At 40.4% G+C, this 72,089-nt stretch overlaps 2 protein-coding genes across 5 annotated transcripts in view; one reads left to right on the top strand and one right to left on the bottom strand.

The window, feature by feature from the left end:
* Positions 1-26,893, bottom strand: part of LOC145408450 (UBA-like domain-containing protein 2-B) — a 78,358-nt gene extending 51,465 nt beyond the window's left edge. For 2 of the 4 annotated variants that reach the window (XM_080279193.1, XM_080279182.1), the window contains exons 1-3: positions 26,829-26,893; positions 21,167-21,253; positions 18,882-18,950 (exon numbers count right to left, since the gene is read on the bottom strand). In XM_080279193.1, the coding sequence (XP_080135319.1) occupies positions 18,882-18,950; positions 21,167-21,253; positions 26,829-26,852 (180 nt within the window). In that variant the 5' untranslated portion in view covers positions 26,853-26,893. Of the gene's footprint in view, positions 1-18,881; positions 18,951-21,166; positions 21,254-26,761 lie in introns of all 4 variants that reach the window. The other 2 variants (XM_080279188.1, XM_080279201.1) reach the window with 2 other exon arrangements.
* Positions 26,894-32,217: 5,324 nt separating this feature from the next.
* On the top strand, positions 32,218-67,352 carry LOC145407867 (uncharacterized). The gene is given in 31 exon segments (XM_080278725.1): positions 32,218-32,301; positions 32,879-32,962; positions 33,536-33,704; positions 36,205-36,321; positions 36,533-36,709; positions 37,335-37,478; positions 39,333-39,511; positions 40,292-40,454; positions 40,709-40,812; positions 41,996-42,142; positions 43,095-43,229; positions 44,277-44,424; positions 46,320-46,450; positions 47,468-47,527; positions 48,639-48,770; positions 50,003-50,191; positions 50,488-52,385; positions 53,536-53,650; positions 54,313-54,549; positions 54,943-55,074; positions 55,222-55,761; positions 56,025-56,126; positions 56,999-57,127; positions 58,706-58,839; positions 59,168-61,322; positions 62,697-62,801; positions 63,239-63,406; positions 63,776-63,910; positions 64,529-65,192; positions 65,611-65,702; positions 67,203-67,352. Coding segments are annotated over 31 exon segments (8,919 nt in total).
* The last annotated feature ends 4,737 nt before the right edge of the window (positions 67,353-72,089 follow it).

Raw genomic sequence — 72,089 nt, 5'->3', positions numbered from 1 at the left:
CTAGTTATTATCACTACACTGGTCCTAGTTTATCGTGGATGAAATCATCATTATCATCATTATTATTATTATTATTGTTATTATTATTATTATTATCACAGTGAAATGAGATAGTAATTGAACTTGTAAGAATTCCATTAAAACTCTTCTACTTCTACGGCTGCTGTTGCTGCTGCTACTGCTACTACGGTACTACTACTACGGTACTACTACTACTACTACTACTAATAATAATAATAATAATAGTAATAACATGTGCTCGTGGGACCTTCGGGCCCCTCGCACTTGCTCCTGCGGGGGGCTCGCGTTTATATGCTGTTCTAGTCTAACGTCACTATCGGCCGTCAAGGCGACATCGAAGGGCCCATGATGGTCCGTTTATGTGCTGTTCTAGTCTAACGTTGTCACATGGATTTTTTGCAGGTAACAATTGATCGTGTTACTTACAGCTTCGGGATTGGAACCCAAGTTGTCCGAACACAAGTCTGAAATACTTTAGTTGTACCTGTGGGTAAAAAATTCTACGGAGATCCTATGCCGGGCGCCGGGAGTGGCTTTTTTGGTCAAAATGTGATCACTCATTAAACATAGTAAAAGTTTTTCAATCGTGATGGGACCAAGTTTTTTCACATCAACGAATTTTTTGCGATTTTTGTGCCAATTTTGGTGCGATTTGAATGTGTAGTTTCGGCTGCCCAAAACACACACACACACACACACACGGCTACTGCTATAGTATATTAGATACGGTACTACTACTACAATTACCACCACCACCACCACTACTACTACTACTATTACTGGCATCATTACTACTTTTTACTACTAGTACGGTACAGTGTGGGTTCTCACTCAAATCACTGTCCAACACTCACAGTCACCACCAAGGTCCCCTCTCCCAGTGTGAGTCACTGCCACATAATCTGCCGGACTGATAACGTATCTATGCCCCCTCCCCTCACCCAAGTCTGTCTCTCCACCACCACTGCCTCCCTCACCAACCCAACATCCCTCTCATCTTCTCAACATTCGGTGTTATATTCACAAATAGACGATTTCATATTTGCCTATCTGTCCTCCCTCATCTAAGCCTGTCTCTCCACCTCTACCTTCCTCACCAACCCATAACATCTTCACGCCTGGTATTATATTCACAAAATGAGATACACTACATGATCTTATATTTACGTATCCTCCTCCCCCCTCACCTAAACCTGTCTTATCCCCACTACCTCCCTCACCTCTTTTCACCAACTCACCATCACTCTCACCTTCTCGACGCATGGTATTATATTCACTAACTGAGGTACACTTGATTTTGTATTTAACTCCCCTCCACTTCCCAAGCCTAACCACCACTACCTCCTTCACTTTGCGTCACCAACCCGTCATCACCTTCATCTTCACAGCATTCGGTATTATATTCACACACTGAGATAGAGATTTTATATTTACCTACCTGTCCCACTCTCCACCCAAACCTCTCTCACCTCCACTAGCTCCCACACCTCGCTTCACCAGTCCATTACCACTCACATCTTCTTAACGTTTGGTATTATATTCACAAAATGAGATACACAACTTCATTAATACTTACTTTAACTAACATGGATTCTCAAAGCTCACTCCTGCTTATTTACATATCAGTGTCCCTCCCTTCCCCAGCTTCCCTATCACTGGATCCCTCATCTCGCCTCCCCAACACACAATTACTCTCGCTTCACAACGCTTACTACCATGGAAGAATCTCGCCAATATACTGTACGTGGAAAAGTTTAATTACAAAATGCATCAGTTCTAGTCCAAGTCGGGTCGAAGCTGTTGTGTGTTCTGGTTAAACAACTTTTCCGTACGTGGGTAGCTACAACTCTGCCACTTGCACAATTCACGGCACTATGAATTCACGAAGGCTACATGTATCCGTTCTCTAAATGCGTTCTGTAATGTGGCATACAATCTAACCATATCTACTAACTTGTTTGTATTTTTTCTCGGAGGGAACAATCTGCCGGCTGCTGGCCTTTGGTTCCTTCTTCCTTACATTAAAAATAAACATATAGGCGTGTATATATATATATATATATATATATATATATATATATATATATATATATATATATATATATATATATATATATAAAACTACAAAATAGCCTACAAAATACAACTGTATTCTATAACTATTTCCTCTTTCACCTGCTTTACCGAAAGACCAAACCTCTTCTATTCCCACCAACCACCTCATTAATAATAACAATAATAATGATAATAATAATAATAATAATAATTGATAATAATAATAATAATAATAATAATTAATAATAATAATAATAATAATAATAATAATAATAATGTGAATAAAAATAAAACAATAAATTCGCTGTCACAACTAGGGGTTTGCATACAACTTCGCCCTCTCTTCTAACCCATTCACGACGACTACGTCCTTTTTTTTTTCTATGCTTGCTACCAGCAGACGATTTCATGAACTTACGATGGAACTGAAAAATAAAGTGGTAACATTCTCCAGCAGTGCCCTAAATACGACGGCATCTTCATTACATTCCAATTACCACCAAATTATTTTATTCGAGTCACAGGAAGACTCTGGTGTTGCAGGCGATAACCTCTTGAATCCGGTGACGTCTTTTGTATAATGCTGTTGCTGTTACCACATTTTTTAATATTCTGCTTAAGGGAAGCTTTATGTAATGGTGGGATTAGATAAAATCCCTCACAAATCCTCTAAGTACCCAACAGCCTGCCAAAGTTGAATAAAACTCGTCTACAGGAAACGAGGTATAAGAAAATGAGGGGAAGACACCATGAAACGCTAAACTGGGGTGCTCAGTCTCGTAACTTAGGCCTTTGAGTCTGTGGCAGGCCATTCGCTCAGTTCCTGAGAATCCGAAATAAAAAGTCACATCATGATTATCACGTGAACACAGTTACTTCCTCTATGGGTTATACTGTACTTATTTTACCTACCAATTCACACTCACAGACGATGGCTGGATACCTACGTTGAGTGACGCCAGCTGCCCACACCAGAATATAAACCCAGACGTTAACGGGACGGTAGGCAACGAATAGGCAGCAGAATTCAATGCGTTAAGAATACATCCTGTCCGGTAACTGCAGGTCTATAATAATATGGTACTTGGCTGAAATAGTTAATAAATACTTCCAGTGGGACAGCTCCTCTACACGTGGCCACAGAGGCAGAGTAATGGGGGTCATCGAGCTATTTGCTGTGATTACACTACCTTCCTCTGATAAAACATTCAGTTATATCGATAAGTAGCTGCTAACGTAGGGCGGTTTTATTCAGCGTGTGTGTGTGTGTGTGTGTGTGTGTGTGTGTGTGTGTGTGTGTGTGTGTGTGTGTGTGTGATAATAGGAGGGGTGATGACTTCTGCTTAGTAAGGAAGTCAGTGTTTTGCTGCGAAAGGCGGACACACAACCTGAGAACACCAACGCATTCAACTCCACCCCCCCCCCTGCTCTCTCTCTCTCTCTCTCTCCTCTTCAGACACACCCTTTCTCATCCGCCCCCCCTCTCTCTCCAACAACCTCTTCTCCTGGTACTAAAACCCTGACGTAATTCCACTCAGTTATACCATCCGGGAATCGATCTCAGGCCTCTCAGATGACAGACATACCAGTTGCCAGTGTCGGGAGCCGTGCTGGTTCAGGATATGCAACACAACCCTTTCCGGAAGACGATTTTTTTTTTTACCCTTTCCACCCGATGACGTTCATCTGCATTTTATTCCTGCTACCTTCAGACGATTTTCTTCGGCTTGACAGAAAGAGAGAGAGAGAGAGAGAGAGAGAGAGCGCAAAAAAGAAAATACTTTATCGATGTGAAGGGTTTAAGCTTTTTTTTTTAATGGGGGGCCCTGAAAAAATGATGTCGCCTGGTTGTGCAAAAATGAAATACATAATTACGTCATCGCAAAGAAGTGGTTTACCCTGTCAGTGTTCCGGCCTTCCCCCCAAAATATAAATAACATAAAATAAAGAGTAAGAGCTTGGAAAAGTGTCCGTTGCAAAGAAAGCTGAATAAAAGAACGCCAAAATCGAGATCCTTTAATTTATAGATGCTTGAACAGACTGGGACTAAAAGACTAGAGGTCATATGAAGTCGAGGCAGCAGATATATCCAGAAAATAAATAAAGAAATAAATATTCATCGTAGTAATGGAGTTGTTGTTCTTGTGGTTGTTGATGATGATGATGATGATGATGATTCAGAGGTTGGCTGTTATATGGTAAAGGAATTTTACTCGTCCATGGCGTCAGTCAAGTAGCGTGTGGTTGCCTACTTGTCTGAACGTGTTATTTCTTAGGTCTTTGGTATTTCCCGTCTCTCTCTCTCTCTCTCTCTCTCTCACACACACACACACACACACACACACACACACATTTCGCTTTTACGACCTTGTTCTGACTTAGAGTAACGTCACGCATGAAACTATGACTGAAACTACATTTCTGTCCGAGGTTTATTAAACAATGGCGAAACAATGGGGAACTCATAACCTATCTCGATTAATGCATGTCTGTGTCTCGACGGCTCACTGAACCTTGAGGAATTTAGTTTGCTTAAATTTACATATTTTACAAAAGACTGGGACCTCCCCTCCTCTTTTTACTTAATACATTCTTGCCCTCTCACGATTTTATTATGCTTAGGAGTGATTTTTCGAAGTGAAGGGACTGGATGTTGCATGCACAGACCCCTTTAATACGAGGCTTTTCCTGGGTTGAATAAAATGGTCTGCTAGTAGTAGTAGTAGTGGTAGTAGTAGTAGAGTAGTAGTAGTAGTAGTAATAGTAGTAGTAGTAGTAGTAGTAGTAATAACAATGAAACTACTACTACAAGTAAAATAATAATAATAAAATAAATAATAATAATAATAATAACAATAATAATAATAATATGTCGCCCGCATTCAACGAGTTAATGATTATACCGCTTAAACCCCCTTCCTCTCCCCTTTGACGCACACTAGCATTTACTCTTGCAGATGTTTTCCTGGAAGCTTTGCATGAGCACATACACGCACACGTACATAAATATATTACACATGCATCTCTCTCTCTTTCTCTCTCCCTCTCTCTGTATACACCGCACTTACTTCGTTAAAAATTACCGTATATAAACTACATTCACTTCCTTAATTATTTTTCCTTTACCCACTGTCTTTTCCCACCATGACACAAGCGCTTATTCTAACATGTTTTCCAGGAAGCTTTGCATAAACACACACACACACACACACACACACACACACACACACACACACACACACACACACACACACACACACACACACACACACACACACAAGAATATACCTCCTCCACCTCCACACGCACCTTCCCTAGCTTTTTTTTCTTTTCTTACTCTTACCATTTTTCTTTCCCTTCCTACACTTCCATATATTTCACATTTTCTCCTTCACTCACTCCTTTATCCTCTCCTCTTTTCCTCCTCCCATACCTCTCCATAATTTTTCCTTCCCTCTCTCTCCTCCTCCCGCACTCACTCCTATATCCTGTCTTCTTTTCCTCCTCTCACATCTTTACATATTTTTTCTTCTTCTTCGCTCTCCCCCTCTCACCCTATTTTTTTCCTCCTCCACATCTCTGCATATTTAATTTTTCGTCCTCGCTTTCCTCCTCTCACTGTATCCTCTTTTCTTTTCCTCCTCCCACGGCTCTACGTATTTAATTTTTCCTCTTCATTTCTCCTCCTACCAGCCTCGTTCCTCCTTTCTCTATTCCCTTTCCTCTTCCAGCAACTCAACACAATATTCGCTTCTCGCTCTCCTCCCACCGTCATTCCTCCATTCTTCGTTCTTTTTCTTCCGCCATCTCTACATTCTCCCTCCTCTTTGCTTTCCTCCTCCAGCCTCATTCCTCCCTTTCTTTTCCTCTTCCAGCACCGCAACACACTTAATCTTCCCTTCTCGCTCTCCTTCTCCCAGCCTCATTCCTTCTTCCTTTCTTATTTTCCTCCTCCACTTCAACGTAATTTTCCCTCCTCGCTTTCCTCCCTGTCTCAATCCATCCCCCACCGCTACACATTTTTTCCTCCTCGCTTTCTTCCTAGTCTCATTCCCTCCACGGCATCATTACCACCTCCATTTTCCGGACAAACCATCTTAACTCGTCTCACCACTTTCTCACTCTCATCTCCACACTTCGCAACTCGATAGCGGCGGGTCGTATTTACAAAGAATCCAAACCAATCCACACGATAAACAAATCTCCCAACACAGGCAATTATTGTAGTTTTATTTATTTATTTTATTTTGCCAGTTTCACAGTCACTATTATTTATACAGTGACGTGTCTGGCCTCTGTATGAGTGAGGACAAAGGTACCGCATATCAAAACATTCTTACATCCAATTTAATCCTTTCAACCCGCGGACGCATTTTATTTACTTATTTATCTACTTAATTACTGCTCTTTCCAGACGATTTTTAGTACAGTAAGGGCTTTTTAAACAGGAGGGGTTAGATAGAGCCTTCCTTTCCCCGTCCATCACGAGATTTTTCCTCCTACGCTGAGTAAAATCGTCAAGAGATAGGCAAGAACAGTAAATATATCACCTGATTGAAGGGGTTGATTCTCTCTCTCTCTCTCTCTCTCTCTCTCTCTCTCTCTCTCTCTCTCTCTCTCGCCAAAACAAGCTTACTCTGCCACTGATGGGATCAATTTCGTTCCCGATTCGATCTCCCTTCATCGTATGTGTTCAATCAAGTCACTAATTATCCAAGCTTCCCCTTAAAGCACACACACACACACACACACACACACACACACACACACACACACAGCTTTAAAGTTATCGTACATACACGCTAATAATCATAAACACAACTTTCACATCCACCCACTTCCCCACTCCAACACCCACACCCAACAACACATCCATCCATCCACCCACCCACCCAAACACACACACACACACACACACACACACACACACACACACACACACACTAGGCTATAAAGTAACCATAGATACACATTAACAATCACACCCAATTTTCACACCCAACCCCGCACACACACACACACACACACACACACACACACACACACACACACACACACACACACAAGACCGTACCGGTATTACGTAACACACGATATTACACCCGAAAATAGAACCGCGATTACCGTGTCCACATTCACATTGGGAGATTTCGCCACGGCCACCCCAGATTCGGCGCATCTCCAATCGAGCCGAAAGAGTAGCAGATTTGGCGCCTCGACAGACACTACTTAGGGTAATTTTCTCCCGTGACTGTTTGCATTGTTTTATTTTCGTTTGCTTTTCTTTATTCATTTTATTCATTATTTATTTACTATAGGGAGGGAAGAAAAAGATATGGGAAGATTATGTAGTCTTTTTCATGCCGAGAGTGACATTACAGCTATGACTCTCTCTCTCTCTCCAGAAAGGCAAGATAAATGAGAATATTCTATACACATCATACGACCGACAATTGATTACATAACTGCGATAATTTACCTCTAAACTGAGATCAAGTCTACAGGAAAGAAAAAAGGTTACGGTCCGTTTTGGCACGTTTTTTTTTTAATTTTTACTCAGTGCTCCGACTTTGGGGATATATTTCAGTTTGAGTAATTATCCCCTGAAGCGGCGAAAGAGCGGCTGCGGATGGGGGGGGGGGGTGCTGAACGGAATGACAGGCTCGTAACTCTCAACAGGGATCTTCTTGCGCCACGTATTTTAAGTAGGCGGCACAGAGAGCAGTGATGTAGACCCCAACCACCCAGCCAGCCCCCCAGACCCCAGCCAGCCAGACACCCAGCCAGCCCCCCAGACCCCAGCCAGCCAGCCACCCAGACCCATAACCCAGCAGCCAGACGGGTCGCCGCGCCGGAAGGGAATTCATACTCAACACGGAAGCAATTATTTCACTTACTTTTTTTTTCTAACCAATAATGACAGGGAACTTACATTATAGGTATACGCAGGATCTACCCTTCTACAATATACACATAAACTAGAAACTTTATACACTGTATATCTTAATCAACATCCAGATCTTCTGAGAGAGAGAGAGAGAGAGAGAGAGAGAGAGAGACAGACAGACAGACAGACAGAATGATACTGACCAAAGGCTGCCCAACTGAATGAGACCTAATCCCACTCACTCCCCACAGCAATCCCCGGAAACTGCTTACCAACCAATGAAGTACTAATGGTGTACACGTGAAGGCGCCACTGTAACCTGTAGTGGCACTTGATGGCGCCCTCTTAAGTGGAACCAGGGGCGGAGCAAACACACCTGGCCCAGCACTCATAAACACACTCGTTACCAATCCCTTTTCGAAACTCAATTATCGGAAGTTTTTACAATCTCCTTTTCTTGTCCTTTCTGCACACAAATTGCTAATAATAATCCTCTCTCTCTCTCTCTCTGAAAGGCACGAAACACGAAAAGATTTTACACTTCCCTTGCTCCTCCTACAAAAAGATATAGTTAAGAAATGGAAACGATTGTTAAGGTGTTTGTGAATACCCTCCCTGGGGCCACGATTCACAAAACAGACCTACGATCACGCCCTTGTTTTAATACATATCTGTTCTGTAAGATGGACAAACAATGGGGGCTACAGAACCTTCTCATGCGTAACGCCCGTAATGCCAATACAAAATACGATCAATTCCCCGCTGCAACCTAAAATATATATGTTTACGCAGAGTAAGTCGTCTCTATCCTATTACTGACACTGTTATTTTCCAGTTGACATCGTGTGCACAGGTGATAAAAAAAAAAAAAAAATACGGTGTAACAACGGAGAAAATCGTCGAAGCTGAGGGCGTACGAAACTATACAAAATAATAATAATAATAATAATAATAATAATTTTACGCCCTGTTATAATTGACAGAATATTGAGAAGCTGATTAAAAATTCCAGCTGTTATGACATCAACTTTACGCCAAGTGAAAATGGACAAAGTATAGTGAAACAGCCGAAAAACACCAGCTTTTATACCGTTAATTTCACGCCCAGTTAAACATAGTATAGTGAAGCTGAAAAAACAAAACAAAACAAAACAAAAACATATATTTTACACCCAATTAAAAGCTGATGAAAACCCCAGCTCTTATGACGTCACTTTTACGCCAAGTCAAAAAGGACGGAGTATAGGAAGCTGATGAAAACCCCAGCTGTTATGACGTCACCTGATCAGCTGGTCTGGCCGGGCACCAAGAGGCCAGGGGGATCTTACTTACGAAGGATCTTAACACTTTCAACCCAGCGACTTAATTTTTCGTATTTTCTTCCTCCAATCTGACGACTCTGTTCACCTTAAGGAAGAAGTCTAGCACAGAACGGGTTAATGAAGGCTATAACTAACACCTGCAACACCTCAAAACGGAATTACAATGTTATTTATAGCGTTTTAATGTCGAGATAATTTTCACCAATAACATACAACATGCTTCTGGGTCGTAATCTGCAGAATAAATCGCTGAGGGAGATGTGTAATGAAATCTTACGAAGCTACTTGGAATAAAATCGTGGAGAACAAAAAACTAAAATCAAATGGCGTAAGAGAAAACGGGATCCTGGGAACGAAGGGGTTAACGCATTCACTCCGATGACCTTATCTTTATAGTATTCTTCCCAGCTACTTCCAGACGATTTTATTCAGCATACGAGATACTTTACGAACTGGAGGGTTAATTACAGCTTTTAAGTACCCTTTTATTCCCTAAAGCTCCATCAAATCGTCTGGTAGTGGCTTCAACATGGCAAATGAAAGCTCATCGGATTTAAGGGGTTAGCCTTTTCAATCCGATTACTTGTTAATTTATTCCTGATCTATCCATAACCGAAACATACGGGATACCGATTGCTTCTATTACATCTTTACACACACACACACACACACACACACACACACACACACACACACACACACACAGTATCCAGGATGTAAAATCGTCTGAAGGTAACAATAAATATTAAAACATGTCACCTAGTTGAATGGGGTTAACTAAGTCTACCGGGCAATTATTATCAGAAAAACTTGTTCGGTATGGTTGTAAAATCTTTGGCTGCTCTGAGAGTGAAGATAACGAATTGGCAATCTTATCTGCAGCTTAAAATCACGGAAGTTTATGGCTTGTATTCTCGTAAGTTATGGAATATCCCTAACACCTTTTCCTAAGCGATTTATTTTATTATACCGTACCTAACTGTCCTGTTCTGCGCTACATATGAATAAATCCTTCTAATATCGTCATACTCCGCATAAATAGCGTACAAAAGGATATTCACCAGCCATATCCAAAAATAAATCGCCAAGGAAGAAGTGCTAGGGAAACTCCTTACACGACAAGAAGACAAACTCTCGACTAAGACACCATACAACTTAATTTTTAATCTAGTATGAGTGTGAAGCGTCTGGTAGGTCAAGGAGTAGAGACAACAGCATACGAATACGCAATCTTTTGTACTCAGCTTAACCCCTAGAAAGTTTGTGAATAGGAAGCCAGGTGACACTGTTTTTACTAGAGGCAAAGAATAAAAATACACACGTCGCATCATCCCCCTCAACTCCCTTCTTCCTCCATTTTTCCCAACCAACGTGGAGTTCGGCGTTATCTTTTCCACGGAGGATCTAGCTTAGGTTATATTGTGTGTTACGTTTGAAAAGGCTGTCTGGGTCGGTGTTAGAATGATGTGCTAGGAGGAAATAAAGCACTGTGAACACTATAAATAATTCCTGGAGTTCCAATACTCTTCCCAGATTTAATCCTCGAATTGAAGGGGTTAAGTTCAAGAGTGTATGTGAACTGCCCCAGTTGATACTTTCTTCTTCTTACTTGTGGGAAGAACAAAAATATTCATGTCGCATCATCCTCCCCAACCGCCTTTTTCCGACTCTCTCTCTCTCTCTCTCTCTCTCTCTCTCTCTCTCACACACACACACACACTGACGAGGTTCCTTCGATGACAGACTCTCGTTCACAAACACAGCCACTTCAACACCAAATTTCCATAAGCACTTTTCACCCTGCACTCCAAACGCTAATCACACACCGACACCTTTACGTGAAACACTGGGGAAGGATCGTTTCTCCAGTGACAGAGTTTGTACCTTGACCCTGCGATTCAGCTGCTCTTCATGGTTGTCCGATAATGTTAGGGATGTGCAACCTACAAGACATAGTTGGTATATACACGTCCATATAAGCTGCATACAGTTAATAACACGTAAAAGAATATCAATGCGCCAAATGAAAAATACTACAAATACTATTAATAAATCTTGTAAGGACCCTGCCAAGTCCATGAAATTTATTGATAGCTAATGCGAGGTGAAACTTGCTGAGTCAATTATTGCATAAACGCTTACAGCCGTATTCATTGAAACTGCTCGCATACATGGCTTACCAGGAAATTCATATCCCTCCCCCCTCTCTCTCTCTCTCTCTCTCTCACACACACACTCTGTCATTACTATCAGATACACATTCACCCACTTGGATCTCTCATTACTAATCTGAGTCAAACAGGGATGTCTCGTAAGATGAATCATACAGTATAGGGAGCTCTTGTAACTTTCACCTATGTCGCAAGACGTCAAAGGAGAGCAACTCTAGTTTACCATATATCTCGTTCTGTTTGTTGGAAACTCATTACAATAAACCTTCACTGCATTCAAAGTCGTTTTAATTCTCTTTGGGCATAGTACTCTCATGGCTCTTCCCCACCTCCAACCACAATTTCAGCTGCTCTCACCCATTCCCTTACTAACCACGTCCATTTCTTTGCCCCTTCGTGTAACGGTTTCATGACGCGAGAGGTCTTGTGGCTGACGAACGCGCTTGTTTTCTTCAACAGCGGTAGGGTCAATAACCGCGTGAAGCCAGGTGAGTGTGCCCTCCAGAAGCCCATCAACTGGGAAATATGTATGACTCACTTATTGCTTTGTTGCCCTTATTTGTGGTACAACGCCTACGTGCTGCTGTGGCAGGGTAGGGGATTCGCATGGGGAGGGGGGGGGGACAAGACTGGACAGGGCTGGGAGTGGCATAAACAGGGAATGGCCAAAGCGCGGTGGGGTATAAGCAGGGCATGAGCAGAGCACTGTGTGGCAGGACAGGTAAAGAAAGGGTAGGGCAGAGCAAGGACTGGAAGAGCAGAGCAAGGTGTGGCACAGGCAGGGCAGGGGAAGGTGTGGCAAACAGGTCATAACACTCTAGCGGTGTTATGCTAGCCCGGGGTGCTTATTACTGTACTGTCTGCCATTTCACTACTGCGTATCAAGTTTTCTTTAACCTGATGTAACCGAACCATAACAGACTAACCTAACCTTTCTCCAACAGAGTCACTTAATCTAGTCGTCAGGCCAAGTTAACCTAAAATATCAATACCCTAAAACTCTAACCTAATCTAACCATAACAAACGAAGCTCACCGAACCTGATCTAACCTAAAACAAACCTAACCTAAACAGACTAAACTAACCTTAACAGATCAAACCACATTAACTTATGGTAACTGTAACTCTAAACCTACCCTAATCTACCCAACAAGAACCCTATCATCTAACCTAACCTAACCTACCCAAAATACTCTACGACTAAACTAACCTAACTTAACCTAACCTGGGTAGTGTTCGAGCAAGGGTAGGGTATTTGCAGCTCCACCTTTGCAACGCTGACTCATATCGCCCGCCACCTGGGCCTTCACTCCTCCACTCCCATCACCTCTTTTACCACTGCTATCGTACCGTCCATACTGAATACATGCTAAAATTGTCTCCATCGAATGATCTATAAGTAAGCCATATAAACCCAAATATGAACACATGACCAGCTTAGAAAAAGGAAATCATGTAACTTTTCCTGTGGCTACCGTGTCTGTCTGAAATGAAAACTATCCATGACATCTTTAACCACTCTCACCGTCCGCCAATAATTCCAACCACGTTATACTTGCTTCATTTGTTTGTGGGCAAAAAAGTGTAGCTACCTCACAAACATTATCAACACACTTTCACTGATGTATTCAATCAACGTTTCGTGTGTCTTGTCTGCGAGGAAACATATACCTCAACTCCCACTCACTGATAGTCTCTCTCTCTCTCTGAACTGCTCTGCTTGTTTGTGAAAAAGATCTCACAAACATTATCAACTCACTCTCTCTGATAACCACCATGGTCTATGAAAAAACGTACTTTTTATCTATACACGATAAATTCATGCAACGTTTCCTGTTAACTGTCACGCTTGTCAGAGAGAAAACGTTTACTTCACAATGAGCACCATTCATCTTCAATGATAATTTTAACCAGTGTTTCTTGCAACTAACTACGGTACACTCAAGGTTCACGTGAAAACGCTTAGCTCATTAACATTATCATTCACTTCAAATTAATCTGGAAAAAGTTTGTTGTAACTGTTCTGCCTATTAGTGAAAAAACGTAGCACTAATTCATCCACACAGGTTCTATTTGTGAGAAAACGTACCTGGTACACATCATCATGATATAAATTCAAGCAACGTTTCCTCTAACTGCTGGGAAGAAAATGTGAACTTCACCTTCATCACCTAATCAATCGAACACAAGTTATTCAATCAACGTTTCTTGTATTAGATGTGCTTGTATGAACACCTTAACCTTACCAACACCATCACTCACTCTCTCCGTTAAATTCAAGCAACGTTTCCTGTAATAGATGAGAGAAAAACGTATAGGCCTATAAATTCAAGCAACGTTTCCTGTAATAGATGAGAGAAAAACGTATTGGCCTATAAATTCAAGCAACGTTTCCGGTAACAGCTGAGGGAAAAACGTACAGTATACTTCCCCAGCATGAGATAAATCCATGCGATGTTTCCATTAACACCTGAGAGAAAAACATGTACCGGTACTTCCCCAGCATGCGATAAATTCATGCAACGTTTCTAGTAACTCCTGAGAGCAAAACATACACATCATCACCAACCCATAAATTCAAGCAACGTTTCCTGCGGCAGCTGAAAGAGAGAAAACGTATCCTTCACCAATATCACCAGTCACTCCCACCACCCGTTCTCCCCCTCCTTCCCCCCCTAGCCCTGGCTCTCAACAAAGGAAATACCCTCGAGGCTGAGACAGGCTATTAGACTGGAATATCACTGCTGCCAAAGAGACAGCATCCACGTTAACCATTTTGAAAGCACTGAGGGTTTGTAAGCTTAATAAAATCGTCTGTCGTATGCTGGATTAAAATGGTTTGAATAATGATGATGATGATGATGATGACGACGATGACGACGATGATGACGATGCTGATGATGGAACCCTTTCACTGCTACTTCTCTCTACCGAACAGTATATTCTGGTGTTAATCTAAAAACTTCTTGGATGTATCGGACTCTGGAATAATGTTGCTGCGAGAGAGAGAGAGAGAGAGAAAGAGAGAGAATATCCACGTTATCCCTTTCACTGCATCGACGTCTACCAGATGAATACAATCGTCCGTCCTACGCTGGAATAAAACACAAAAAATCAGAGGAAATACCACGGGACAAGACAGCCAACTAACTCTGAAATATCACAGACTGGAGAGAGAGAGAGAGAGAGAGAGAGAGAGAGAGATAACACTCGAAGCTAACCATCTGGCTCCGTTGATTTTCTGTAAGTTGAATGATACGGCCCGTGGCAAACTTAAATATATTATAGTTCTTTTTTATTTATGCTCATGCCAAAACGTTAAGATAGTTTTTTTTCACTAATTTTCTTGATTCATGTTAACGATTTTCTTGTCCAAAGTTTAATGTTAATTGTATCAATCTTTCTTTTCTTCTTCTTCTTCCTCCTCCTCCCTCTTCTTCTTCTTCTTCTTCTTCTCCTTCTTCTTCTTCTCCCTCCTCCTCCTCCTCCATCTCCCCTCTTCTTTTTCTTCACAATTTTCTACCCCTATTTCTCCTAACCATAATAAAATCGCCAGAGGAGCAGACTAAGTACTTCCCAGATAAAGGCATGATTAGCTATATCAATTTTCAGCATAACAATCCCCTAAACTAAATAAATAAAAAAAGGCTGAAACAATAAACCAGTAAAATGCATTGTCGTACTGTGGGGGTTAATTCCGTACAGCTGCAGGCGAGAATTTAGACTCTGATGATTTCGTAGCGCCTCTCACATAGCGATTTATTCCGCATATTATACCTTAATGGTCCCTTGCGATACTGATGCAGGCCCATGTCGATATTAAAACTGTATAAATATCATACAAGAATATCGTAAGGTGTAATACGCAAAATAAACAGTTAGGGAAGAGGTGCTGCGAGAATGATGGTGTCATACGCAAAATAAATAGTCAGAGAAGTGATGCTACGAGAATGATGTTAAGGTCTTCGTTAAGGCGTCATACGCAAAATAAAGCGTCAGGGAAGTGATGCTACGAGACTGATGTAAAGGTGTCATACGCAAAATGAATCGTCAGAGAAGTGATGCTACAAGAATGACATAAAGGTGTCATACACAAAATAAATCGTCAGAGAAATGCTACGAGCATGATGTTACGCCGTCAGACGCAAAATAAATCGCTAAGGAAGAGGTGCTACGATAGCCCCTATGCCGCCTAGAATACGTCCCTACCCCCTAAGAGCCGTCACATAACACGGCAAAAGAGACCGTACAAGTGAGGTGGTCCCTGGGGAGAGGGGAAAGGTGGGGGAGGGGGGAGTTGATAAGGGCGGCTCCGCTGAAGGTCAATAGATTTTCCCGGTGGCTGATCCAGGGTGAGTATTAAGGGGGGAGAAGGTGTTAGGCAGAGTATTAGGGGAGGGGGAGGTGTTAATATGGAAGGTATATATGGCTGAGTGAAGGGCGTAACAGACAGACAATTGTAAGTATAAGGATATTCTTGGGACCTATGGCTGAGAGTCTGAGGGGGGGGAGGGAGGATTTTACAGAGGGTATGAGGGGTGAAACTTGAAGGAGGGAGGGAAAGGTGTTTTAGCAGACAGAAAAATTGAGAGAGAGAGAGAGAGAGAGAGAGAGAGAGAGAGAGAGAGAGAATGACGGTGACGAAATATATGATCCTAATGATGGTGATGATGAGAAGGAGAAACTTTGAGCAGAGTTTTCTCCTGCCGATAGCCACGATGGTTTAGTTATTACTGGGTTCGCCTCCCGATCAGTATTTACCTAGCTTCTGGGCTGAAACTCGGATCATGGTGGACTTAGTGGGTGCTAGCATACCTTCGCATTCTTGTCCGTTCATAACAGTATACAGGATATCACACACACACACACACACACACACACACACACACACACACACACACACACACACACACACACACGAGGAATGGTATTCTACGCGGTTAAGCAAGATCCCTAACACCTCTTCCTTGACGACTTATTTCTGGATATGGCTATACAGTAGTTGTACACGTTACACATGCATAGTACGGGGATAATGGAAGGATGTACACAGCACAGTCAATGGCAGTAAGGTGTAATAAGCAAAATAAACAGCTTAGGAAAAGGTGTTAGGGAGCTTCCTCAACCGACGAGAATCTATCTATCTATCTATATACCTAGGCTGCTTCCCCCAAGGAAAGGGAGGTAGCCGAGACAGGACGACTCACTCTCCATTTACTCATCCATTCAAACACATTCATTCGCATCTTAGCCCCAAAGGGGAGAACGGACAGATCCTCACCGCACCACACCGCACAAGGGTCAACTGGGCAATGCAATCAGTGACATCCGCAGCAGGGCCCGACAGCAGAACTGGTTTACCCCTGCCACATCATAACAGACCCATCCCCTTACCCGCACCTGACCTGACTAGCTGATCAGACCAAATGCGGGAGAATATCCCCTCAGGGCTGCGTCATCACTTATTCATTCACAATTTCTCTCCATTTATTTCTGTCACGCACAGCCACTCTTCCTTGCTCAACAGACATCCCTCTCGCATCCAGCGCTCTCTTCACACTGTCCATCCATCCTATTCGTGGTCTTCCTATCAGCCTTACACCTCTCACATCAGATCTAGTTATCTTTTTCACCAATCGCTCATTATCCATTCTCTCCATATGCCCAAACCATTGCAACACCCTCTGCTCAACTCTACCAGCCATCTCCCGAACAACTCCAGTTCTCCTTCGCACTTCATCATTTCGCACCCGATCCATACGCGTCACTCCACACATACTCCTCAGACATCTCATCTCCATTACATTCAAACTTTTCCTCTGCTACACCCATATTCCATGTTTCAGACCCATATAATGCAGTCGGTACCACAACACCCTCATACAGCCTTCTCTTTACATCCATTCTAAGCGAACGACATTTAAACACTTTTTTCATTCCTCCCAGCACCTTTCCTACTTCATTTATTCTAAACTTCACTTCTGCATCTATTCTTCCATCCACAGCAACATGTGACCCTAGATATTTAAAACAATCTACCTCCTCAAGCAACTCACCATTCAAAACTATATTCATCCCCCTACCATCTATCAACCTCGTACACTTCATCACTTTACTCTTATTCTCATTTACTTTCAATTTCCTCCTCTCACACACCCTTCCAAACTCCTCTACCAACTCTCTCAATCTCTCCTCTGAATCAGTCACCAGTGCAGTATCATCTGCAAACAGCAGCTGCTTCAGATTCCACTCTCCTCCATCAACATTTACCAGACTCAGACCACCTAAAACTCTTGCATTCACCTCCCTTACAACACCATCCATGTAAATATTAAACAACCAAGGCGACATCACACATCCCTGTCGCAGCCCCACTCTCACGGGAAACCAATCACTCACAGCATTTCCCACTCTTACACACGCTCTACTATTTACATAAAAACTTTTCACCCCTTTTAGTAACCTACCATCAAGTCCATACAATCTTAAAACAGTCCACAAAGCCTCCCTATCAATTCTATCATACGCTTTCTCTAAATCCATAAATGCCCAAAACACATCCTTGCCTTTAGCTAAATACTTTTCACACACTTGTCTCACAGCAAACACCTGATCAACGCATCCCCTCCCTCTCCTAAAGCCACACTGCTCATCACTAATTACTCCCTCTGTACCCTCTCTAACTCTCATAATTAACACTCTACCATACACCTTACCTACAACACTCAACAGACTTATACCCCTAAAGCTAGTACATTCATACTTATCACCCTTGCCTTTATACAACGGGACCACACAAGCACTTGCCCAGTCAATTGGCACCATACCTTTCTCAAAGCACACATTCAACAATCTTACTAACCAGTCAACAATAGTCACTCCACCACCCTTCAGGCATTCCACAGCACACCCATCCATACCTGCAGCTTTCCCTGCTTTCATCTCCTTTACTGCCTTCTCCACTTCCTCCTTCGTGATCAAAGAATCATTCAACTCTCCCAATACATTACAATACTTCAGCTATCACAAACACTATTCTCACTAGTTTCAAACACCCTACCTAATTCGTACGTGACCAGCATTAAGAAGGGTTCACTTATCACTCTCCCTCCTAGATCTAATTCGTACTTGGTCAGGATTAGGAAAGGTTCACTTATCAATCACACTCCCTCCTAGAAGTTCTATTTTTGCCAGCATTAAGAAGGGTTCATCAATCAAGCTCCCTCCTTGAAGCTCTAATTCGTACTTGGCCAGCATTAGGAAGAGTTTCTTATCAATCACTCTCCCTCCCAGACGCAGCTTCCTTCCTAAACCATTGCGCTTAAAATAAAATAACCATACAAAGCGTCCCCGAGGTAAAGAGTAAGGCAAGGAGAAGGAGAAGAATATGCCAGATCCAGTGAGAAGGTGATGGTGGGTACTTACGTGATTGAGATGATGCTGGGGCGCGCCACCGTTCGGAACTGCCTCTTGAAAGAATATACTCAGCGCCGTCTGCAGGGAGAGAGAAGCCGGGGAGAGAAAACCAGTCAATGATCATAGCCTTAAACTTCACAAATAGATTTATACTGTGATTTTCCCCCCACATGAACTCTAACCACTTCAATAATGACCAAGTTTTCGCTTTATTATACGTTTCGATATATTTATTTTTGCAATCTTCAGACGATTTTATTCAGCTCGAGATTTTCGAATTGAGGGGGTTATAGTCTTCTTATTAACCCCTTCGCTACTTACTAAGCTGAATAAAATCGTCTGGCGGAAACCTGACTGGAAGAAACAGTAGCTATGACACAGACCGAAAACGACTAGCCTAAATCAATATTGAAAGAGTATGTTTGGCGCCGTCTCCAAGGAGAGAAGAGCCAGGGAGAGAACCAGTCGATGAAATTACGTCTTATGCTGCACAAATTGTCAAATAGGCTAATTATCGTGATTTCCCTCCAAGAATCTTCAACTCCTTCGACACAATTGTTAAACTTTAGACCTAAGTGGTATTAGTAGACTTAGCTTTAGACTTTATGAATAGATCAGATACAGCTTGAACTCCTTCACTACAGTAGATTTCTCTTGGTAAAATCGCATTAAGAAAGCAAGGATAAAGCGAAGTAAAATGTCATGGTAGCGATGAGGTCAAAACTCCACTCCCTAACCTTAGTAACACTACTCGTGCCACACGCTCCTGGTTTGTTTACATGAGTCAGCTGACAGGCTGCTAACGCCGGCCAACAATCAGCTGGTACCAGCAGTATTGCATGATACTTGCCACATGTCTCTTCTCAGTGCCCGGCAACTTACTCCAGTTAGTGTCCACTATACTACTTTTCAGTTATTAGGAGAAATTACATCTCTACCGATATAATTAGCCCGCAAGTATTTTTTTTCTATGTTGCCGGAGGCGCCCACCATCCACTCGCTTAATGCAGTATTATCTTCACCCTACTTAGTGTCCACTATACTACTTTACAATTATTAGGGGAAATTACAACACCTCTACCGATATACTCATTCCGCCAGTTTTTTTTTTTTTTTTTTTTTTTTTTTTTTTTTTTTTAAATGTAGCTGGAGACGCCCACCATCCACTCATTTGATGCAGTATTACCTTCAGTTGATTGTACACAGAGTGGCAAGATATACAGTATATATATATATATATATATATATATATATATATATATATATATATATATATATATATATGGGTTCTTGCGGCCCAGAAACCATTTACTACGATGTGAGGTAACCATACGAGCAGAACCAAATGGACACTCGGCGGTCTTGTTAAGGAGCTTCAACCAGATGGTGCTCGTACGGGATTACATCTCAGGAGTGTTGAGATTTATTGCCCACGAAATGCTCAAGGAAGAGAACTGGTCACTCGCCGTAAAAGCCAGGGTCTATATATTCCAGCTCCTGATTCTGCAATAAAGCATATGTCGACAGGATAAAATTATACCCATCTACCATAACGTCAATATTTGTGTACGATAACTCCTGCGGTAGGGTACGTAGACTATTTGGAGCACCGGGCAATACGGTTTAGATCCATAATTATACGACTAAGCCATATTGATTCCTTCATTACGATGACATCCATTTTAATCCGGCTACCACCAGCTAATAGAAATCAGGTTTAACTTCACAAGTGCGGGTTAAACCCTCCAGTCCAAAGCCCCTCTCCCCAGGTGAACATCATCGTCCAGAAAGATAAAGTAGAGAGATATACAGTGATGAGAGAGAGAGAGAGAGAGAGAGAGAGAGAGAGAGAGAGAGAGAGAGACCTCCTCGTTGTGAAGGACCTAATTCAAACGTATAAGCTAACTTCACACTAACATCACACTTTTCACCCAAACCTGACATGAGGAAATATGAAATAGCAAGTTTCTTAAATTACCAACTGCAATGATAATGAACGAATTACACCCACACGTGGAAATATTTGCTTGATGGAAACTGATGTCGATTAAATTATATGCCTTATGTAGTGCGTAAGGGAATGATAGGGTGTAATCAACGCAAACTAAATCGCTAACAAGGAGGTGCAACGAAGCCACTTATGCCACTTTTAGGACAGAAAAAAATGTTGCAGCTTGCCAATGAACGTTCCATATTTGTATAAACGTTTCCATGTGCACGAGTATAAACTTTTCCATATGTGGGTGGGATTCTTCCACTTAAAGAGTCCACGACACTATGACACTAATACTCACCTCAAACTGCCAATGCGCTGACTGTAATAACTGTCTGGCTTGTTCTCTGGTGGCTCCCGCAGCCATAACGAATTGATTAATCATTACCTGCAAAACAAAGAAAGATACGGCTGAATGCTGTACGGGTATATACACGGCAGGTCACTGGAGACAATGGAGTGAGAGACTAGGAGACTGAGTGAAGTGGAGGGGGAGACCGTGAATTAGATGGATGGACAGTGTGGAGAGGTTGCTTATGAGTGGGGGGGGAGGGGAGGAGGAGGATGTTCTCGAGAAAGGGCAGCCTGATGACGGAGGGCAGAGAGGATACGAGGCGATTAGTTTGAGGTCATCCCAAGCCAGTCTCTCATCACTATGAGGTCGAAATCGGACGTACTACGTACGACCACACTATAGGTGGCAAAAGTTTCGTAGTACCTTTTCCTAAATGATTTCTTTACGCATCCTTTTGTATGTATTTGTATGGTGTATTTTATACTGATATACAGTATTTAACATCACTAACAAGAGATTACTGAGGTGCAATGTGAAGAATGAACAGCTTAGGAAAAGATACCGTATTACTAACCTAACCCAACCAAAAATATGGTTCATCTGACAGTCGGGATATATACGTAAGGGAAGTTTTCTAAAGACAAATGCCCTTCACCTAAGAAACAAACATACAGAGGGGATTCCTTGACGAGGAATTATGAAAAAAATAAAATACCGGTACCGGTACGAAATAAAACAAATGTAATGCGCGAGAGTGTTCCATCTTTCTAACCACTTCAATATGATGACATTCAATTTATTTGTGGCGTTACTGGACGATTTCCTTTGTCACTGGAGAGCACCTGGTGGCAAAAGTGTAAAAGAAAGCTGTGTGCAACCTCTCCACTTCGAGAAGTTAATTCTATACCGAAGAGTGTACCGTATGTAGTGCTAGAGTGGGAAGCCTACTCGCGGTGGATCCGATATAACTGGGCGGCTCGGCTGCCGATTTTTTTTTTTTTTCCTCTCCGACTGCGCATAGGCTTCACAGTCCGTTACCATGGCCCAGTAGTCCTCCTACATACCATACACCTCCACATGCCACCACTTCGGTGCTAACACCCACCATCCATATTGAATACACGCTAGGGCTGTCTCATACAGGACTGATGTATTGGTAGTTACACAAACGTCCCTCAAATTACTCCCTAACCCCCAAAAGGTGGGGTGGGGGGTGCATGTATACACTGGCACCAATAGCTATAACATTAAATATCCTGTTACACTAATGTCCCTCTGCTCTCTCCCTGAAAGGAGAATGGTGGACTGCAGGAGAGAGGGAATTTCAGCTCACAGTCCACTGGATTCATGTTAACATAAGGCCTGGGGTCACAAAAACAACAAAGTAACCCCTCCAGATCAAAAAGTATACCCTAAACTGAATCATTTGGGGATAGTAATAATAAAAAATATACATCCTCTGACTGAAGGGGCCCATACAGACTTATCCTTTCAGCATCGTGCAATGTAAAGTTGAAGATTCTTTTTTTCTAATAATGGCGCCTGGTGGTTTAGTGGGCAATTAAGGCACTCCAATCGGATTCAGCCAGTGCAGGTTTATATCCAAGGGACGGTTGGGGTTTACTAATCATGTGATGCCACTCAAGGATAAGTGAGGCTGGTCACTCTCACCTTAAATGTCAGGACCAACTTGTCTAACCCCTGGCTCCAACACGCCTCAAGGGGCAACACTGGATTAGATGATGAATAAATGAATGAATATAATTCTATTCTAACTTGGTCAAAACTACCATCCTTGAGGCAGGGTTCTGAGCCTGAAGGTTTTGCCTGACAAATAGCAATGAGTTCTGATATAAAGATACCATGTTGCCCACATTAACAGGCAAAAATAGATAAGTTTCAAATGTTTCTCACTGTATGACTGGTGCTGGAGAGAAACAGTGATACTCTTTATCCTTAACCTGGTCTCTATCCCTTGAAAGGAGGATGTTGGACTACAGGAAAAGAACAACTTTAGCTTGCAGTCCACCACGTTCACATGCATATGGTCCTGATGAAACAATAACTGTGTGACTGATAACTAGGTAGCCTATAAGGTACGATATTTAGTGATACATCCAACATTATAATACCTCAAAGTCATCCCATCCAAGATTAGGGCATCTAGTTATAGGTAGCAGATTCATTACAATTAATATGAACTGCTCAAACTAACATTATTTTTGAGACTGGTGTAAATACACTACCGGTATGTTACTGGCCAAGCAAGCTTACAATTATAATCATTAGTCTGTAAAAAAAATAATAATAAATAAGAGAATCAATCATAAACATTTCCACAAGTCCCATAATGACTTCTGTTAGCCTATACTTCATGATCCAAATAATGGAAGCTGAAAAAAAGAATTTCAGTCATCAAACCACAAGTAAGAGTTGAATAGCCGTAAAAAAAAAAAAAATGTTTTAGTTACAAATTCAATTTTTTCCTTTTCAGGTTTCACTAAGAGCCTCTTTTCTCCTTTTGCACTTTCCTATAAAATTTCCCTAGCAGTTTTTCTATAGCACACGGTGTTCCTTCTCATTTTACCAGCCGGTTTCAGCAGGAGGGTTCCGTGGGCAAGGGACAGTCTTCATCTTAGTTCTCCTTGTCTTACCGGTATTCTAGAGGTTTAGTCATGCTCTTGTAGGAGCTGTCTAGCATGGGCCAACGGGCCTATTGCAGTTATCCTCTCTTCTTATATTTCTATGTTCACCCAGAGGTGCAATATAAGAATATATTACTGAACACTAAAGCACCAAACTGTAACAGTAAAGTTATGCTGTGATATGTGACAACTCATGTAAATAAAAACAAGAATACTGTACCAGTACCTGTATACCAGAAACAAATATATCCAGTTTATTACCGTAACCCTAATTCCCACTAATAAATAAGGTGAATAGATCCAAAAACTGGGAAAGGGACTAATAGCACCAGTGAGGTAAGAGAATTAAGCCTACAGTATCAAGAGTGCCCAATGAAATGGATCATCCATTCACTAGACTAACCCATCTTTCAACCCTCTGAAATTTTCAGCTAAACCTCTAATATTGAATCATCCACATGATCCCTCCTCTGCTACAGCTTCACAACCTCTTCTGCGATAAAAATAATTGTTAATATACTGAAAAGACAAAACAGCTAATTAACAAAGATACTTAACTAGAAGTGCAAAAAACTGAGATACAGTGTATACTGGTACTGTACTGTACCGGCACTTGTTACTCTGGAATTCTCACAACAATGTTAAGATCACTGGCCTGATAAAACTGTGTGATTCAAATGGAGGTCCCACAACCCTTTGCAGGTCAGCAGTCAAAACTAGTAGTAATGGTGGGCTTGGGTATGATTAGAAGTATACCTGTAATGAGTATTGGGCAGTTATTTGCTTGTCATAATTTGTTTCCCACATATCCTCTTCCTTGGGCTATTTGCTTTTTCTGTTCACTCACTGATGGTGTTTTCTTTCCTTTTTCTCATCTTCCTACTCTTTTCTCTTTCTAGTCACCTCTGCTCATCACCTTTTCCCCCCCACAAAAAAGGCTTACATTAATCCCTATCAAATACATAACAGTCAATTTAAGCAGATAATTTCTGAGGACTGCCAACCATCACACTGTCCAGTTGAAATGTACTGTACAATCCTTTTTCTATATTAACCCAGAATGATGACAGTAATTACTGCACAATGCACCTTTTTCTACAATGGAAAAGACAGGACCACTGTCTGTATCTAAGTTAGGTCTACAGATACTGTAAGCGTAGGCTATTTTTCATGGCATTAATCCAAACTGTAACTGTGACAACAGGCTGATCTGAACATGAACTAAGCACAATGTCCTTTCACAGTCCATTCTCCTCCTTCCGTGGGATGGAGAGGGAGCTGAAGGACGTTTGTATAACTGGGCAGCATTATATCGGTGCCAATGTGAGAAGATAGAATATCTCTCTCCAGTAGCACTGTATGAATAAAATGACTCATCAACCAGCAGTCCTAGTTTTGTAGCTTTAGAGGCTACTCAACCAGTAATGGTTCCTCTGTATCGGTACAGGCCCTTTGATACTGAACCAGCACAGGTACTTGTATTTCAATCCCCACTCATTATAACTGACAAAAATCCTACTACATTACCATAAAGACAATTATATCAATTACTCAAAAATCTATATAAAGGGATCCTAGTAAAGTTTAATGTATCACCACAAACCCTGACTTGATTTGTATGCAAATATTACACATTAATGTTACTGTACTACATTACCAAAGTGCATTACTCTATCTTTCCAATGATCTTAAACCCCTTCTGCTCATTTGATGTCCAGGTGCAGTCAAACCACAGGGTTGAATTAATTAGAAGGCTAACATGGCTTATTCCTGTTCCATAAAGTTCACTGAAATTCATGCAAACATGATTAAATATACCATAAAGCTGTAAGTGGCCTAATTCTGTCAGAGCTCAAAGCACAAGGCAATCAGCTAAGGATCAGGGGCAAACAGGAGCTGTTACAGTCAGTTAGGCTGTATGGTTGTAATTAGAGTACCAGAAATAGTTTGAGACAGCTTGGCCATGCAGAGAGAATGGAGAATGAAACTGACTATGAGTGTGTGTGAGGAGAGGGAGAGATCATGGGTTGGATACAGGAATAGGGTGAAGTATATATGAGAGGGGGTTGTGAATTGGAGGGCAGCCTGATGGCAGAGAACAGGGTGACATGGAGGCAATTCATTTGTGGCCACCCTTCCAGGATTAAGGTGTCTGCCTGCAGAGAAACAGATAGGAATGAGAACAAACTAACATAAGAGAGGTGCATGACTGTGAGAGAGCCTCAGACAGAGAACATCAAGCTCAGTTACCGGTAGTAACACTCCAGCATTATATAATCAAAAGCAAGAATACTTCAATCAATTCTGGCACACTGTTCTTGGATGATGGTGAGTGGAGTATGGCTATCCCAGGAACGTGCCTGTCATGTGAAATGTGAAGCCACATAAGTGTCTGTTAAGTACCGTACTATTAGTGATGTGAAATACAACACAAACGTAACTGTTCCCAATACTGTTCCATCATTTCATTGAAGTGAGTAAATCTGCAGTTTATTCATGTGGTGTCAAGATTCTTCACATATATTAAACATCAATTATTACGTAGATACCGGCAAATAGCTTGGAATAGTTCTTCGGGACATATATAACACTTCGTCATGAAATACTATTTGACATCACTGTGACATGACACATTACAAACCTTGAGTTATTACTGTTTATATTAACTTCACAGGAGGTCTACAGGTCAACTTGTCAAAACAAACTATTTGTTTTTGAAAAATGTGTACAGATCCTGTCATAAGAATTGTAAATTATCTGTAATATGCTGAGAATAATTTGAACTGGTGTTCGAAAAGTGAAACACCTTCATCATAATCTAACTTCAATTTATTTGTTAAAACCATTGAATTTATTTCACTCAAGGATGAGTCCACTCTTGCGTGATTGCCAAAGGTTTTCTTAATCTTAGTACTTGCCTAGTATATGTGCATAAACATATTTCTGATGAACCTACTTTGATATGTAGTATGCTCATTATGTTGTCTTCCTAAAAGTTCATGGACAGAGATAAAACCATTTACCTGCTCGCGTAAATTAGAGTCCATCGTGAATTGTAATCACACACACAAGCTTCTCTCACAACTTCATCGACCACACTGACGATGTTTTCAAAATACAGATGGCAGGCGTTCCAATAATGTTCCCCTTGACAGGGTTGCCAGGCCAGAAGTGTGTGATCCCGCCCCATCATACCCATAAAATAGCCCAAAATAGCCCAAGCTTTGTACTGAAAATAGTTCCCAGCAATACTCAGTTCTTGGTCCTCTCGTCACCTATCTATTCCCATGGATGTGTGGCCACCCTTGCCAGTACTGGTGCTGACAATATATATATATATATATATATATATATATATATATATATATATATATATTGCTTGCAACTACAATTAAAGGAGCTGTACGTATAATGCATAATAGGCTTGAGATTTACAGCTTTCGCAACTTAGCAGAAAGCCTGAGAGAAATATAAAGGGGTTTAGATGTAGTTAAAACATGCAGCATCTCCATTTTGGTGTCGACAATCTAGCAAAAGTATCAGTATCATCACAACATTTGTAGACCAGCCTATAATGAAAAAATGTTAAATGCACTGCATATACAGTACTACGCTGGAACAAATGTTTGGCCTGATTTTTGTTTGTATTGGCATGCATGCACTTACATTAAATTTTCCGAAGTATTTTGATGTCTTTTGAACATTGTCATTCGTTCTTAATTCAAAACATATTTTTTTTAAAGCCAATTAATTCATATCACTTATTTGACAAGCTTTGTTAACATCACAGTTTGGCTAAGAAATGTTGTGATATGTTTTGTAGGGGAACGAAGTATTGTATTTGCCAAGAGGGTCTAGTGAGGGCCGTAATCTCCAGAGATCTGGAAGGCTGACCTCAGGTCTAAAGGTTCATTTTTGACTTTTTTTTTTTTTCCCCTCCTCTATCAACATCATTGAATAACTTAAGCTATCCTCACCTGCTCCAGCCATAGCTTTATTATAATAACTACCACTTGAAAACAAATTTATTACAAAGACTACATTTCCTCATATTAATGGTTTGCCACACTTTCTCCCGTACACCCAGAAATGGCTTAAAAGTCGCATAATTGCTTTAAAAATAACCCAGAGACCGCAATTCTCGAATTAAATTCTCCCTGTTGTAAAGATAGCCAATCAGTGCGAGAAAACTGCAACCTTGGTAGCTCTGCTCCCTGGTGATAGTTTGGTATTGTTGCCAACTTCATCAATAGTGTTCTTCTCGTATATACCATGTATATCGCCATTTTACGGATTTATTCTGAGTCGGAAATATTTCCTTATGTTTCAAACCCTTCCCGATGTTGATAGGAACGAGAGTGTATTCAGAATAAATCTAAATCCAAAGTTGGTAGCCTTGACAACGAGCTCTTAGGAAAGGCAATAAACAGCAGAAAAAATATCATTGACATCATATAAAATCCGCTGTGGTAATAAATTTATGTTAATATGGCTGATTCAATTGTACAAAAGGATTTTGCTCGACAACACCTGTGAATGAATGTGTACCAAGTTTTAAAAAGAGTTAAAGAGCTGTTAGTGATTAAAGATATGTTTACATTGGCTATGCTGTCTTGAGGGGAATTTTATTATTGATTTTTTGCAAATGCCACATTTACGTAGGCTTTTCATAGTAAGTCGAAATGTCAGTGTATTTTATTTTTGGTCTCTATTGCGTTGTTGTACTATAATCCTTTAGGGAATCAGTGAACTTGAAACAAAAACAAACTCGAGACTTGGGATGGCATCTCTTGTCAGTGTGTGTGTGTGAGTGTGATGAAATGATGAACACTACGAAAAATCAATAAATTATCTTGCAAAATGTAAAATCCACAGAAACAAGTTATCTTTATCTTGGTAATAATAAGGTACTCCCGGAAAATTTCTCTTCATGTTCTCAACTGGGCATGTTGAACATGGCATGCAGCATATTATTTCTATTTCAAACAATGCGCATAGGCGCATAGCTTCGTCGTTTATCATCTATAATTTGTCCGCTGGTATTGCATGAGTGTCTAATTTGTCATAATAGTAAAATATTTTGAGCAAAATCCATGACTGTCATTGTAGGGCATTAATATCCGAGTCCGTATTGTGTGAGGCTCAGCTATTATATCCGTAATACTTGCAAACTTTCATGAATGAACAGAATAAAATCTCTCTCCTTTTACGGCAACCGCCTTGGTGCGAGGGATACGGTAGGGTTGGCTGCTCTGGCGGCTGGACCAATCAGCGGACACCAACAATGTTTTGAATTGCTGTGGCGGATTGTGTCTGGGAGTAGCCTTCGTGTATTTTTCGGGGTCTTATGACGTTTGAGGACCGTAAGTATCATCGGACCACGTTTATTTCAAACCATAAGGCCTCCTTGAGTGTTTGATTATCAGTTATTGTTATTATAACAGCGCATCTTTCTCAGAGTTCCGTACCTTTTTGGCTGGACTTGCTGGGGAGATTTAAATCTCGTGACGGACTTGTCACTTTAAAACTGAATCATGCCTTGGGGCCATATTTATGGGCCGATTTGTGTACTGCTTTCTAACTGTTTTGTTTCATTTGTTACAGTAATAGTAGCTGACGATTAACAGTTAGTAATATGATATTCTAAAAAGGACTGGTTTCATGTATCGTACTGATGCTATCTTCGTTGGGTTGGCAGTATTTCATCATTGATTGATCTTTGAAAGCTAATCTTGTCTGGTTTTTGTTACTTATAGTTTTACCGAACATCTGGGGAACATCTTTCATTACCAGTATGTCCAGGAGGCAGCTGATAGCAAGTATGTAGAAGAAATTACATAGAAAATGTGACGTAGCCTAGGTGTAGTCCCATTTTTCCATCAAGCCAATTAACTAACCATTTCATTATGATGACATCCTTTAAATTTTAACCAAGCTACTATCAGATGACTGTATTCAACTTGGAAAGGATCTTTAGCAGTAATGGGGTTGTCTCTAATCCCTGCTGTTTGTCACCTCTAGTTTTAATAAAACCGCCAGGAAACAGGAAGATCAGTGAAGAGAAAAAAGTAAGTGCAGTGAAGTTGTTACCTGTAGATGCCTTAATCCTAAAAGGGGTGGACACAAATACAGCAAGGCCCCAGGTTTAGTGACATCTTTGTTCGTGGTTTCATGGTTAGCAGTATCCTGCAAATATTCCCAAACACCAGATTTCTGCGAAAAAACCCTTCATTTGTGGCAAGAAAATGTAAACAAACCATGTGCACAGAAAGCGATCGTCGCTTGTTTGTCGCCATTGCTGAAGAAGAGATGCAGATGTGTTGTGTGGAGAGGCGTAGGCAGCAAAGGCAGAGGAGGGTGGAGGTGGCAGGGCCCAGTTGCCTCACCACCTGCCTCAGAAATTACACCCCCATCCTTTCCATTAAGTACCTCACTCCAGCCTTCCAAGTTAGTTTCCTTGCCTATTATGTACTTTGTATTAATATATGCTAGTTTGTTTTCAGGTGTGATCAGTAAATTTTACATTTTGGGTTTTAGGGGGTGTTGACATGGGACCCAGAACCAATACTGTACCTCTCCATCCCATCCCTCCTCTCTCCCTCCTTCCACCAGACCCACATAAAATCCTCCTCTCTCCCTCCTTCCACCACACTCACATAAAATCTCAGACTCCTCCTCTTTCCCTCCTTCCACCTCACTTACTTAAAATCTCAGACTCTTCCTCTCTCCCTCCTTCCACCACTTTCACTTAAAATCTCCTATACTCATTATTTTTTTTTTTTTATCGAATCATAGATGCTCATGACAGGTTGTTGATAACTGGCTGAATGCAACATGTCCAAATAACGTTGTTGTATTTCAAATAATTACTGGTAATGTAAATTGAAACCATGTAATTATCTGAAATACAACCATGTTACTCGGACTTGAAGCATTCAGCCAATCACCACAAACCTGACAAGTGCATCTTCGCCTCGATAAAAAGAAAACTGAGTACTGTACTGTACTGTATAGTTATTCGTTTTCCCTCCTCTCCACATGGCCAAACCATCTCGGAGTATTTTTCGTGATAACTTTCTACCACATTTTGGTACACCATTTAGGTAATTATTTAGTTATGCAACCTTATTTATGGGTGTGACACAAGCCAGACTTAAGAAAACCTCACCAGTAGCCTACCTGACTTTGAAAGCCAATTTCTTCAGTCCAAACCTTGACATCGTATGGCCCTAACTTTGGAAAAAAGAGGAAAATAGTACTGTATGTTGCTTTTGTGGGCAGGTTACATCTTAGGTTTGATCTGTGTAATCATCATACTCACAGATACTCACAGATATCCTTCTGAAAGAAGGCATTGGCTGCGTACTGTGGTTATATGTGCCCTATAATTGAACTTTTGCTCCTGGCCTGTCCGCAGTTTATCAAGACAAGATTCAAACTTCATCACAGTTTCAGCATTCACCACCCACTCAGGCAACTCGTTCCAGTTGTTTACAGTTCTGTTCGAGAAAGAATACTTCCTGAGGTTTAGTCTTGTTCTAGGCTTGAAAGTTTTCTTTAAATTGCTTTGGGTTATGTCATCCTCTCTCATTCGGAAGATCCCCTCTGTACAATCTTGATCACACCTCCAGTTGATGATCTTCAGTGCCTCAGTCTGATCACCACAAGATCTTGTGTAGGCCAGGGTGGGTAAGTTCAGTCATCATTATCTCTGAACCATGCCCACTTCCTACAACTTCCTGACAGGGGATGGTCAGATGAGAACTGCCTCCAGGGTACTTTGTCCTTATATAACCTCTTTCTTAAATGTTCATCTCCCTCCTCCTTCTGTCGCACAGTACCAATAGCCTGTACTGTTCCGCTCTTCTATGCCACATAAGGTCTGCCTTTTCCAGTGTTACTCTAAATCTCACTATGAAAGGTTCGTCTTAAACACCACGTCTATGTGCATTGTTTGTATAGGCCCATACCATCTCTGTGTATTCCTTGGGATGGGGTGGTGGACTTTCCCTGGGTTGCTACTTTGGGGCTCAGGTTCCTTATTAATGGACAACCAAGACACCAGCCATTGGTGTTGATGTGCAGAATTAATGGCATTTTGTCTAGATACTGTTACCAATGTGATGTAAAGACAAAAAAATAAATGTTCCTGCGGTATGTAGAGTACCTTACTTTAATGCAGTACCGGTATTTGTATTTGGATGAGAGCCTCAGTTTGGCTTGTGACTATAATCGCAGCACGTACGGATGAATAATGGTTGTGACTAGATACCAGACTCTTTGTGCTGAGGTCTACAGAATCATCTAACTAATTTTCATACACAGTTACTGTCATCATACAGGGAAAATAAAGATCACATGTTAGTGCAGTATCTCATTTGCAGGTGTGAATGGTAGTTAAATGAGGCAATCATGAGTTGGTTTGGATCAGCATCAGAGTGGAAGGAGGGACTCTCCTCAAATGCCCGCAGCAAGGTGGAGGACCTTGAAAATCAGGTAAGTTTCACCCTTACATCAAATTATACACGACCATACTTGAGATGCTGGGGAGAGTTGCCATTCCATAGCAACACCAATATAATTTATATAGATGTCCCTCAACTTGTTCCCCACCCTCAGGATGGGGGATGCCAAACTGCAGAAGGGCATAATTCAGGCTGCAGATCATCAGTATTATGTTAAAATGAACCTAGGGCCACAACAGCCTCACTTGAGATAATGTTCTGTATGCTAATGGTCCATATTTTGCTGTAGCTATTGTGGAAAAAATAATACCTGTGTAGTTAAAGACTGCTCATGTTAAATCCATGTACCGTATCTATCAGACTAAACTTCCCTCCAGTCTATTGTATACAGTATGGTTTTCTTTATGTCACATAACTGTATTCAGCCTAGTCTTTGTAAGCTTTGTAAATTAGCATCAGTTTCATTTCATTTGTCAGTAATGTACACTAATTTTAGCAGAGCACTGTTTAATTTATTGCAGGCTACAGTGTTTCATACTACTATGTACCGTACTGTGTATTATACTGACTGGTAATTTGAAGTTTTATGTGTATTTTGTCCCTTTTAGGTGGAGCGAATGAAGAAGGAAAGAATTCAGAAACAGAACCAACTGGATACTCTTCAGCAAGCCTTGGATAATCAGAAAAGAAAAGTACAGTATTTAATTTTATTTACTTTCATGCAGTCAATAAATGCCTTGTTACAGTAACTGTATAATAGTGTTGATATAACTATATTTTGTACTACAGAAAGAACTGCATATCCATAGGGGAACAAAAAGGCGAGTGAAAAATTGTTGAAGTTGGGGGTTGGAATTTCCCTCCTCCCATAAGTTTTCAAGGTATAGACAGTGATTTTTGCTGTATTGTGATTCAGTCAGGAAGAGTACTGATACAGTTATATACAGTACAGGTACACATATACTGGTTTTACAGTTTTTTATGGTATACAGATAAGAGCCTACTATAATGTCATGGAAAATACATATGTTCAATTTGTATGTTGTAAGCGCTTGTACTCATCCACATGTACTGTATAATTAATACGATCATAATGCTAAGTTAACATTTTACCTTTGTACCACATGATACTTATTAACTGTGGAAACATTTGCTTCGTGCTGATTATTGGCCCAAAACTACAGCAGATGTATCATTCCTGTGAGAACCTTTAGTTTGAAATCTTTGCTTTCGGTAATTTGTGCCTTTATTTTTTGATATCCCAGAATGATGAAAGTACGAAGGAGCAGCAATCCCTTCGTAAAGAAATTGAGCAGCTAGAGCGCAGTTGTGAGCATCTCCAGCTGCAGTTACAAAAGGGGCAGCATGACCATATAACCTCCAGCATCACCTTGCCTCCACCAAGACAAACCTCCTCCACAGATGCACAGTCAGGTGATTTCCTAGCCTACAGTTCTCATTCTGTTTGACAAGGAGAGTATGTTTTCACCCCTGTTTGTTTGTTAGTTTGTTTGTCTGTTAGCAAGATTACTCAGAAACTACAAGTGAGATTTGGACCAAATTTGGTAGGTAGATAGCCCATGTCCCAGGGGACAATTGATTAACTTTTGGGACCGATCTAGATCATATTACAGATTCTGGATCCGGAAAACACTTTTTGTGAAACCCTAATCAGTGATGAGAAAACCTAACCCATTACGAAGATCGGTTTGGAAATTATGTTTCCCTTGTCAGTGAGATGTGCTCCACTGAGTGCCCCTCTAGTTATAATTGGTTTGTCTCCACCTGACATAACTGAGCAGTTCCCACAACTTGAATACTGAGGTGTGATCTCATGAAATTCAATAAGCCACAGTAATAAGGTAGGAATGAAGCTCCTTAGTTATCAGATAAATTGGCCGCTAAATTTAACTATATGACCTTCAGCTGGGGTATAATAGGTTAGGGGTCTATATCAGGTTAGAGAAAACACACTACGCTATTGGTCAAAACATGAATGCAATAGACAGAATGAAAAAGGGTAACTCTAGGGTAGTTGTCAAAATGTTCAAAGCTTCAGGGTATGTAGGTGTATTATGGTTGTTTTTGTTGTTGCCCCAGCCTTATCTTAAGGTGAAATTGGTGAACTGTAGGCTGAAGTTGCTCCTTTCCTGCAGTTCACCATCTTCTCTTTAGAGGAAAGGGAAGGAGTTGAAGAGTGTTTATGTAATTGGATTTATTGTTATCACTGCATGAAGGCAACCCACTCCACCACTTGTGAGGGTAATAGCTGATTTAATTAATGTAGCTACAGTAGAGGACACATTGCTACACTAGATGAAGTGTGTGGTTGTGAATGCATGTAAAAGGAAGGGAAGACCTTTGCCTGTAGTATGACCTTAATGCTCATCATATGCCCAACAACAGTTAGAGTTTGTGCTGGCCCATCCTCTCCCAACACATACAGAATCTCAGTTGTCCTTTTTACATAGTCGTTACCGCCATGGTTGTTCAATATATATATGGATGGGGTGATGAGAGAAGTAAAAAACACGAGTAATGGAGAGAGGGATGGCGTTGGTAATGAATGGTGATGGATGGAATATCTCAAATTTGTTGTATGCTGATGATGCAGTACTGCCTGGAAGTACCGGACAAGAACTTGGTAGCCTAGTGCAGAGTTTTGCTAATGTCTGTGAGCATTGTGCCTTGAGAGTAAATGTAGAAAAGAGTAAAGTGATGGCTATTGAGAGAGAAGGTGACTCCCAGTGTGATGTTACAGTGAATGGAGAGAGACTGGAATTGATGAGAGAGTTCAAATACCTGGGTACAGTGATAGAAAAGAGAGGAAAATGTGCAAAAGAAGTTGAAAGTAGAGTGACACAGGGAAGAAAAGTAGCTGGTGCAATGAAGGCCTTGATAAGAAACAGAGGCTTGAGTGTTGCAGCTGCACGAGGCTTACTTGACGGAGTGTTAGTGCCAGCTTTAATATATGGATGTGAGACTATGGTGTGGCATGAAAATGAGAAGTCAGGAATAAGAGCAGTGGAAATGGGACTGCTGAGGAATGTATGTGGAGTGCAGAGGGGGGATAGGATACAAAATACTGTAATGTGATTCGTGAAAGGTGTGGAGTGAGGAAGTCAGTGGACGCCAGAATCGAAGAGAGTGTACTGAGATGGTATGGTCATGTGGAGAGAATGGATAACAATAGGGTGGTGAAAAAGGTATATCTGAGTGAATTTGAAGGAGGGAGGAGGTGAGGTAGGCCAAGGCGAAGGTGGATATATGGTGGATGAGTGTGTGAGGAAGAGAGGTGTGGAAGTCGGTGAGGCTAGGGAACTGACAAGAGATTGAGCTGGCTGGATGAATGTTGTGAGGAGAAGTGCATGATCAGTGATTTTAGCACCCCTTTTTAACGTGGCAGCATCCGGCTTGACTCAGTCGGATACGTTTGTGTGAAGCTGCAGAGCTTGGTGAATGTTTTTGGCGTATGCGATGGAGCCAGGATTCCAGGGGCTTGAATGATGAATGAATGGAAGCATTGCCTATTGGATTGGGCAGATTTGGGCTGTCTGGACATTGCTACTCCTCATCCTGCCCTTGGGTGGGAAAGGGGGTCTGGATGATGATGATGATACCCTCTGGTGAACAGATACTTTTCACCCCCCCCCTCCCTAGAAGGGGTCTGAAGGTGGTACCAGACATACTGGGGAGAGACTGAACCTTGATGAGATGCAGCTTGTATATGTGCGTGGTAGGGGTACATTAAATGCTATTGTTATAGCTAGTCAACCAAGAGGCAAGTCCTTTAGGGGGAAAGAACTCATATCTAGTTCTGTGAGGGTAGGGAGGCTATTTAGAAAGGTGCTTAAAGGCCAGTGAGAAAGCAAGGAATAGGAGAGTGACATACTCAAGAACATGATTTTTCTCTACTATGACTTCATTTCCACAGAGGAATCATTTGAAAGCCTTCAAAAGAAAGTGGAAGAACTGATGCGTGAGAATAAGGAGCTGAAGTCGAAAACAAACCAGCCAATGCAGTCCCAGGTATTTCTTGATTAATGCATAATAGTTTTCATAGTAAACCTTACTGCTTCTTGTTGCATCTCTATTGTGTATATTTAGTTGATGTACAATAAATTTATGGAAATGATGTTACTGTATTTTTTATGGCATATATTTCTTGTAAGCATCATCATTCCAAGTTTCCAACTCTAAAAGATGGGGTGAGATGCATCCATAAACAATGAATTTGTATTAATGACAGGTTTCAGAAGCTCCCAGTGTTAGTACAGCTAGTGGCTCTCAGGAAAAGGATTTCTGGGGCAGCTTTGGTGAGAGGAGCAACAATGGGAGAAGGAATCAGCGCACCCCCAGCAAAACACCCATAAAGACAGCCATAGAAACAAGCCAGGAAAATCCCTTCAGGGCTCCATACCAACCCGAACAAGGAAAAGGTAACTAACGTCATTTATATTAATTTAAAAGATGATGGAGTTGTGTACTCCATGTTGCATTTTTCTAGCTCTCTCATCATTATTATACCAGTTCATAGTTCCACCAAAAAGGTAGCGTGAGGCTTTTAACAATATGTCGGTTCCTTAATGCCTTTTTTCACTCTAATGATACAGTGAGGCTTTCATCATTACATTAGTTGTCTCTCACTCAGCTTAGGAATTACATACTTGGACTGATAGAGTTAGACACTCATTTAACCCCTTCAGTCAGAGGAGTTTTAATTTTATTCTTGCTGACAGTGGGCAGTTCTGTATTGCTTAGGAAATGCAGTCTTGGGCTTAGGAGAGTAAGTAGAAAAAAGGGTGCCAGACCCATGTGTCCTTTGTACATTGTTCATCATCATGGCCTCCCCCCCCCCTACTTTAAATGAGGTGATGAAGGATCCAGAAACAAGGAAAGAGAAATTATTAAACCAGGAAAAGTTTCAACAGCTTGCTCATCAAGATGGCCCAGACAGTCTTTGACACATTATTGACATTCCCAGAATGTTATTGCCACCTTGCATATTTTGTCACCATCACATTCTAGCCATTATTTTCAGCTAAAAGACTGGGTTTGTGACAGGTACTAGTGCAAGTGAGGAGCTCCCACTGAAGAGTGCTTGCCGGCAGCTGTCCTTGACGTCTTTACCAAGCACTCCAGCACCCTCTGATGAGTATACCAAACAACTTGAGAGGATAATTGACCAGTATAAAAAAGAAGTAGAAGGTACGTTTGGATGCTTCTTTTTCAAGATAATAAACATACTTTAAGTACCGTAAGTAAGGGCTGAGTACTAATATATCATAGCATTTTACATACAGTTGCTACTGTTGTTGCTGAGTATCTTCAGTCTGTCTGGCTGAGCAGTCCCATCAACAGCAGGCAAGCAGTCATCCCTGCAGGGCAGTCCCATACAATGAACTGATGTTCCCTTGTGGGCGACAGCACCTCGTCAGTGCGAGGGGCATGGAAAAGTGTGGAGGTTTTGTTCCTGGATGGATGCAGCATTTGCATCTGCACCCAGTTAACAGGTGCACCATGGTTGGCCCCACGTCACCCAGCTGTTTGGTTATGTGGTTGTCAGTCAGTGCTGTAAATGATAAGGCTTATTGCTCAGTGTACAGCCACCTGAAGTAGAAAGGAGGGCCATAAAAAGTGACAGGAAGAAAAGGAGAAATAGGAAGTAAGGAAGGACAAAGAAAAAGAGCGATAAATGTTATGAAGTATGCAGTTTTAAAACAAGTGAGTGGATGATGGTAACCACCATCTGCATGTAGTTGCCATTGTAAAGTGAGAAAATTGGCAATTTGGTGCTGGAGAAGGACAACTTAATGTGGTGGCATTGATATAACTGGATTGTTCAACTGACTGGTCATACAAACCCCCAGATTACTGTATCTCCTTGTCCACTGAAAGGAAGAGGATTGCTTATTTCATTTTGTTTTATTAATAAAGGCTCCAGCACTCTTGCATGCATTGGCCTTGGTCACCTAATGGCAGCTCTTCACACTGTTTGGTCTCTTGCAACCTCCCTATTCAGTCCCCTATTGCGTAGGTCACACCCTGTGACCTTCTCCCAGGTCTTTTTTGGTCTGCCTCTCACAGCTCTCAGTGTTCACTTTCCTTTCCTTCAGCACCTAGTTTTCATCTTCCACTCTCAACATGCCCAAGCCATATCAGTCTACCCCTCCTCATCACAATACAGTTCTAATATATTAATGTCTCATTCTTCTTTTCAACTCATCAATCGCAGCCCTAACCGCCCCAGACCTCTCATTCAAGGATGCGCTTCACATCCATCTAATCATTATCATTTCTGGATGTTTGAACCTATGAATATTCTCTTCCTTTACTGCCCAGGTTTCAGTACCATACAGCATTACATTCCATAACACATTCTGCATATACCTTAGCACAGGGAGTGCCCTCTCGGTGTCAGGAAAGGCAACAGCTCCTTGAACTTCTGCCAACAGCTCATTACCACAGCCACAGAGCTAGCATCAGCCCCAGCTCCTGCCTGTAATATGTCCCCCTCAAAACAAAACTCTTCATTTAGCTACTTAAGAGATTCTCCAACAACATCAATCTTTTCATGCCTTTTAATCTCTGCATGCTTTAGTCGACACACCACACACACAAAATCAGCATTATTTTGCAACCTACCTGTAATATCACCACATTCCATATGAACCTACTTATCACAAATACTGCACAAGATTGAATTACTTCCCACACCCTTGTGGCAAGCTGCACATGGCCACACTCCCTCTGCTTGGACAGTGTACCACCACCAGCCCTTAGTATCATCACTTTTGTTTTATCTGCATTTATTCTGGGTTACTACCCAGTGTAGTTAATGGTTTCCTGGTGTACAGGAAACCATTTTGCATGTCACTTACTGTAAGGTCACCTATAAACAGAAGGAAGAGGAAAGAAAAAAAAGAAGGCAGGAAGAGAGGAAAGGGCAGTCACCTGAGAGCAGCACTACATTGAGCGAATGGATGGTGAGTGCCCCTCTTTATATAATTTGCATTTCATATATTTGTTAGGTATTTAGTTATTAATTTATTTATTTTTCAGCCCTGACAGCTTCAGTATCAGCAGCACCTGATGTAACAAAACTTAAGCAAGAAATGGTTGCTCTTCAGACAGCTTTAGATAAAACCAGTGCAGAACTGAACACAAAGGAAAGGGAACTGAAGTATGCTAATGAGCAGTACACTTCATTTAAAGCAGCTGCTGAAGAAGCCTCAGGGAAGGTGAGAAATTAACCAGTATATTACAATAAAGTGTCATTGTTTACAAGATTTTTATTTTCACTGATCTAAATATGATGGAAAATCAGTGTTGCTTCCTTGTTTGTAAGGTATATATTTTCATTGACCTTAAAGCAATAGAAGATCAGTGTTTCATCAGTGAACTGAACTTCATTTTATTTTGGATCCAGACTTGGTTTAGTTACCAGTAGAGAAAATAAAACTTTCAGGGATCCAGTCCTGTGGTCTATTTACAGTATGGTATGTACATTTTATTGGTCAACTCAGGATGTTAGGTAATTAGCATGTTCCTGGGAGTAAGATGCCTGTGTCTGATGTCTAGTGGTATACCAGTAATGATAATTCTGGTATGGGGAGTTTTAAAAGGAAGCAAGCACAGTATCATTTTAATTTATTGATTATTCTATCTATCTATAGCCCGACGCCCTAATCCTGCAAAGGGTGGCCGCGGACAAAACGCCTCCAAGTCACTCTGTCACCCACCATTTGACTACCCTCCCCCCAACTCACCCCCCCCCCTCCCTCATATACCTCTCAACTCCATCCCTCCACCTCATCCTCAGTCTGCCCCTCCCTCTCCCTCCCTCCACCTCACCTACATACACCCTCTTAGTCAGTCTTTCATTCTCCATTCTCTCCACATGTCCAAACCACCTCAGTGTATTTCTAATCTTTTCAACCACATTATTATTATGATTATTAATAAGCTTAATAGAGACTGGTGCTCATGAACCTGTAAATGTTATGTATTATGTTGACCAGTTGGAGAAAACAGAGCAGCGGTTGCGGACAGTACAGAGTGAGGCTGATTGTCAGAGACATAATGCTGAGACAGCCCGCAAAAGTCTTGAAGACAAGCTCAAAGAGCGGGAGAGAGAACTAAATGCTGACCTCTCACGAGCACAGAAGGACATGGCTGATATGGGTGAGTGGTGATTGGTGAAGTTTCATTGTGATACAGATACATAACTGTTGAATTTATTAAAATCAAGAAGGACTAACTTAACTGTTAACCTCTTCTCTGTGTTAGTGTTTTTTCTGTTATATTCTTTCTACCAACAAACAGTTTTATGAAGGTCATGAATGGCCTCTCTCAGTGAAGGTGTTAAAATCACATACTTGTATAGTATGTATATTGTGTGTTCAGGTGATAGAGCAATTTCTTTCTTGTTTTTACAGAAAATCTAATTCGAGATCTGAAGACCAAGCTGCAGCAACAAGAAACTCATACCCGCAATACACAGAACTCCATGCAGGCCTCACTGGATAAAGCAAATGCTCAGGTTTGTGAAGCTTTTAGTATATGTCTTGAGTCTGAATGTTATGGTATAAGTTATGCTTTGACATTTAATTTATGACTTCAACAGATGATAATGATCCTCTAATGATAGTTACTTATTTTCCTCAGGTATATTTTATATAGGAAATTTTGAAGGATTGGTTGCAGTTCTTGGACTGTCAAAAAAGTTATCAGTGTTTATGTTGCTACAGTATATTTTATGGACCCATTGAAAGTAAGAGAACTGTGCTTTATTTTATGGTGTTATGAAAAGTCCTTTTTTTATATATATACATGCTTGTGATAAAAATAAAGGACAGCTCCCTAATCTTCCTTAGGACATGAATCAAAGAAGAAAGGGCACTCCTTTTACCTTATATTATCCTTTGCTCTTTCCTCCTTTCTGTGGTGTAAGAGCATTGAGACTGCTTGTAAAATAGTTAGGCAGTGGGGCACAGCATTCCAGTGCCTGTATAGTGAAAGAGGTAATGTTAGCCTCCATTCTGGACCTCTCATTAGTTTTGAAGGTACTGTACAGGGTTGTGCAGATAGTATTATTGATTAACATGTGGGCTTCTGCAGTGGTGGTGATGGTTGTCGAGTAACCCTAGTCTGTCTGACTGAGCAGAACCATCAACCGTAGGGAAGCACACTGCCCCTGCAGGGCGGTTCTGCGTAGTGAACCAATGTTTCCATGTCGCAGATGGTGCCTCGCCACAGTGAGGCCACAGCAAGGCATGAGGAAAAGTATGGAAGTTTGGTTTCCGGGTGGATGCCACATTTGTGCCTTTCCTGCTAGTTAACTGGGGCACCATGGTAGGCCCCACATATCCCTGTTAGATAGGTACCATATGTGGTTACCACTCAGCTTTCTAAATGGTTTCATGGGTTACAGGAAACCATTAGGCTTGCAGTTCAGTGTAGAACCACCAGAAGTGGAAAGAAGAGCAATAAAAAGTGACTGGAATGATGGGAGAAGGAGGTAGAGAGAAGAGCAGACATAGTAAAAGAGTGAAAAGGGTGGAGGACAAAGGAGGCAGCACTACATCAAGTGAGTAGATGATGATCGCCACCATCTACTACCTCCCACAGTTGTAATAAGGGAGTGTTGCTGTTATCTGTTACTGATTTATTTTCAGGATTAGCTAAGTAAGGCAGCAGTACAACTTCATAATCTTATTTTTCAGACATCATCAGTTGAGAAAGAGTGGAAGGCATGTGTAAGCAGATGTAACCAGCTGGAGGCAGATATTGCTAAGTTGGAGAAAGCAGCAGAGGAAACAGCCAAAAATTTGAACCAGCTTCGTCAGGACAAAGAGATGGCAGCGGCACAGGTATGTACCTAATATACTTTGGCAGTTATCCATCCCATTTGTATATTTGACCCTTATGAGGTGCTGGAGAGGAGTGCCTTCATGTGGTGGCACTAATATAACTAGGTGGCTCCACTGCTTACTGCTCAGTTATGCAGTACAAACACTTCTCAGCCTCCTCTCTATCCCCTGAACAGAGGACGGGGAGCTGCATGAGAAGGTTAACTTTAGCCTGCAGTCCACTGGCTTCATGTTCAAATGAGCCAGGGGATACAATAGCAACAACTCTATACTTTAGATGTGGAATGCTGATTGCGATGGCACAAGGCAAACTGACTGAGTCTGACTGTGTAAGGAGGCATTGTCGAATCCAGATTATCTTTTACATTATCTTTCTTAGCATCCCAGCGATAATTCCCACCCATGTTGTGGGATGAGGAAGGATCCATAAACAGAAAGAGAGAGCACAAGAGTATTAGAAATATTTTGCCTAGTTGGATTTAATGTACTATGTGTTTCTGTTCATATTAATAAAAGTGTGGTGCAGAAAAATGTGTTGGAGCAGGATCAAAGCGATTGTAAAAGTTAAGTACTGACAGCATGTAGAATTTATTAGTTCTCCTACTGTTGTGTTTATACTTTTCCTGGCATTCGGGGACCTACCTCACTCATCCATAGCTGGAAGAGAGGTTTTGATGGGGATGGTTGACAGCATGTGCATAATGAAATCATCCCTCTCCCAACATGTAAAGGACAACAGTTTTCACTGTCAGATACATAGTACAGTATTGCGTTATTTGAGTATGGCTTCAGTGATTTGTAAATGACTGTCTGCCACACTTTACTGTTCATGGAGGTATTATGTTTTCCACCTTGTACTGTTTTTTCCTTGTTTTACTGCCTCACATCATCTTTTTGTGGAAAAAATATGGTCAGAATGATGATGATAATTATGTATGCCATACTTTTGCAGGCTTCGGGGTTGAAAATTAAGCTAGATGCAGCTGAATCTTCAGTCCAAAAACTATCAAATAGAGTTGAAGCAGCTGAACAACTGGCTGAGAGTAGGAAGCTTGCATTGGAGGAACTGCAGACAGAGAAAGAAAAGGTAGGTAGAGTGGTTATTTTTTTCAGTCTTTTTCCACTTCCTGTAGCCTGAGTGGAAATAGCTGTAGAAAATTTCAATGAATAAGTTGTGTCTATATAATTCGGTTTACAACATGATGTTTATACTCTTCCTGTTGCTTTTCTTCAGTGGAACTAGCTACAGAAAATTATTAATAATATGTTAAGTTGTTTCTATACAGTTTACTGTACACCTTAAGTTTATACATTTGCTTTTGCTTTTTGTGGCATAGTGGGTTAGAGCACTCTGACTGAAGGGTTGGAGGTTCGAGTCTACCCAAGGGTCATTGGTAGAAATCAGGAAGGGCATCCGGTCATAAAATGCTACGCGCTCCAAAACCAAAGTCCTCTACCCGGGGGCAACGCCTTAGCCATTACTGAAAAAGGGGACACAACGTTATTTTAAAAAAAAAAAAAAAAAAAAAAAAATCTTTACAAAATTACACTGAAGATGTTTTTCCTACCATAAACTGTATCAGTCAAATTTTCTCTAGTCTTCCAGCATACTTTCAGGCAAGGATTTTAATTCCATATGGTGCTTAAATTCCTGCCATTTGTTAACACAGATATTCACATTAGTACCTTGCTTTGAGGTGGTTTGGCCGTGTGGAGAGGATAAAGAATGAGAGACTAATGAGGAGAGTGTATGTGAGTGAGGTGGAGGGGAGGAGAGGGAGGGGGAGGCTGAGGATGAGATGTAGGGATGATGTGCAGGGGTGTATGAGAGAGGGGTGTGTGAACTAGGGCGTGGACAGTGAAATGGCGGAGGACAGGGCAACATGGAAGTGATTTGTTTGTGGCCACCCCTTACGGGATTAGACGTCTGGCAATAGGTAGATACAGTAGGTAGATAGACCTTACTTATCTTTGTCTCCAACATCTTTATGTATTTTGCCTTTCATGTTATATGTATATATCAGCGGTTCTTATATGACTGCATGAAAAAGGTTGAATACAAGCCATTTATATTTCTCTCTTTGGGGACATGAAGGAGATGAGGTTAATATGTTGGGCATGTACTATGTTTTAGATCACAAAAGAAGCTGAGAATGACAAATCAAAGCTTAACCTAGAAATCACTAAGCTGCAAGAGGAACTTAAGGCCTCTGAGGGCAAGCGGGAGGAGACACTAACTGCACTGAAGGCAACGACTGAAGAATGTGACAAGAAACTGGCAGGTAAGTTGATGCCACACATGTTGCATTATTTTCAGTGTGGAAGTTTTGTTAATTTTATAGGCTGATATAACTCTTTGTTATAAGTTACCTAAGTAATATTCTTTTGATACTAATGTACTAAGTTCATAGCATCATATAGAAAACCTTTAATTTCTGTTGCATCCTGCAACTCTGATTAGCCAGTTTTCCCCAAGTTACTGTTTTGGATGTGTGAAAAAAGAAAAATGTGAAAAATAAAAATGAGAGATTATTTTTACATATCCCTAACTTATAATGAAGACTCTGCACTTGGGTACTTTTACTGATTTCCTTATGTCTTCAGAATGCCTTGATAAGACAGTAATAAAGTTCTGGTAGGAGGAAGCCGTGTGCCAGTGTTCAGATTCAATAAGTGACTGTAGATTTATTGATTATATAACTGCTGCCAGAGACATAATGCATTCTCCTACAATGCAGATTACTTGAACTACAGTAGCCTTGTGTCCCTCCCATGCCCATAGCTTTTAGGAGCGAGTAAGGAGATGATAAAGATCTAGGTATTTTTGTTTGTGTTACCTTTATTGTAGGTAGGTGGGGGCGCCCACCATCCACTCACTCAATGTAGTGCTGCTCTCGGGTGTCTGCCCTGTCCTTTCCTCCATCCTTGTTTCCTTCCATCTTCTTCTGTCTTTTTTTCCTTCATTCTTTTCTCTTCCTTCTGCCTACAGGTGACTCTACACTGAGTGACAAGCCAAATGGTTTCCTGTACACCAGGAAACCATTTACTATGGTGGGTGGTAACTATATAACCAAATTTTGGTGCCTGGTGGTTTTGTGGGTAATTATTATGCTCCAATAGGATTGAACCGGTGAAGGTTTATATCCAAGGGGTGATTGGAGTTTATTGCTCATGTAATGCCCTTCAGGGATGAGTGAGGCTGGTCACTCTCATCTTAAATGTCTGGACCAACTGCCTAGCCCTGGGCTTCTACGCTCCTCATGGTGCAACGTAGGATTGGATGATGGATGGATGGATGGATGGTTACCTTTATTGCTTGCTGTTTCTGGTAAGGTGTTTGATGTTAGAGGAAAAGATATATAGCTTTAATAAGATCAAAAGATGTTGAGTGTAATAAGATCAAGAGATGTTGAGTGTAGCATTGCAAAGCTGAGAATGATGAAAGAGGCAGACTGTTGCTATGTGTCCTTATGGAAGAAAAGAGTGAAGGAACACATTACCAAGTGGGAAGAGGTAAATGAGTAATAGGAGCATCTTGGGTTAGTATTGTCCGGAGAGAAGAGGAAAATGAGTAATATAAGCATGTTGAGTGAGTATTGTCTTGAAGATGTTTCAGCTACAGTCATTCACTATTGGAGGACCCATGAGTTAATGCAGTGTCATATGATGACAAATATTTGATCACTTTTATTCATCAGAGTGAAATCTATAGTATCCTGTGAGTTTGTTAACCATTTTCCATCCATTCACCAGTCATTCAGCCCACTATTGCTCCATTAGGAATGGAGGGGCCTGAGGCTATACTACTCAGTCAAGGTGTTTAGAGTAAGAGTTACTAGTTGCTCACCCCTTAGCACAATTACCTAAGTAATAAACCTCAACCACTCCATTGATAGACCCTTATTGGCTACCTCCGGTTGAAGCTTATTAACTCACAAAACCACCTGGTATGTGAAAAGTGTATGAAGGCCAGTGAAGTATTGTATATACATTAGTATACAGCATGGAGGCCCAATGTTGGTTTCGTTGCATGCAACAGAAAACTGTCCCATCAAGGGGAAGTATCCAAGAGTGACAGGGGTGTCTTAAATAAGTTTTAGCCAGTCTAATAAGCATGTTCTAATGAAATGAATTTTGTTGTTTCACATTTCATGGATTCCAGTTTTCTCTTCCTTAGGTGTTATAGAAATGGAGGCTAAAATATCAGAGCTGCAAGATCAGCTAGCCAAATGCACCTCAGAGATGGAGAGTGTGAAGTCTGTGGCTGCTACCGAGACTGAGAAGATCAAGAAGGAGGCAGAAATGCAGGTATAGTTGCTTTGTTTTTAGATGCCAAAACTGGGGTCATTCCCTCAACATAAATGCTATGTCATCTATTCTATTCTATTCTGTTCTATAGCCCGATGCCCTAATCCCGCAAAACGCCTCCAAGTCGCTCTGTCACCCACCATTTGACTACCTTCCCCCCAACTCACCCCCCCTCCCTCATGTACCTCTCAACTCCATCCCTTCACCTCATCCTCGGTCTATCCCTCCCTCTCCCTCCCTCCACCTCACCTACATACACCCTCTTAGCCAGTCTTTCATTCATGCTATGTCATGATTGTAGAAATTTGAAGAGCCGTAATTGTGATGTAGGAATGACCCGTAAAATCTTGTCAAATAAACCTTCCATTCTGACTACGGTACACTTGTCCATCAACTTAGCAGAAGGAGGTTAAGGATCTTTGTCAGGTAAGAACAAATGCACTATAATTCTGTTCACTGTGTCATATTGTTGTGTGATATTTGTTTATCTCCTTCACTATGAGGACATCATTTGTGTCCTTTGTACTGTCTTCATTTGGTTTTATACGGTTTTAGGGAGGCTTTTGGAACTAGAGGGATTAGATGGTTTTAGTTGATACCTCTATTACCTGGGTTACCATACATAAAATTATCTAGTGGTTGCATTTTTAGATTGAAAAGAATGTCATTGTAGTGAATAAGTCATAGTCAGTTTGCTTTCTAGCCTTTTGAGTAGCAGCAGGAATTAATGGCCATATTATTAAAACTGATGGCATGAGTTTTTTTTACCTGTAATAGATGTAATTAGCCTACATCCCACATTGCAGACTCTAGCTAACAATTATACCATACAAAAAGGTCAGACATGTAGTATCATCATATCACCCGCATTGGAAATTATCATCAGAAATTTGTGGCTTGTCCACACTATCCCACTTTCAGTTTTAACAGCGCAGCCCTGAGAGGTAACTGTCTTGCCGCAAAATTAAACCTCTTCATCTTTATGTGCAGATCAATGAGGCGAAGTTGAATGCTGAGGCAGAAATGAAGAAGTTGAATGAGACAATGGCAGAGAGTATTGACAAAGTGAAGAAAGAGGTGTCTGAAAAAGCTAATTTAGAGCTCCAGGATCTTCAGACTAAGCTAGATCAGGTGAAGCAAGAAGTAAGTGTTTCATGTATTATCCTATGATATTCCTTAACCTCTCCATGGCGGGCAAAAAAGTTACGTAGCTTAACTAACACTTGGGCATATTTCAAGGAAAGTAAAGAATCTTGAAAATCGTTTTAACCTTATAAATATATTAGGATATGTTACAAAAAAGTAAGAAATGCATACTTGCTCATCTAGCAGCGTGTAGAGCAGAAGAGTATGTGGGAGGGAGTGCGACTGGTACTCAGTGTGTCAGCGGTGGTGATGGTGGTTGTAGGCTGGTAGGCGCTGTGCGTGTGGGTGGTGATTGTGGCGGGAGACACTTGGAAGGAGCTGGTCGGTTTGGTGTGCTGATGTGGTGTGGTGTCGCACAAAGTAATTTGTTTTTACTAACATTTACAATTGTTTCATCAAAAACATGAAAATGTAATATTATGTGAGCCGCCCTGCCTTATATGCTCGTAATATTACATGAGCCGCCGTTGGGGGGGTGGGGTAGGCTTCTATAAACTAAAAGTTGATGATGTATACATGGTTTGGTATGGAAGAATTAAAAAGTTACTTTGCAGGGAGATTTTAAAGAATGGAAGTGTTGAAGTCAAGGGTATTGTGGGTGGGTGGGGAATGAAATGAATGAATTACAAGAAGGTGCTTTTCACAACAGGAGGAGTGACTGAAGTAATGTAGTACTGTGTGTGAGATTAATGTTGCCTGGAGACATTCACAAGTACTGTATTCACTATGGTATTCAGGAAGAGAGAGGGAGAGAGAGGCATTGACAGTAATGATAATGTGACCATATCTTCTGGAGTAATTTGTGCATTTGTTTGGGTGAATTAATTAGCTGTTTTCTTCAGGCACTGTTATATGAAGCTCTATGATTGTTTAGAAGCATAATGAATTAATATTAGTATTTTAGTGTAATGATAAATATGTTCCTTCTATATTGTGCTCCATATTTTGCCTTGCTTTCTAGACTTTATCTCACCTCATAATGAGGTAGGACAAAGAGGTCTGGATGATGAATTTTTTGCAGGCTAATGAACATCAAGCTAAGCTGGAGTTGGAAATCACACAAGTGAAGGAAAAGGCAGCAAAGGAAGTTGAAGAGATTAAGAAAGAAGCAGCTGAGTCTGCACAACAAAAGATTAATGAAGTACAAAGTCAGTTGGATGAAATGAAGCAACAGGTAAAAAAGTACAGACACACCAGTATGCTTTTATCTGTGTAATGTTATAAGACATTTGGACCTGTTGGGACCAAAATTAGAAGAATTTGAATTTACTGTTAACTTCATGGTGTAATAATATTTTAGCATATTTTCAGGCTGGAAACTCAGCCACAAGTAAATAGGCAAAGACGAAGCCGAGACTCATCCATTGTTAGAAATCTTATTACATCCATCATCCAATCCTATGTTGCACCATGAGGGGCGTACCTCAGATTTCTTTTCTCCCAACAGTTTCTAGCAATTGTTGGGAGTAGCTAATTACTGTAACTGGTTTTGGCAGTTAGTTTAGTTCCTATTCCATAGAGAACATCAGTTGTACTATGGCCAATTTCAGTTTGAGGATTCCTTAAGAGGAAGCATGGCATTATTTATAACCTTTATCCTTTCTCCCCAGTCCATCATTTAGCTTGTATAATGTTGACCAGCATGTGTATTTAGTATTGTCCTACACATGGCTGTAAGATGGCAACTTCAGGCTTTTGTATTTTATTTTAGTTTTGTATTTATTTTTAGCTGTCATAGTTTGGTTTACATGTCTACCTTTTGGCTCAGGTTCTAAGATAACAGTGTGAGCTGAATTACCATTTTACCCTTGGGGTATGGGAGTAAGCAACACAAGAAGTAAGGAAATTGTACTTGAGGTTTCTTTTTTCCATGGATTTGGGCCCCCAGTAAGAATGAAAAGACATTCATTTATCATCCAGTTTAGTATTGCCCTGGAGGCCTGGGGGTACCGGTATGTTACTTAGTCCAGAAAGTTCAGTTATCACTGGCTGCATCCCCATGATGGCAGTATTGGAGCAGTAAACCTCAATCATCACTCAGACTTAAACTCAAGTGGGCTGCATCAAGTTGGAGTGCCTAAACTTCATGCAAAAGATTTCCTTACCTTGTGTTAATGTAGGAAACTGTTTTAGGAAGATGATGAAAAATTAATGAACAATAAAAATGTTATTACAGTAGTTTGTTTGTATTGTGTATCAGATAGAGCCAGAATTCTGGGGGCTTTAATGATGAGTGAATGGAAGCTTGGCCCATTGAATTGGGCAAACTTGGGCTGTCTGGATGTTGCTTCTCCTCACCCTGCCCTAGGGTGGGAGAGGAGGTCCGAATGATGATGATGATGAATGTCTTACTTGTAATGGAGAGGGGAAACTGATTTCCACATTTTGATTGATTAAAAAAATTAGATAAGTGATGCAGAGAAGAGAGCAAAGGAAGCTGAAAACAATCTGGTTGAAGCACAGAAGAAGGAAGAGGCTGCCAAAGGTGAGAAGCTGGCTGCTGAGCTTTCTGCCTGGGAACTGGAAGGGAAGATAGATCCTCTCAAGATGGAGCTAAATCATTATCTTGAGACTGCTGACAAACTCAAGTTAGAGGTGAGGCCAGGGAACATCTTCACTTCGTATCAAATTCATGCATAACTGTACAGTAATTGCATATTGCAGTTTTTTGTACAGTAGTTCTTTTCATGTGTTTGTTGCTGTTGTCTGTACAGGTATATGAAGGGTTATACTGTATACAGATTGTTATAGGTGTGAGGTATGATAATGGGAAAATTATATGGGCTTGTGTGTCTTTGTTTGCAGTTTATAACTCATGATTGAAAGCAGAGAAGGTTGATTTTGTTGATTATGTTGTATGATACTGTAAACTCTGTATTCCATTTTATCAGGTTGAAGCATTAGTGAAGAAGAAGGAAGATGGAGATAGGGAGCTAGAATTAAAGAATAAAGAAAACTGTGATGTCCAGCAAAATCTGTCTTCAGCTCTTGCTTCACTTGATGAAGAAAAGAAGCTTGTTGAAGATCTTAAGAACAAGTGCAGTGGTGCAGATAAACATATTCAGAATCTCATGATGGAGAAAATAAAACTGGAGTCCCTTGTTAGAGAACAGACTGAAAAGATAGAAGAAATGAACAGCATTAAGAATGAAAAGGAGAAAGCACTAACTGAGTCTCAGACAGAAGTAGAAGAATTAGAAACAAAGCTGAATGGTATCAGTATGGAGAGGGATGATTGTGTGAACCAGATAGAACAACTTAAAGCAGAATTGGAAAGACTCAGGAACCTAGAATCAGAGCTGGTGGAGTCTGTTGAAGCCTGCAGGACCAAAGATGAGCATTTGGCCAAGCTGAGGGATGAGTATGAAAAGCTGGAGACAGAATATAGTAATCTGGAACACCTAAAGAAAGAGGAGGAAAGCAGAGTTTCTAATCTCCAGGACCAGCTTGCTAAGGATACTGCCAACTGGTCTCAAATTCTTAGTGAACATGAAGAGTCACAGGATAAGAGCAAGAAAGAGGTGGCGAATCTTACAGTCCAGCTAGAGAGTTTGATGGCTGAAAAGAAAGCATTGCAGGAGAATTTTGAAGCGGCAAAGGCTGATTATGAGGAGAAACTGTTCGTTGTTAACAGTTCTCTTGAATCTGCAGAGAATGCCAGCAATGCACTCAGAGGACAAGTTGAGTTGCTTCAGGCTCAGGTTAGCCAATTGAGTAACGACTTTGATGGAAAATTACAAATCCTTATTCAAGAGAAAGCCACGTTGGAGGCTTCTCAGGAAGATCTTCGATCAGAATTGCATGACCTCAGCCAAGAACATAATTGGAAGGAGGTACGGTTAGAGGAGGCAAATGAAATCATATTTCAGTTGACTGGCACTGTGGAGGAAGAATCAAAGTTGCAGAAGGAGATGGCTGCAACTATAGCTGAAAAGGAAGATATGATAAAGCAAAAGGAAAATGAAATAACTGAATATGTAACTCGTGAATTAAAACATAAAGAGCAGTTTGAAGAGGTAAACAGTAAACTAAAGGACTCTGAGAAAGAGTGCTCTGTCCTGTCATGCACTTTGGAGCAAAAGGAAGAAGAACTTACTCAGACCATTAGTAGTTCACAAATTAAAGAAGACCAGCTCACTGCTCTGAAAAACAAACTTGATGCTGCTACTGAGGAAAATAACAAACTGAAGGATGAACTGTTAGTGAGCCAACAGAAGGTTAGTCAACTGGAAATGAGTGCTGAATGTGCTGAGGATGCCATGCTTCAAGCTGAAGCACTCAAGAGTGAGTTGCAGCAGTTGCAAGGGAAGCTTGATGTTACCACAGCCCAGCTTGCCCAGCATACTGCACTGCTGTCAGAAAAAGAAGAAGAGTATAATAAACTGCAGGCAGCTCTAACTTCACTGGAAAATGAAAAGAATGATGTCATCTCTTCACTGCAGAATGATTATGCTCGTCTCTTTGAAGAAAACAGTAATCTTACAGAAAAACTACGCATCGAAGAACAAACTACCAAGGAGGTGACAGAGGCACATGCAGAAGCTCAGATGCAGTTGAAATCATTAATAGAAGAAAGGGATTCCCAGAAAGTGGCATTTGAGATGTCTGTGAAGGAAAAAGAAACAAAGGTAACCAAGCTAAGTGAAGAGCTATTGGCCTTACAAGAAGAATTAATAGAAAAAGAAGAAGAAAAATATGAATTGAAGTTGGCTGTTGATGAATTGCAGAAGTCACAGTCTATACTAGAAGAGGAAATAAAAAAATTGCAAGACCAAATCACTGATCTAAGGTGAGTAGGTACTGAATTGCAGATTTTTCAGTAATCAGACACTGAATTGTACAAAGTCTTTAAGTTTCACGAATTTAAGTTTTTTTAAGCTCTAATTATGAAGGAGATCAAACTTCTATTTATCTATCTATCTATTGCCAGACACCATAATCCCGTAAGGGGTGGCCATTTGACTTTGAGTTATTTGTTTTACTGATAGGGGCACTAACCCTCCACCAACCCACTTGCTAACATGTAGGGAGCACGTATGGTTTGGTTATATGGTTACCACTCAGCCTTGTAAATGGTTTCTTGGCTTACAGGAAACCATTTGGCTTGTCACTCAATGTAAAGCCACCTGTAAAGGAAAGAAAACCAATAAGAAGTGACAGGAAAGATGGGAGAAAGGATGAGAGGAGGGTAGGCACAGGAAAAGAATGATAAAGGCTAAGGAAGATGTAGGCAGCACTACATCAAGTGAGTGGATGATGATTGCCACCTCCTACCACTACGTTATTCAAAATTATTAACTCTGTCATGGTTATAATAACTGTTGCTCTCTTCCACCTAGCTCTGAATCAGCATTTCTTAACCTTGTCCAACCTCAGCACCCTCTGTAGCAAGGTCTCACAGTCCAGCACGTCCTTACATTTGATTACTGGGGCTACACGTACTACACTACTGCAAGGATGAAGTAGAATGAAGTACTGGTTGACAGTTTATTTTGTATATTTTCAAAAAAAAAAAAAAAAAAAAAATCAAGAATGCCAGTACAGTACTAAGCAAAACCAGTAAGAAAAACAATAATGCATCATTTTCTAGCATCTGCTAAAATCAGTTGCAGCACCCAAGGTTAAGAAATGCTGCTCTAGATGCTTTTATACAGCTGCGGGCGATGTCCAGAAGCCTGAGTTTTAAAGCTGGTACTGTTAACTTTCTCAAGGTTGGAACATCTCTTTGTGTTCCAGCCAACTCTCCATGATTTGTGTTCAGCTGAGAGGGAGTTATAGGAGCCATAGTGCTTTAAAATTAACCCATGATAATTTATTTATTTATTTTTTTTACCAGTCTTCTATTCAGTTTCTGAAAAATCAGTGTAGCAAAGGTTAGAAAAAATAGTAATTCATCTTTTTTCCTGCACATAACTACTAATCCCTTTATTTTGTTTAAGGTCCCGAGAACAGGGAATTGTGCATCAGCTGGTTAGTGTCAAAGAGAATCAGAGAGAGACCACCTGCTTCCTCAGGGCTACCATACACAGACTGAAGAGTGAGGTAAAGATCATTGTTAGTAATATTAGTAGTGGGATCATTGGGAACAACAACTCATAACAGTCAGCCCTCACTTACATTCAGTGATGTGTTCCAAGATGTAAGTAGTTTTTCATGCTGTTGCTACTTTAAAGTGGGGGATAAAGTGACAAAGAACCTTTTTAATATCAGTGGAAACTTAATATAGTATCCAATAATACGAAGTCATAGAGTGTGACCTCAGGAATAAAGGGCAGAATAGTGAGACTGCTAGAAACTGAGCAATGTGAAGAGCTGCCATTAGGTGATCAAGGCCAACACATGCAGGCATATTGGAGCCTTTATAAATGAACATATGAACAGAGCAAATTTTTCTCTTAATTACTGTGGTAAACGAATGTCAGAACACTGTCATAGGCAGCCTGCATTGAGGACTTACTGTAGATCTGTAATCTGATTACAAATTCTTAAACTTAGTTTTAATCTTGGACCTAGCAAGAATGCTACAGAATGTTATAACTTCTTTCAGTGGATGAGTTTGGTTTCAAAATACAGAACTGAATATGTATAGCAAAATGCATGATATCTTATTTGATTCCATGTTCTTTATTAATCATCTTCACTATAAATGCCATGAAAATCATTTGAAATTATTGTATGAAAAATTGTCTTGTTTGTATCTTTTTTTAATGTTTCAGATGAACAGTAATAACATCAAGGATTTAGAGACAGTGGAACAGGAAGAAGTGATGGATGGGGAATCAGAGTGTAGTGATGTTGTTGAAGCTGTTCAGGGCTTGATTACTGAACACAATACACATGCCAGTGAGATGACAGAGGTGACTGCTGCACTTGAAGCTCTTTTGACAGAACATGATGAAAGAAGAGTCTCTTTGGAGGGCAGTGTGACATCCTTACAAAAGAAACTGAATGATGTAAGTGTTGTTTTGAGTTATAAATGTAAGTTAATTCATACTCCATTGTCTTCTTGCATAGTTACTCAAAGATCATGTGGCACTATCTACCTTTGTGTTTTTTCTTGAATAGTACTGTAGCTAGATTTATAACCTCTATGTCTTCATTTACACTTACAATAGATACACAGGTTCTGAAGTGGAAGGTGGTAGTGACCATCATCCACTCACTTAATGTAGTGCTGCCTACTTCTTTCTTAGGTGACTACATAAGTGTGACATTAGGGATAAGAGACAGAATAGGGAGCCTGGGGCTAGGCAAGTTGGTCCTGACATTTAAAATGAGAACTCCTCATGGGGCAGCACTGGATTGGATGATGATAATAAAATTCCATTTTCCTTACATTATTGCAGATGATTAATGAATGCCAGCAGGAACATGAGAAAGCCTTGAAGTTGGAGCAAGACTATGAAAACTATCGTGATGTAATTGTCATGTTAGGACGACACCAGAACTCCACCACCTCGGACACGCTTGTTGGACAGGTGAGAGGAGGGAAGGTAAATGAGGTTGAAGTGGGCTTAAGTTGGGTACATATCAGTTACAGTATACTGTACAGTACTGACTCTATTGCATAGAAATACTGTGCTGTATTTGGATGATAGTACATCTATATTTTTCATTATTTTCAGTTCCAGAAAGAGCAGTTTGACCTGAAAAGACAGTTGCAGCAGAAAGAACAGTATAATTCTACTCTGCATAATAGTCTTCTCTCTCTTAGGAAGGAAAATAGTATGCTAAAGGTACTGCTAGAGGCATCAAGAGCCTCCAGCTTAGCTAGCACTTGCAAACTTGAGATTATCACTGAAAAATATCAAATACCCAGTGACACCAGCAGTAGCTTGGTCAAGAAACTTGATGAAATAGCTGCTCAGCTTGTTGAGACAGAGATATCTGTAACATCACTACAGCAACAGCTACAGTCTGTACTTACAGATCTGAAACCTGATGTTAAGGATGAAACTGAGCAGCCAGATCTAGATTCACTTGAAACTTATTACAGCAGACTTAAGAGTGAAGTTGATTCTAAAGTGGCAGTTGTTGCTGAAATGAAGGACAAGCTGCAGTCACTGAGGAAGGGAGTTGAGCAGATGGACAGTAAAACTGAGATGCTTGTATGTAAGATTCAGGAGCAGCAAGGAGAATCAAGTGCTGTTTCAGACAAACAAATGGTAAGGTGTTGTTTATTACAGTATGGATTCAGCTTGACTTATAGGATTTCAAAGTATTGATTTTTAAATGGTATGGAGACAGTGAGAAAGAGTATACCCTGATTATCTGTTGGAACTTGAGAACAAAATTGTCAGTCTTAATATGATGATGGTAATAACTGTAGTTTTATTTACATGATTAATTTTCTTTTGATGCTGTTATAGCTGGTAGAAACTACTGTATTCTTAGAGAACACACACATTCAGTACCTGATGAATTTCAGAATGAAGATACCAGAGCCTGTCCCACACCTTCACCTGATAGAGCTATGGGTGATAAGGATGCACTGTTGAAGGAACTAAGACACATTGAGGAACGTTATAAGGTAAGATATACAAGTTACAAGTTATCATGTGTCCTAAGTAACTACCTGGTATTTACACTATAATTTCTGTTATAATTAAAGATTTATCCAATAACACGTCTATGTACTTCAGTAGGAAAGTTACAGACTCCTGTTTAAGGTACTGTCCTTGCTCTTTGTCTGCTAATGCACTGGAAAGTATTAAAAGACCATTTGGTATTGCATAGGGAACTCATGGCAATTGCTAGAAAAGTTGCAGGCAGTTTTGTTTGGATTAGAATAAAGTGTTACTTAGATATCTCAGTACTGCAGCATTCCTCTCATAATTTTCCTTCCTTCTAATAACCTTGTCTGGTAATTTGCAAGCCCCATATTTTGGTAGTTAAATACCATACAGAGTATGTAGTCTGTTATTTTTATTCCATCCTGTGTGCCGTAATGCTCTGTGTCAGTTGAACAAGGCTGACCCATGCAACCATGGAACACTGATTTATAAAATGTATTATATGTGCATTTCTTGAGCTTTCAAATGTGCACATTGCTCAGATGTTCTGTATGTGTACATCATTTTGCTTTGCTTTGTTTATAAAGGTTCCAGTATGCCTGCATGCGTTGGCCTTGGTCACTTAATGGTGGCTCTTCATGCTGCTCGATCTCTGGCTGCCTCCCCATTGAGTCCCTTATCTCTACTCTGTGACCTTGTCCTAGGTCTTTTTCAGTCTGCCTCTCACAACCCTACCCTGACGCTCACACTTCTCACTTTCTGCGCCCATTTGTCATCCTCCGTCCTATCCACATGCCCAGACCATCTCGGTCTGCCCCCACTCATTACAACACCAGTACACCCATCTTTCAGTTCTTCATTTGCATATACTTATCATGATTACTCTTAGATTCACAGAGAAGAATTGAAGAGCATGTCATCACTGCAAGATAAACTTATGAATGAACTGCACAAGTATAAAGAGGTGCTGGGCAGTCTCAAGGAGCAGCTCAAACTAAGAGATGAGAAATTAGCTAAGGTAAGCGTAGTTTAATTATGAAAAACAAATAAAAAAATAAGATATTTTTTTACTGTATGTATATTAAGGAACAGTTATGCAGGTAGTTAATTATTTCTTTTTAGGATCAGATATACAGTACTCCAAATGGTTTCTAGTACAGTATATCAGGAAACTGTTTCCTTTGTTTTTGTGATCAACATTATACTGTATCCAGTCCATGGGGCAGATGGGAAAGAATATTGCCTCTGTATTCCCTGCATGCTTAACTGCTCCAGTTCGATTATATATATTTTTGCATTGTTCTTGCTGCCTCCAGTCAATTTTGTCCTATTAAGGTGGGACTTATTGAACTGGAGTAGTTAGATACATCAGCCATTAACCTCTTCACACAGCTGCAAATTTGTTGTATGTCAATATAATCTTCTGAAGGTAACAAGATTTATTTTTATTTTTTTTATTTATTTATTTTTTTTTTTTAATAGATTGAAGGGATAATGAGCAAAGCAGGAGAAAGTGGTTTGGATTAGAAATTTCCCATCCTTTGCATCCCTCTGTTCTTTGGATGTGGGACCTGTGCCACCCCAGGTCTCGGGAAAAGTAGGCACTTGGGTTTTGTATTTAGGCTAAATCCAGATTATTTAAGGTGAGGTATTTCAATCATGCAAGAGTTTAGTCAAGGTAGTTTCAGCCCTCTGATTACTGTAATTTATCTCATCTGAGTAAAATCATTTTCTGGTAGACAGAGTAAAACAATGTGTTCAAAGAAGGCCAAAGTGAAGAATTTAAGAGGGTGGAGTGGCAGTTATGTTCAAGTAAATGAGATGTGATGTGATGTTGTGCAAGACTATGATAAAAGGGAGTTGTGACACTAGTCATCTAAACGTGAAGCAGTGGTTGGAGGCTGAAATTACCCCCATCCTGCGGTTCAACATCCTCCTTTTGAAGGTCAGGGAGGGAGTTTAAGAGATGTTTTTATAACCGGGCAGCAGAACCCACCAGTTTTACTGGTGCCACCATATTAAGGCATCCCACTCAAATGTAGAGGGAGTGAAGGGAATGAACGTGAAGGTGTTAAATGTGAAAGGTGTGGTATGAGTACAGTATGCATGGATGGAATGTAGATTGTGTTGCCTTGTTATGAATGATGAATGACAATGAGGAATAAAGGATTATAAATGTATCAACTAGAGGTGTGTGTACATCATTTTAAGATTGTGAAGTTGCTACTGACTACTGCAGAGGCATCTTGTGATACAGTAGAGGAGGTGTGTCTTTTATAGTTAGTCCACTTTTGTACTGTCTCCTTCTTTGTTCTTGGATCCTACCACACCCCATCCTTATTTGAGAAAAGAGAGATCACAGTGATTAAAATGTTTCATAATTTTATCCATATATTTTTTTTATTAATTATTTGTTAAAATTTAAAGTTTGAATGGTAAGTGAATGAGGGTGTGGTCCATTTCGTTGAGCATGCTGTTGATTGGGTCTCCCTCTGTCATGTTTTCCTCTTCTTATTTTCTGGATGCTACTTCACCCCATCTTTGGGTGGGAAGAAGAATTTGGGGTGATATCTTTATTTACTTATTTATTTTATAGGTTTCATCAATGGGAATGGAGTTAAGTAGCCAGATAGAAAACATAGAGCAGAGGGTTCATGAGGCTGAGACATCCTCTAGCCAGGAAGATGGTCAAGCTGAGATGCAGGAGCGGTATGCTGAGCTTGTCAAGAGGTAAGCATAACTTTTTGTTATACAAGGGATCTATCTGATGTTCTTGGGTAGGAGTCATAAACACAAGAGACTTATCACCTGCAGCTATACATAAAACCTATGTTACACAGTGGATGGTAAGCTCCTAGTTTTGACAGTTTTTATGAAATGCCTGTAATTATTGGATGTGATTAGCCTATATACCACATTACAGAATGCAGCCAACAATTTCACAGGGAGGATAGTCAGCGGACACATTTGATTGACTTGAAATTGTGTGTGTGTATTTATACTGAATCATATGATTATGCATTACATTTGCAAACTAATGTTAATACATTCATGTCAGAATGGAGGCTGAGCATGCTGAGCTGCAAGAAAAATATGATTGTGTGAAGGCTGAGTTGGACAAGATGACGACTCAGCAGAGCAACATCAACCAGAAGTGTGAGAGCAGCCTCAATCGCAGTGAGGAACTTGGCATGCTAAATGAAGAACTCAGCTCCAAAAATGATGAATTGGTCTCCATGAATGATATCCTGATTGTAAAAAATGAGGAATTAACAGCTGCTCTTGACGAGTTGAAATCTGAGGTGCATGAACTGACTTGCCAAAATAATGATCTCACTTCCACGACAGAAACCTTTAACAAAAAAGAAGAAGGGCTTTTGCAACAAATTGATGACTTAATTGCCCTAAAGGATGAATTAGAAAATCAACTCCAAGCAATGTCAGAAAGATCAGATGAAGTGCTGTCTGGAAATAAAGACCTGATTGCAAGAAATTCTGAGCTTGCATTGGAGAATGAAGCTTTGATGGCAGAGATTCAGAAGCTTGAAGCATTGCACCAGAAACAGAAAACTGAATGTGAGTCTCTGAAATTAGCACAAGAAAATGTTAATCTCCTTCAGAGGAAGAATGAAGAATTAGAGAATGTCTGCTGTGAACTACAAAATGAGAGGGAGAAGATTTGCAATGAGCTGCAGAATGAGAAGGAGAAGATTTTGACTGCTGTGTCCAGCTTAGAGGCCCAGCTGGTTGAAGAAAAGACAAAATACTCAGAGCTTGAGTCCCAGGTCCAAATTCTGGAAGCTGAAAGAGAATCTGAAAAAGCAAAATCATCAGCAATTCTGTCTGAAAAGGAGGAGCTATCTAAGATGTATAACGAACTCACTATTGAAAGAGACCAAGGGAGAGATGAAAACAGTAAGCTGAGTTTGGAGAAGGAAACCCTTTGTAATGAAAAATTTGAACTGCTATCAGAAAAGGAAAAACTGCAGACAAGATTAGAGGAGATTGAAAAGGAAAAGGATGAGCTGATGTCCAAAAACACTTTATTAATAAGTAAGAGTGAAGCAGCAGAATTAGAGAAAGAAGTAGCATTGAATGATAGGACAAATTTGCTGATGGAGAAGGAAGCCGTAGTCAAAGAGAGAGATACTGTTATTATAGAAAAAGAAAGGCTAGTTAAGCAGGTTACAGAAAATGAAACAGAGAAAGCTGATCTAGTTTCAGAAAAAGAAAATTTATTGTCTGAAAAGAACCAAGTCCTGCTAGAAAATGCCAAACTGCTGTCAGAGAAAGAACAGTTGGAAAAAGAAAAGCAAGAAATTTCCCAAAAAAAGGATGAACTTTGCAGTGATAATGAGCAGCTGGTGAAAGAGAAAGAGGCTTTACAGAAAAAGAATGAGGCATTGATTAAGGAAGCAGAAGACTTGTTGCAGGAGAAGATATCACTGCAGAAAGAATATGATCATCTCCTGAAGAATTCTGAGGACCTTGGATCTCAGAACACTTCATTAACTTCAGAACATGAGAAGCTTAGGCAAGAAATTGAGAACATTAAATCTGAGAAAGAAAGATTCATAGTAGAGATCCAACAGTTAAAATCTATGGTGGAACAGAATGAGATGGACATAGAAGGACTTCATGCCAACATCAAACAGCTCTCATCACAGAGAGAATCACTGGAAGCAGAGAAGAATGAGCTCCTCAAAGTTAGTGAAGATCAAAAGGAGGAAAATAAGAATTTAGCGAATGAAGTATCCCAGCAAGTATCTGCGAGTCAAGCTGCTTCATCAGAAATAGATTCATTGTCGTCTCAGGTCAGCCAGCACCTTGAAGAGAAAAATAAAATTGCTTCGGAGGTAGAGAAACTAAGAGCCCAGTCACAAGATTTATTCCAGGAGAAGGAGGAATTAGCCCAGACTTTAGACAGTACCAAAGCAGAATACAAGTCAGTTGTGGAGGAGAAAGAAACCCAAAAGAAGACAATAGACAGCTGGAAGACTGAGATGGATGCATTACGAGAGGAGATCAATGCTCTGAGGCAGCAGCTACATAAACAGAAGGAGGAAGGTGAACAGTTGAGAAAGAGTCTATCTACCAAGGAAGAAGAGGCTGATAAACTACGTGATGAGTTGGCCAGAGTCAAGGAAGAAATGAAGTCCGTTCAAGGAGACCTACAGGTTGCCCGTGAAAATCTGGCCAATAAATTGAGTGAGGTGAGTAATGTTCGTTGTAATGTATGGATTGTGATAAAACAGTACCAGTATCTGCCAATCCCATATTGCCCTTTAAGAGTGTAGAGGCCTGAGGCTAGGCCACTGCAGTCCAGAACATTTCAGAACTGTAGAGTGACCTATGCCCTTCATAGCATTTTACATGACTAAAACCTTCCAGTCACTCTCTAGGGCTTGACCCATAGCATGTAAACCAGTGCCCATTTTGACCTGAGAGCTCTGCCATTAGACCACTAGGCATTGTAGGTTACGGTATGACCTAGGAATAATATAAAAATACACTGTACAGTAGTAGTGAGATGGTAGGGTCATTTTGGCTCAAATGGAATAGTACTTAGGTCAGAGTCAGTCACACCTTGTGCATGTTTCAAGTTCTAAGGACATCATGTACTCTTGTGGCAAAGGAGGTTTTCTAACACCTCTTTCTTAGCAGTTTATTTATGCAGAGTGTAGTAGTACTAGGTGCTGAGAGGGACACCTCCGCATGTTGGCACCAGTAAACTGTGCAGCGGAGCTGGCAGCTCATACAATGTCCCTCATCTCTCACCCTATTCCCTGAAAAGAAGATGAGTGACTGTGAGATGGGCAGCTGAAGCCTGGAGTTCGTTGGGTGTACATTTCAGATTAGCATTGAGTCATAAAAACAATTTGTCAGCATAAAAATATATATATATACAGTATATATGAATAACACTCAAGAAAAATAAGTTGAAAAGGAAAGGATGCTAGGAGGTCTCCTTTACTGATGAGAGTACAGATCCTTGAGGTGACAAGGGTTTGCTGTCATGCAAAATGCTACCAGGTTTGTAGGTTGATCTATCATTGAGTACTCTGGAGTATGTTACCTTACCACAGACTTCTAACCCCCCTCCCTCCCCCCCCTTTTATGCATGTCACAGCTTCAGCACTAACACCCACCTTCCATATTGAATACATGCTAGAGCTGTCTCATACTGGACTGGTGTATTGGAATTTGGGAGTGTTTTTACATGTAGGTGGGTCTCATGGTAGATCAGTAAAGTCTGCTTTAATGAAATTCAAGTGCCTTAAACTATTCCCGACCCCAGCCGGGGTTTGAATCTGTGTCTGTTGAGACATCAGACCACCTCATTACCAATTTGGCATCTCCCTCCCCTACGATATGATATGGTATTGGCTGTTTTTATCTCTTGCTCTTTTCAAAAAAAAAAAAAAAAAAATCATATGCATTGGAACAAGAATGTAACTTATTTGAAGCTGTAGAGTTAAGTGTTTTTGATATAACACTGTAAGTCCCATTACAATAATACAGGGTGTACATGTGTTACATGAGAAAAGGCCTTTGAAGACAGTAATGCTTTCATTCTGTTTAATCAGACCACAAATCTGATGGTGGAGAAAGCTGCCTTGAAGATTGAAATAGCTAACCTTAAAGACAAAGCTGACACTGCAGAGAAGTCCATTACAGCAAAAGAAACAAAGGTAAGTACAGTATATCATTTTTCCTCTGCATGCTTGCTTTTCAGTTACAGATTTACTTGCAGTTTTCTTTTCATATATCTTAATCCTACCCATCCTTTTCATTTGGCATTGTTTTCGAAGTATCTTAGGCTGTAGATGAAATATCACTTAACTACACCCCAATTTTTACTTATTCTGGCAAGTAATATGTAGTCCATCCATAATTTTAAAATGTCAATTTATGTACAGGTATATGTTTAGCTGGTTTGGGCTGTGAGGTAGAGTCAGGATTCTGGAAGCTTACCGTAAGTGTTGTGTGAATGAGTTTCTGACCCATTTCACTAAGCATGCTGTTGATCCGTCTACTTTTGTCATTTCTGTTTTTCATTTTAAGATGGTGATGGTTATGATGATCTGCTCACTTACTAAGAACCACTTATTGTGACTTGTGCCACCAGGTGCAGGAATTGGGTAACCTGGTAAAGGAGTCACGCATGGACCTGGAAACCCTGCGATCCAAGTTCTCTCTTAACCAGAAGATTGCCAGGAAGAAGGAGGATGAGCTGCAGGACTGTATGAACCTTATTAATGATCTTGAAACAGAGGTCAAGGAGCTGAAGGAAAAGGTTAGAATTTTCCATCATACCCAACAGACATTCAAAGGTTAGAATTTTGTGTATACCCAGCAGATTCATATTAAAATGTCAGAAACTATATACCCAAATATTAAAAGGTAAGAATCATGTCTGCATCTGTCAGACCGATTGGGGGAAACTAGCAGATACTTTTTGTAGATATCAATGAAAGTTTGACAGTTTTTCTAAAATTTAATGGTTAGTATATAGCAAAAAATAAATAAATAAATAAATAAAATACTAGTAAATAAATAATAAATAAATAAATAAAGGTAAATTATAATGAGGACTCACTGCACTTTCTTCTGCTAAGAGGAGACCTCTTACAGTATAATGAGGTTAATTGCATTTTCATTGAAGGTTAAAAATGCGAAAGAGGAGGCCCGGAGCCGGGGTTCTGAATTGGAGCAGGTGAGAGAAAAGGTGACCCATTGGGAGAACAAGTTTAATGAGAAAAACGCCGAGACAGAGGAACAGGCAGTTCGACATATTGAGGTAATATCGTCAGGTCTAGAAACCCAGCATAATCCATTCATTTTAGTATTCAAACTTATATATTATATTACATTCTTTCAAATTGCAGATGATTTTATTTAGCAGGGGAAAGTCTTATGTGCTCAGAAGGTTATAGTCTCTGTAGCACATTCAGAACTTTGGTTTTTACTCTGGTTAATGCTTGATGATTTTCTTCAGCACAGTAATACCCAGTTCAATTCAAGGGCCGAGATAACTAAAGCTCTACTGTACTGTATTGCTAGTCAAGGCAATGCAGTATGGCATAAGCATATGGCACATGCTGGTCTAGTGGGTAGAATGTCCTAGTCAGAATGATGGCCAGGGTTAAGTTCATCCCACAAGAAGTGATTGGATGTTTTTATATCAGATAATGCCATTAAGGGAAGCAGGTTAGCCATCTGCCTTTTACTTTCTAACCTTAGGCCCCTGAACCTTGAAGGGGATAGTATGGAACTGACTGCTGCCATTTTTATACTGTAATGGACAAAATTGTATGTATGGTGTTTGAAACTTAAAATGTGTCTTGTAGTCACTAGTTGGGGAAGATAGCTTTTTTCTCATTTGGAGATTAATATTACTAATCTTTTTCTTTTCCAGGTCATGAAGAAAATGTTTGGTCTTGAGGAAAGTAATGAAAATTTGAAATCTAAAGTAACTCTGCTTAAAATACAAATTAAGAAACTGAAGAGTAATGTTAATACCAGCACAGAGAAGACTGATCCTGAAGCTGAGGAACCATCAGTGAAAGTTGAGGAAAAGTTGCGAAAGTCACATGTTGAGCCTGGAAAGAGATCACTGAGATCATGTGTTAGTAATGAACTTGGAGAAAAATCTGAGCAAGGTCAGGGTTCAGGGTCCTCTGACAGTCAAGAAATTATTAGTAGCTCACAGTCACAGGTGGTGACAAGCAACTTAATACCACAGGGAACTCGCCGATCCATGACCCGCAGTGCATCATTGGCTGGAGATATGGTTCCACAGGTGAAGAGGACACGATCTCAGAGGTCTCTTTCAAGGAATACAGGTAATGATGAAAACTCTGTCCAGGTTGGGACCTCAACCAGCACTGCTCAGAGTCGGAGGACAAGTCTCCGCACTTCAGTTACTGCTGCACCTCAGTCTGAAAAGACAAAACAGGATGTACCAGAGCCCTCAAGTTCACCTTCAGCTGTGTCAGATAAGAGGACGCGCAGAACATCTGTAACTGTGATACCAGAGACACAGTTGCCAAAAGAAAGTCTGTCTTCCAGACTACAGCAAGGTATGATTTTGAAAAATGGAATTATTAGATGTGGATGTGCAAGAAAGTACAGTACTAGGACAAATCCCCTGAGATGGTTCCCCGTGTGGAGAAAATAGAATATGAGATATTGATAAGGAGAGTGTGATGAGATGGATGGGGAGACTGAGGATGAGTTAAGGGATGTTGTGGAGAGGTATATGAATGACAGTTGTGTGAGTTACAGGGATGGCAGCCTGATTGCAGAGGACAGAAGCTTTTTGTTATCAAAGTATTTTGTTTGTAAGCAACAGAGCATAAAGTACGAGTCAACCAGTTTGGATCACCTTCTTGTAGCTAGTTACATAGTTGTTTGTTGACCAAAGATGTTTCTGATTTTTGAATTATACCTTGCAAAATGTAACATCCACAATAAAGTACTTAATTTTTTCATACACAGGTCTGAATGATATACCTGCTGATGTAAAGAGTCCTGGGATAATGCTGCGATCAGCCATACACAAAAACATGAAAGATGACGAAACAAGACAGGTAATTTACCCTATACTGTATACAGTCTGGCCTTGATTTACAATGGGATTATATCAAGTGAAAGTCCATCACATATCAATTTAATGTATAGCAAGGCATAATGTGTTCATCTGGGGTATTTTTTGGTCAAGGACCCCTCCTCCAAGAGTCTAAAAAGTGTTTCAAACCCTTCTAAACTGGTACAGTAGTTTTTTCACTTCACTGCACTTGCTGCTTGAACTCCAACACCACAATATGTTGCAGCATTGACACCAACACACCTGAGTAACCAAGTTCAAAGGCCATCTTAGAACAACAGATAACTGTAGGCTTGCCTGTTGGTAGTTGCATAAACAAAAATAGCAGCCATACATTGACCAGTGAGGCTTTGTACAGGATTTCAGTGATTTCCGTATTGATTTTTGCAGTTGCTCATTGATGCCAAGTAGAATCTCTTATTCATCATTATAGCAATGCTCTGTAACGTATAATGAGGCCTGACGGTATATCCTTTTGTAGGGTAGGATGTCGGTTTGTATTTCTTTGTAGCAGCTGACAGACAGGATTATTCTTCTGAAGGAGACCTCTCTGGCTAAGAATATTAAAAGTGTCGTGGTTTACCATTTATAGACATCATCATCATCGTCATCACCATTCCATCCCTAATTCCTACCTACCATAAGTGAGGAGTGAAGTTGGATCAAGAACCAAAGCAAGACAATCACACAACTAGGATGACTCAGACAGCATATGGAGTAAAATGGGCCATAGTCATTTACATATCATCCAAGCTTTAGGAATCCTGGCTACATTTCAGAAGGAAATTCATCATTACGCACACACTGGTAATTTTTTTTATGCATTTTGGATGAATTTTACATACATCTCTGGGATTGAGTCATACTGTGGTCTACCAAGTTGAAAAGGGAGAAACTAACCCTTGTCATGTGCATCTCTGTACATAATTCATTCATCCATTTTGATACCATGCTAGCTTCCTCAACTTTCACATCTCACATGGATAGCTCCCGTAAGGAAACCATGGCTTGGTTTGCCATTAAAATATAGATTTAACCATATAACACTACACTGAATGAGTGGATGCTGGGCAGCCCCACCTTTCACCCCATTCTTGAGTGGGAAAGGAAGTTTGGATGATGGTAATATATCACATACTGTACCAGTACTTCATTACTGTACAGTTATGCACCACAATTTCTTCTAATTCTGTACTCCTGCCCATGGCTGAAAAAAAGTCTTAGCAAGGATTCCATATGGAATGACGATCTAGTGTTGATGGTTAGGAGCTTTTCTAGACTACACAAGTAACAGCATCTTTGCAAACTGTCCATTTTGCAGTATAACAAAGCTTCAGACTACCACCATACCACTGAATAACAGGTCTTTGTTTAGTGTAAAACCCTGGCAACAACATCCCTCTAACCATGTGTAGGATTAGGGGATGATAAACTGTGACTCATAAGTATACCTCATTTATTTTTACAGTCGTTCCTCTTACAGACAAGCAGACCTCTTCAGTCATTGAGCACCAACAGTCCCATCCGGCCTAGTAAGAGAAGCAGGACAAATCTGAGGACATCAACAGCCATGACCACCCGCAGGAAGGCACCCCAGGGAGGTCACAACAAAGACGACTGCAAGACTCAGTAGAGGAGGAGGCATCAACACAGACGTGTATTTAACCATTTCTCTGTGGTTGATTAATACTGTGAGGGACACCTTCATGCAGTGGCACTGATCAAACTAATCATTTCTGCTGTCTGATTTACACAAACATCCCTCCCTTGGCTTCTTCCTTGTACCCCCAAAGGAGGGTTGTGGACTGCAGAAGTACAGCTTCAGCCTGCATCCACTGGGTTCACATCTACCTGAGCTGGGACCACAACAATAATAACAGCACATTTCATGATGTTGCACTGTATCTTTCGTTGCTATTGTTCATCTGCAGTCTGTCTGATTGAGCAGACCAAGCAACCGCCTCGCAGGGCTGTCTCATGCAGTGAACTGATGTTCCCATGGGGCTAACGGTGCCATGCCACAGCAAGGTGCAGGAATTAATGTGAAGGTTTGGGTCCTGGGTGGATTCTGTAGTTGTGTCCCTTCACCCAGTTAACAGGGACACCATAGTAGCTCCATGCCACCCCATTGCATGGCTGTATGGTTACAGAAAACCATTTGGCCTGTCACTCAGTGTACAGCCATCAGAAGAGGAAAGATGGGTAATAAATAGTGACTGGAGATTCAAAAAATATGAAGAGAGAAGGGCAGACACAAATAAAGAATGATAGACATGAAGGAAGAAGTAGGCAGCATTACTGTACATCAGGTGAGTGGATGATAGGCACCCCCACCTATTGGACACTGTACCTCTTGCATGCAGTGCCAAAATGTCAAGTATTTATAAGCTTATTAATATAACATTTCTTTTTCTCTCTCTCTTGCATTCACTGTCTGTTTCTACCGTATAAAAGACATATCCAGCACACATGTGGCAGTTTGTATTACTAATGACAACTTTTTAGTTTAAAACTGCACCAGAGTGCTATTAGTGTTCATTCTTTAGTTTGTTAAGGAAGTGTGGTATATTAAATAACCATTACCTGTTTGAATAGGTTACTGTATGTCATTGAGAAAAGCATAGCCGAATTTGGTATTAACTGACTTTCTTCTGAGGTAAACCATTATGATGTGTACGAAACAATGAGACGTCATATCATTTATATATATGATGATGGATGGATGTGTGTTGTCATTTATTTTGTTAAATCCATCAAGTCTGTACATGATTGTAATACTTCCAACTTTGTTTAATTCACAAGTTTCATAGTTTTGAGTACTTTATACAGTTACTGTAATATTTACCTTGTCACCAATATAACTGGTCCTTTCAACTCCCTCCCTATCCCCTCGAAAGGAGGATAATGGACTGTGGGAAAAGGGCAGCATCAGCCTTGTAGTCCACTAGGTTCACATTCAGATGAACCTGTGGCCATAACAACAGCTTTAATGTTACCACATAGTTACCATTCTGGCACCAGATGTCCATTTGTGCATACTTTTCTACATTATAGTAATATAGTGTAATGAAAAGTAAGAGTACTGAACTTTATTTGGTACATGATTGATGTGGTTGATTGTCACTAATGTACAAAACTGACTGTGGTGCAGCAAATTACTAGGTACTGTATATTACACTAAGAACTTCATACTTTCTCATGCAGGCAATTAGTAATGAAGCAATAGCAGTCTGTACATTGTCATTTTTATTCATTGAAAAGAATTTTTCCGTAGGATAATTTTTGTCTTTTGTAATTTGTACAGGTTTTAGCACATAGTGCAAAGCTTTACAATACAACAGATCTGTGTTGTGTTGATGGATCTCAAAATTTTTTCATGGATATCTCCTCAAAGTTAAATCACATGTTCCATGTATTGCGAATTTTATGATACTATGCTGTAATAAAAAAAATGACATGATTCATATTTGCTTTCTAAAAGTAGAGCTCCATTATTATGGTATAGTGTATGGATTAGTAAATCCTAAGGACAGTAATAGTATTACAGTACCTGAGGTGCTGTGTCTTCCAGTGCACAGATAGATAGTAGGATGATTTTTTTTTCTTTCTTTTAAGTATACCAGTAGATGAGTTGATCTTGTCTCTCTGTCTTTTGTATATTTTACTCTGCAGGGTACTGTAATAGTGCCTTTATAATTTTCTTCTAGATATATGATAAGAAAATTGACTAAGTGTTAATTATGAATTAGACGACATATTTACTTGGACCCTATTCCTTAGTACTGTATAATGTCTTAAGTCCATTTTTAAGGATGTAGATTATCTTTTACATACTTGGGATACTGAGTCATCTCCATGCATAGTTCATTTTGTGATGATAACAGATTTGATGATGATCAGATTTATGGGATACTGAGTCATCTTCATGCATTGTTCATTTTCTGTTATGACAGATTTGTTGATGATCAAAATTATTTATTTTTTAAGTCAGCATTACATAAACTGCTTTCAACATTCACAGTCTGATGGTGTCTTTTAAACATTTGTATTCCCTGCTACTACCATATGATTTTATGCAGCATCAGAGAGACTTTTCAGACTCGATAAGTGAGATGCAATATAACCTTCATGAACCATTCCATGACTGGAAGTCTGCCCCTTGGTGGAACAGAATCATCTGGTGGTAGCAAAACTAAAATACACCGGATTGAAGGGGTTAAATGGTGCACAATTTAAATTACAGTAACATTTCAACGACTTTCAACCCTTTCATACAGTATGACGTGATTAGTATAGCAAAAATTACCTTCTAAAGTTGCACAGTGACACAGATCATTGTACTGTAATGAAAAAGAAAAATGAGTCATGAAAATTGCCTCCTAAAGTTGCATTATAAAACAAATTGCATCATAGAACCTGAGAAAAATTTAAAAAGTAACTCAGCTGCCAGTCAGGTCATCACCAGCCTGGAGAGCACTCTATAGTATACAGATTTACCCGCCCCAAAACTTGCAACTGTGCGAAAATATGAAATTACTGGAATGGTGTCTTGGTTAGGAGTTGTGCTATTAATGAATATTATAATTAGATCTAATTGCTGGATAATAAGAGCAACTTGATTATAGATAAATGGATCAGATATTTCACTGTACTTTGTTTAAGTAAAATGTCATTTTCAAGATGAGAGTCGTATTCCTTTCCCCCTGTGCAGCTTAGCCATATACTGTACTGTTTATCATTTGCAAGAATGGTCGTATATTGATATAGATATATTGCAGAGCAAGGCATTGAAGGAAGCAAAAGGATGCCAAAGGAGTGTCACTGAAAAATCCTGATGGTAGAATTGGAATAAAATGCAAAAACAAATTTGCAGATGGCTAGGCCTGTGAGATGGACCCAGGTTTCCAGGGGCTTCAATGATGTGTGAATGTGTCTTGGCCTGTATTACTGGGTATGTTATGTATAGTTCTCCTGCTTATGTGCTTTCTCTTTCTGTAATCCTAGACCCTCACTTCATCCTTAGGTGGGGGAAAAAAAAAAAAAAAAGTCTGGATACATATTAATGATGACAGAACTGAAAGAGAGGATTCCAAAGGCTTGAATGATGATATGGCCCACTGTACTGGCCAGGCTGTTGATAATTCTCACCCCTTCTTTTTATCTAGATTCTACATATCCTTTTTTATGTGGGGGGTGGCACGGTGGCTCAGAGGTAGAGCATCAAGCTCTTGGCCAGGGAGTTGTGAGTTCGAGCCTCGCCCAGGACTGCCGTGCCAGGAGCGGTAGCGCGCTCCTGTAACCTAGCGAGGCTATATGGTTATAGTTGCCTAGCTCGGGGATTAAATCCCTTTTTTATGTGGGAATAAGGATAAAGATGTTGATGGTGCTGGTAGTGATAAAATAGCAATGAAAAATTGGTTGAATATTACAACAGACTTGCAGTATGGTCAATGTGAACCAAAATCAAATAATTTTTTCACAGACCTACATAGAATGTAAGTGCCACTGTGGATCTAGATCAGTAGAGAGGGTACTGATGAGCACAGGGACACTCCAGCTGAACTGTGTCCCGTGACCTCAACCTTCATTGATCTACATCAAAATCAATCCTCTTCCCATATCCACACAAAATGGATGTGCCAATATTCATCCAATCAAAAAGCATAGTAATACTATGACCAAAATGTAACGTTGATCTTTGTTCTACACCAAAATCAAATCACTTCCCATCTCCATACATCATATATGTGCCAAGTTTGATCTATATTGGATCAGGCATTTATGAGATTTTCCATACCCTGAACTCTGATTTTGACCCATGCATGACCACCAGACCCGCACACAAAGTGAATGTGCCAATTTCCATATAAATCAGTAAACAGGGTTCTCAGAAAGCTTAGCAACACGGCACTCGAACTTTTATCAGCTTGAGCTGATCTGCATGAAAATTAAATCACTTCTTCCCAGAACCACACGTAATTATATGCCAGTTTTGATACAGTTTGGGAAGACATTCATGAGATGATTAACAGATATGTAGCCTACACACAACACATACTGAAATCTACTCGACCACAGTATCAAAGCATTTGGCGTCATTAACAAAACTAACCTGAACAAGATATTTTGAGCCAGGCTATGCCCATTCAGATCAGAATTTCTTCCTGTAGCTGAGCAAAATCATCAAAGGGTAGTCAGAATAAACATATTAGATACAGATCTTTATGCAATATAGGAGGCAAAACTCCCGCGGTATGGTGGACTATGCCGTAACTCGGGGTGAGGGAATGTGGTTCTGGGGAGGGACACCTTCATGTAGGGTGGTTCAACTGCCTGGTTATACAAACTTCCTCCAGATATTTCCCTATCT

The sequence above is a fragment of the Coenobita brevimanus genome, chromosome 8 (genome assembly GCF_032717465.1).
Source record: "Coenobita brevimanus isolate Jiangsu-jjx chromosome 8, ASM3271746v2, whole genome shotgun sequence".
In the NCBI taxonomy this organism is placed as follows: domain Eukaryota; kingdom Metazoa; phylum Arthropoda; class Malacostraca; order Decapoda; family Coenobitidae; genus Coenobita; species Coenobita brevimanus.
Note: the sequence above shows the minus strand (reverse complement) of the source record. Positions and strands in the feature narration are given on the sequence as shown.